At 42.0% G+C, this 60,948-nt stretch overlaps 1 protein-coding gene across 1 annotated transcript; it reads right to left on the reverse strand.

Annotated features, from left to right (window-relative positions):
- Window positions 1–1,473: 1,473 nt before the first annotated feature.
- On the reverse strand, window positions 1,474–60,267 carry adamts6 (ADAM metallopeptidase with thrombospondin type 1 motif, 6). The gene is made up of 24 exons (XM_062412254.1): window positions 60,168–60,267; window positions 59,674–60,062; window positions 57,719–57,893; window positions 56,848–57,071; window positions 56,383–56,466; window positions 54,255–54,400; window positions 50,840–50,883; window positions 47,613–47,718; window positions 45,022–45,168; window positions 38,880–39,021; window positions 34,795–34,902; window positions 31,559–31,704; window positions 29,647–29,710; window positions 26,035–26,137; window positions 24,431–24,564; window positions 20,741–20,864; window positions 19,931–20,011; window positions 17,435–17,598; window positions 14,572–14,710; window positions 12,495–12,624; window positions 10,336–10,540; window positions 10,075–10,251; window positions 6,546–6,702; window positions 1,474–4,943 (listed from the first exon to the last, which is right to left on the reverse strand). Exons 1-24 carry the CDS (start codon window positions 60,265–60,267, stop codon window positions 4,834–4,836), a joined length of 3,399 nt encoding a protein of 1,132 aa, XP_062268238.1. The 3' UTR covers window positions 1,474–4,833.
- Between the last annotated feature and the right edge of the window lie 681 nt (window positions 60,268–60,948).

Raw genomic sequence — 60,948 nt, forward strand, 5'->3', positions numbered from 1 at the left:
TTATATTTGAAATTAGTCAGGGCTCAGCAGCGTGGACACAACCAATCATTGCCAAACTTACATCCATCTGCAGCTGCTTTTATCTGGATCATGACATGGGAATACACATCACACGAGCATGGCGCCAGTTGCTGCAGCCAGAGGTGATGAACGCATCATCTTAATTGTCATTTGACCCAAAATTCCCATGAGCATTGCATTGTTTTTGCAGGAAAATTGCAATGCAATGAAACAGTGATTGAATATCTGCACCCTGGTCCGTGCAGCTGCACTGGGGCGGTTCTGACCATCGCTGGAAAACCTCAACGGTTGCAGGAGGGTTCATGTAACCAGCCTGCAGTGCTCTCACCATTTAATGATACTATTCAAATCGTAGAACTGGGCCTTTTCAGGGGAGACCAGATTCTAAGACTGACAGAAACAAAGATAAATACCATTAAAGCTGGGATGTGTTGTTTTGAGCTCTTTCCTTTAATTGCCTTATAATCTGGAGGTCTCATGGCCACGTGTGAACACAGTATCCTCTGGCGGTTTAAAGTTTCTCAAGAAAAAACAATTGTTTGTGGGTTTAATCTACAGTGAGCTATCATCGGCGAGTGGGCAAATGTTTCATGTGAGGCGGCCACATCAGGGCTGTCGGTTCATCTGCAGATACGGGATCCCTCGGCCTGAACTCCATCACCTTACTTTTTCCCCCTCTCCTTGTCGTCCTCAGCTCTGCAGGTTAGGACTAATGTAATCACAGACCCCTGCAGACGGGCCAGCGCGGGAGACAGAAGCCGGGCCAGACATACAGGTATTCTAAACTGGTTACATTAGACCAAACAGGCCATCTGTCTCCCTCTGTAATTGGACACTGTGGATTAGAAGGAGACGGCAGGGTTTCCCAGCCAAGTGGGCTAGTTACTGTTTATTTGGAATTAATTACCAAGGAGAGTGGAAACCTCACAGCTCCCTAAGAGTGAATCCAGACACTTGAGGCCGGGATGAGAGGAAGGAGAGCGCCATATCGAGCTCTATGGCAACAAAGCTGGGACAGTTCGGAAAGGTGTTTGTGGCCGCTGACGTCTTGTCCTGTTTGAATCTCAGCTGAGGATGCAGCCGGTGTGTTGGAGATGAAGAAAGGCTTTTAGAGACTTCTCCAATTCGGTCACCCTAAACTAAGGCAGCGAATGAATGGGTTTCTTCAGCAGTGGTAACGGGTATCCTGGTGTGATGCCATTAGCTGCTCTCATGCTGTGGGTGCTTTCCAAGAGTGAGTGAAAGGACAAGGGTATCTCTCTTAAAGCCTGTGAGAGCCGAGCATCTACCCTGGCACCAACACTTCTCATTCGATCCTCAGAGCGTATTGGGCTTTTCCTCTCACAGAAATCACGGTGTACATCACCAGAAAAGTTGGACAGACATGTTTTGGTGTGTTCGGACAAGCAGGGAAATGAATGAATCGACTAACGCGTCTCTTTAAAAGCTGCTCTTTTTATTGTATCTACTTTAAAAAAAAAAATGTTGGTGAAGGGCTGCATCACTGCATTTTTTTCACTATGCTAAGTTTCAGTTTGCATGCAGTGAAATAAATGTACAAGTGAGACAACGCAATAAATTAGCATATAATTTACATTTGAAAAAAAAATTAGTAACAGTGTACCAACATTAATACCGAATATAAAATATACGCAACTAATCACATGATGCTTTTTCATTTCTGTTGCACTTTAGGTACAGGTAATAGCAATGTGACATTCAAACATCCAAGTTCACAGCAATGAGTACCAGTTTGATTGATTTCACTTCTCTTTTTCTGGAGGCTCCATTATCCCACAGCCAGTAGATGAGTTAGTCCAAGCAATTTCAAAATGCCTTTCAGCATCCACTGTCCTTTTCCACCTGCCTCACTCGAGGCGCAGCAGCCACTGAAACCTGCTCGACGTCGTCATACTGAAAGTGGCCACAAAAAAGTAGCAGCAGCAAAAAAAATTAGAAATAAGTTGTTAACAGCTTCGATGAGATCCTGGCCCACTCCTACATTGTCTCTCAGATTTCTCAGACTCGCACTGTACACCCACGACAAGTGTGTGATGGAGACGTTTCATAGGTTGTTCCCTTTCATAACCCCTGCACCAGCAGAAATGTCACCTGGGTAAAGGGATCGGTCACAACTGGGTTGAGTGTCCATTTTGCTGGTAGCACAAACAACTATACGCGGTTAACAATGAAAAATTCCCAGTGTGAGGTATAAACAGATTACAAACAAAACAATAACATGACCAGCATTTACCAACAGAGATATTGATAGGATATTATTTCATATTGTTTGGATCCAGCCTCACTTTTAAGCACACTGGAGAGGGTTGAATGGAAGCACCTACTTGATAGCACCAGAAGCCTGGGAAGGCCGTAACCCTCAGAGCAGAGCAGGAGGAAAAGAAGAGGTAAACACAGTACTCCATGGAATAAAAAAAAAAGTAAAAAAAAGGATGGGGGAGGGGGGTGAAAGCACCACTGAGTTGGCTGTTTTTGTCTTTTTGCCGATGATGAGAGAAAAGGGAAAGACGATGAGGAGGTAACTTTATCTGGAGCGGGTGTCTGCAGCCTGGATACGTGGTCTGGCAACATCGCTGCAATTAATCTGATGGGTGAGTATATTTAGCACTGGCCCCTTTTTTAAAGGAATAGTCAGCTTATTTACTTTTTTGCAGAGTTAGATGAAAAGACCATTACCACTCTCATGTGTGTACCCTGGATGTAAAGCAGCAGCAGCGACTTTAGCTGGAAGAGTTGAAACATCGAGCCTGGCAGCATATTAGGATACAAAGAAGCTTCTGGCCCATCATCAGTCTGATGGTCTAATTAACACTACATGCTTTAACTGTACAGTTGATCTCTGACAAATCCACACACACCAACAATGGGAGGGATCTGACTGCACATGTAGTTCTTGTTTTTTGCTATGTCCAGGTAACCCAAGTACCTTCACATATTCAAGATGACTAGTGAACATCTCTCTACTTTCATTTCTGGCAAACTCGAGATGATCCCAGTTTCTGTCACTATCACTGGACATTGTACATTTGAGCTGGGCTGTAAGTTATGATCGGTGTAACTTTTTGTTAATTTCAAAATGTGATCTGTTTGGTTTAAAAAAAGTATTTTGGGGGCATATGATAAAATGATTTCCCTCCAATTTATATGTGAGGGACCAGCACACTGAAGAATCAAATGAACCTCAGTGTACTGAATGATGGAAGTCACCGACAGAATCCGCAGCTCCAGACATCCACTCACACAATGGATGTTACTGCCTTGTTACTGACAGACATCGAAAGCCATTTAAAGCATATAATGTGATAATGCATTGTTGGCTGCTGAGCTATTAATAAACTGTATATATAATTAACTTATACATGGTGCTGGTCTCGGATATTTTTGCGCTAAATTTGCTTGAACTTGCCCTTCCTTCCCTTTCAGGCTACATTGCACAAAAGGGATTATTATATTATATTGTTAACATTTAGACCAAGCAAGGCTAGCGACTTCAACTTTCAGTGCACAGACATGAGCGTTGTATCGATCTTCTCCTCCAACTCAGGGCAAGAGGGCAAAAAAGCACATTTTCCAAACTATCCCTTTCACTCTTATCAGCGCTGAAACCGTGACAATCACATTACCAAATAAACATCGGATCCAAAAACCCTCCAGCCTGAAGATATATAGGAAATAGTGACTGCACTGTGATCCCAGCCAACAAGCTGCTTCATAGCATGTGCTCCTTCAAAATGAATCCTTCAATAGTGAACTGAAAGCTCCTCAATCGGATGTTTAGTAAAGGCCAGTTTGGTAACAGTGTTTCATGCGGCCCAGGCACCGTCTGACAATATCTTCATACTACTGTGGACTGACACTGGGTGAACTTTAATTTGAGTAACTAAGGCACCCGACCGGGGAAATAATAAGATGGAATAAAAGCTCACCTATAACCACTTGGTATTTTCTGGTCCGGGATAAACATTATATATAATATACAAATCCTTACACTATATAAGGGTTTAACATATCTTACAGTATGTAATATTTTCATTCCAGCACAGAGACATTGAAATTCAATCACATTACATTCCCTTCCATGACAGTAGGCTACTATCTGACAAAAAACATGATCAGAGGACAATATCTCTGCTCTGTTTGGAATTGTACAATAAATATACAGTACACTGATGGGGTTTCTCTGTCGTATTTGAGCGGTAAATTGTAAATAATAGTATTTACACGAAAAAGTGCACCGAAGCCAAAAGTCTGCCTGCCAATAGCACCATCACAGTCGTCCCAAAAGACACGAGTCTGACAATTTCAACTCCCGTCCCCCTCTTCTGCTGAGGTGTCCTCCCCCTCCGTCGGTCCGTGTCCGGGGTACATCCTGTGTGAGCGGGGTGTCCAGCACTTTGGATTCATAGAAACAACAAACAAGGAGGAAGACTAACAATGATATCAATAATTATTATTATAATAAAAATAACATCACCAACAAATAATCTTCTATATTCCACTTCACAGAAGTGAAAAAAAAAAAAAAAAAGTTTGTGTCAGCGTTATGAGCTGAGCAGTGGTTTGGGTTCCACCATGATGGAGGGCAGGAGGGTCAGGTGTAGACAGGGATGTCCTTACTTCTCTCCACCTCGTTCACCAGCAGATCTCTTTGTCTATCTTCCACTGGTCCAGAGTTTCATTTTCCAGTCTGCCCTGTTTTCTTCTCCTCTCCCTTTCAGTGCTGTGTCCGCCTCCCTCCACCTTTGTTCCTGCCTGTCTCTCCGTCTACGCTTCGTTCTTGTGCTCCGAGGGTCAGTGTCCCTGGCAGGTCTTGCAGCACATCTGTCTGAAGTACGCTCGGCTGCAGAACTTGAACTTCAGCACCAGCGGGCAGTAGGCCACTTTGTTTACATCTTTGCATTCTGGGGAGAGAGTAAATTAGAAGTGGGTTAATTTAAAATTGTTTAAGATTTTCAGAGGTGAACTGCTTCTAGCCCCAGTTATGCCACCTATCCTTGCACATTCATCTCTGTCCGGTTGTGTTTTGTTGTGTTGTTTTGCATGTGACTGTCGCAAATGGATGCACCCTCTTATTTTAACTAGATGACGCTGATCTTGCGTTGGCACAGCTCAGAAGATCTGGTGCTCTGTATTTCTAGAAATGAACGAATGTTAAAAACACCACAAAATAAACAAAAAGTCAGAGGAGGATATGGCTGAATATTACTTATTAGTTAACAATAAATTAAAATGTTTCAGTATTTTACAGCAAAAGTGTACATGGTGATGATTCCTCATGACATAATTGATTAAATAAATAGGGCCTGGAAAGGTTGGTTAAATAAAAATGATTAATTTAACCAGCTAACTTTAAGTGTTTCTGCTAAACTAGCCAGTTTGCTGCAGGTCTGACGTTGCTGAATGAAACTCCACGAAACACCATTTAAACAAAAATGTCAGATCAAACACGTAGTTCATAGGTTTGTAATGTCTCCTGACCTCCAGCAATCGAAAACATTCTACGACTAATACTGGCAACAGCTGCCAAGACCTGTTTTTAGAGGACGCTGCATTAAAAGTCCAGCAGATCCATTATTAACTCATGTTTCTTTGTAACCTTATATTTTTAAGTAAAACTTCACTGTACAACAGAGAATCAGGTGCTCAAGGTAATACACGTGAGGCACAAACTTGGTCTAACCTGAAACATCAGTGCTGGTGCATCTCCCTCAGGCCTTAACATAATAAAACTATACTTGGACGCGGAGGCTGAAGCTGAGACAGATCCTGGCCTCGTTCACAAACTGGGCTTTCTGCCATCCCCACCATGCACACTCAAATACCGTACAAACTGCTCGCTGGATGCCGGACAGGCAGTGCTCTAAATGCCTTATCACGATCAGAGTGTCTTCCCTTATTAGGCTTTGGCCCCTGCCTCCACAGAGCCAAATGAAACGAGACATTGCCTCACTGCTGTCCGTAAAGGAACAATTAGCCTACAGCTAATCCCATTAGCCAGCCTGTAAACGCTGCTCACGTTTTCCATTCAGCCTAATCGAAAGGCCCTTCTCTATGCATCTGAATAGCCATCCATCATGTGTAAGTGTATATGGAGGGTTGAGCTGTTTCGCTTTGACCAGGAGCCAACCTCACTGGAAAGATTAATGTAGCTGGCAAAGTGTAGAAGAGTGTGTCATCCAAGTGTGTTTAGGTCATAGTAGAACAGTGAAGATGAAGATAGAGACAGTTTATAACCTTTCCAGTCGGGGCTCTGCACATATTGTACAATGGGTATTCACATAAACCATCTGCCTTCGCATTTGAAGGGAGCTGCAGGTTTAAACAGAGACCTGCGTCTGTTTGGTGACCACACACTGTCTTCTTGGCTGTGATGAAAAACTGAAAGCCGACAGCTCGTCACACAGACGAGTCGAGCCAGCGCTATTAGAATGTGTTGGCAGGCTCACACATGTGCTTGTTGTACAGCACAGCTCAGTACAGTGCAGAAGAGTATGTCATCTTACCGTCACCATTGGAAATGGGGGTGGCATCACACTTGCTCTCACACTGCTGCATGGTGGTGGGCCGCAGTGACTCCGCACAATCATTCGATGGCTGCCCGGTGTACGACAGACACTGCACTGTCCTCATCTGCTGGCCCAGGCCACACTGCGCCGAACACTGAAACAGAAACACACCAGAGTAAGACTCATTGCATATGCAGGGGAGAATTCATCAGCAGAACGTAACAAGGTAAGTGAGAACCATCTTTTCCTCTGTGAGAACTGGGCAGAGTCGGAGCCCGCCTGCACCCAGACACACTTTCAGTCAGTCTGAGGGATCCCTACACATAACACTGCACGACAATCAACCAATCATCAGCAAGTACACAGCTAGAGAACCTTTGCCTTTTTCTCATTATTCCCCTGGCTGTTTTCTCTGTGCACAAAAATACACCCTTTCTGTCTGTGTGACAGAGTGGAACAGAATATTACCACTTGTTTCTCCTTGGAGAAAGAGGAGCTTCTACCAACACACATAGCGAACCTTGTCTTTATTCTCGTGATATGTTTTGACTTTAATGTGAATCCTGTATATAATATCCCCAATCATAGTGGTTCTATTTCTTTTTCCTCCACCGACCCATTCAGTATCCATATCACTTATCCATTAAGGATTGCAGGGTACTGGAGCCAATCCCAGCTGACAGGCGAGAGGTTGGGTAAACCCTTGAAAGGTTGCCCTTCTTTTTCCACTCGATTTTAATTTGAAATCCAATTTTTTATTTGCACTTATTTTCTTTTGTATAATTTATTCATTATCCTTTGTTACAATTTTTAACAGCTGCATGGACAGTCAACATTTCAAGGTCTTATGACAGCGACTAGATTATTTGTCTATTGCTGGGGGGTAATAATGCTCTATAACAGTCCCGATATTTTGTGGCCTTTGTGAATGTAAACAGGAAGTATAATGTTGATATGGAATCACTGAGTTATGCTGTAGGCTGCACCTTAAATCCCCCAACCCCCTTTTTCCCTATATTTGGCAAATTGGCACCAATAAAAGTTTGCCGACTGAGCTATGAGCAGTTCCAGTTTGTAATGCATCTAAGGCTGTACAGACAGATATCACTGGATGACTGAAGAGAATTTTGTCTGTTGATTCTTTGGCAAGTTCTGGAGTTATAAAGAACATATCTGTTCTACGATTTCCAGGTAATGTCAGTCACACTGAACCCTAACCCCAACCCTACACATGTGTATCATGTCTGTGTGTTGAGATTGGACTGAGTTGTGACTCAATAATCAGAATATTGCAGCAATCCGGCTTTCAAGGTTTCTAAAGAAGCTTCCTCCCCTCCATGAGCAGCAACTGCTGAAACGACTGCTGTTGCTGCTGACCACGTAGGTGAACCACATCTGCCAAAGAAGCAAACAAATGGTAAACAAAGCACAAAAAGTGTTTGTATGTGAGTGGGTGTGTAGTTGTGATCGACAACGTCACTGCTGAGTCCCAGCCGCTGATCGTCTGTTCTTTCTAAGTCTATTAACATTTGATATCTTGCACGTCCAAATCACATTAAGTCAAACCTGCACTCCCTTGGGCTCTTAACAATATACATGTCAAATGTGAAAGTGTTTTCTGGAATTATTAGATTAGATTAATTTAACACTTAATTGTGCTTGTTTTTAAACTGTCGTCCCAATATATCTTATCCCTCTCTTTTCATGATGCTATATTCTGTCAGGTGCTCCTTCAACATATCGTCCATGTTGGCTTGATTCCCTCAGAGGAGTCTCGGTTTGATGGACTCATCTTGACAGCACAACTAAGAGAGAAAATGATTTCTGAAAGTTGTTGTACTGAATCCAAAATGTGCACCTGCATGCCTTTTGTCTGACTCCTAGCGATGTGCCAGTCGTCATAAAAACTTAAGATTGATTATATGGGTGGCCATTAAACTCTTTTGCAATGGAATGAAAAAAAGAAACAAAGGCAGACTATGAAAACAACTCCAGGAGGTGCCAGCGCACATTTGGCAGAACAAAAGTCTCAAGTAAAGTGGATCTCCTAATAATGAATCTACCTTGGAAGCACTGAGAAATAACACACCTGTCAGCCATCGCTATGTGTGTGCCCACGTTGGAGTGTGTGATGTGAACCCAACCATCAACAACAGCGCCTCCCGCTTTCGAGAGAACTACCAGGCTTTCTGTCACCTTTGCTGATCCTCTCTGGCTGCCTCAGATCAGTGAGCCCGCATGTCATCCCTTCCCAATTAGAGAGTCTTTATTAGGGCCCGCTGCCAGCCATGACAGATGGTGTACGTCAATGGCGTGACTTAAGTGGGATTTGAACTGGTTTTGGCCTGAGATACCAGGCTTTCTGTAACTGGCAACAACCTCCTCTCTCTGATGCTTCAGGGCCGTCCAGCGAGGGCGAAGCTTGTAATTACAGCCAAAACAAAAAGAAGAAGAAGAAGAAGAAGGAGAAGAAGAAGAAGAAGAAGAAGAAGAAGAAGAAGAAGAAGAAGAAGAAGAAGAAGAAGAAGAAGAAGAAGAGGTGGATACAGGGGGAGATGATTTCACACACACACATACACACACACACACACTCTCTACACACCTCTGCGGTGCATGAGAAAGTGCTGCGTAAGAGCAGACTCCAGCTGTTGCTCTACGAGGCGTTAGTGTTGGCTCGGCGTGGCGAGGAGCCCGGTCTTTGATGGACCACGCTGAGGTTATCAGTCAGCTCGGCTTTGTTTATGACTGCTATTGGCACTGATTGAATTGTAAAAGTGTCTTATTGATGTTTGCGAACGCACATGTGGTCGTTATGAGGAGAAGCCAAGGGAGTGCTGCGACCCAGACTGCCTGACTCCTGACCTCTGACCTGAACAACACAGCGCTGACACCATGACATCTCCTCCACTGAAGTATTAGTCATCCGCCCCAACCGTCCTCTAAACATCAGAGCACACTGTTTAAAAATTCCACTTTTACACTAAATTATTAACAAATTCTGCAAAATAACAAGCCAAACTTTTTGTAGATACAACTTTTCCCTGACGCACGTTTTTCTGGCGTCCTCTTGCTAACATGAGTCAGCTGTGTTATAAAGTTCAACAGCTTTTGCTGAGCGCTCTAAGCCATGTCAGGGTGAACCCGAGAACGCTACTCCTCGGTCTTCCCCTAAATCGTGTTCCTGGAAGTGATAGAGAGGCCTGGTCCGAGGCAGAGATAAACTTCAAACAGCCAGGAGTATATTACTGCCACTGATCACAGACTCCAGGCCTATGGGAGCACTTGGACTCCAACACACAAACACAGCCTCTACACATACACACACACGTCACAGGCCTGCTTACAACCCCCCCAACCTCTGTGTGTCACCCTGGTGTAAATTATATTAACCATTGACCGACACATGGAATATATCTGTGCGTCTTTTAAACATTCAAGCTATCCTTTTAAAGGATTAACCAGCGTACTGTTGTTTGGGAAGATCACTAAAATCTGTTCTGTGACGTGAAGGAGGTTGCTGTCCTACCTGTCCCCATTCCCCAGGGATCCAGCGAGGAGGAGGACATCGTCCCAAACTGCAGCGGATTCGAACTGGAGGTTTGTTGTGGCTTGGGCAGTGGGCGGGCGGGAAGGTCTTTGTCAAATCGCTGCTCTTGCACAAGGCAATGCGGTGCTTATAGCCGGGCCCACATTTAGGTGTGCACTAAAGAGAGAGGAAGAGGTTTAAGAAGAGGAAGAGGCACTAGAAAGCACAATGAGGACAAAGGGTTTCAGAATGTCGTCTTACCTCGGACCAATCCAGCGTGACCCACTTAGGAGGGCAGGACTGGTTGTTGCAGGACTCTTGCTCGATGGGCCTGTGAGTCAGACAGTGGGAGTCCTCCAGTGTCTCCTCCTCGGCAGGCCCGATCTTCCTGATACACAGGACTGTCCTCGTCCTTATCCCGCCATCGCACGTCTTCCCGCACTCTGACCAGTCGCCAATAAACCACCTGAAGGACGGAAACATGACTTCAAACAGATGAACCAAAGATAACAGCTCAGTCATAAAATAGTAACTGGAGCTTTTCAGTGTTGTTATTCCAGTGTGTTACTGTTCACAACCCATTGCAAGAAGGATTTTGATAATTTAGGAAAAAGTGTAGAATCACATTTAATAACACTTAAACCCGAGGCTAGATTTCCAAAATAGTATCAGTCCTAAGTACTTTTTGGCGCCAACTAAAATAGTATCAAAAACCGGGGGAAGAATCTTCCGAAAATACATTTTTATACCTCTCAAAGTTAGAAACTGAAATTAGAATATTGGATCTGCACTAATAACAGTAACCAGGGCCCCAAATACCCAGATGACCCCAAAGGATCTACTTTATGTTGATTATATTGAACAAACTAAACACCTTTTGAGTTTTTATGACAACTGAAGGCAGCCACAGGTTCTCTTTCATGTTTGGAAGGGGCGGTTGAGGTGAGGGGAATTCAGCTGAACATGCAACTTCACCACTAGATGTCACTACATTCTACACACTGAACCTTTAAGTTGAACACTTTTAAATGACTCTGATGAATGTTAACTCTTGTGACCTGGCAGACACTTCACCATTGTGTTGCTGGCTACGCTCAAGTGTCACGTTTTGGGCCAGGCCATCCCGCTGAGCTTCTGACCTCCACAAAATTAGACCTGGTGTGGTTCTACCCCCCGTCCACACACTCCAGAATTAATATCATAAACCTGCCCAGACAACGGCCTTCCAAACACATGCAGCCTGTAAGATATTACATCATCCGGAAGAATGTATACAGAATTAACAACGTGTTCAAACATCTGTTCGCTTTCATTACTCCAGCCCATAAAACTCGGGCTATTCTAAAACAATCGTGTTTACATGGTCGGCTTTTGTCGGCCTTTCCTGGGGCTGCATAAGAGCGTCAGCCTTCCTGACAGGCAAAAATGCCATGTGTGCAGTGTAACTCGACACACACGTGCACCTCCACAGTATTCAAGTATTAATCACAACAAATGAGATTGCACAAGTCGGCAACCGCGGGATACAGATGTGAAAATACATAACATTTAGACTGTGATTAGAGGAAAACTAATGACCACTTACACAGTGGATTTACGATACTATCAGTTGCTTTGGCCGACGCCCAGAAGAAAGACACCACCGCTCCCTCTCGTACACAAATAATCATTAGATAATCTGAAACTAATTAGCGTGATGTATTGAATCCCTCTTGCTCCAGACGTGATTGAAGTGAGTCTGGCCGGGCTTCTAGCTCCAGCGCCGGGGTTTACGGACACTTGGCCACCAAACACGAGTTCATATTCCACCTGTATACGTGTATATTACCCCTCCAGGATCAGTAGAGACGCCAAAACAATCAAACACAGGTGGTCATTTTCAAGGCTCTTATTTTTGGCACGAGGCAAACACTGAAAATAGTTAACATATGCAGTTATAAATCGCTGCCCTTTTATTTTTAATATTTTCTCCCCAACACATTTTCCAGCCAGGCTCATTGAAGTGGATTTTACACCATCACCGGAACAAAACAAGCAGTCTGGAGACTGTTTTTGTAAGCGGCTGTGGCTCAGGAGTTATGCCGGTGGTCCACTAACTAGACAGTCAACGGTTTGATCCCCATCATCCCCATTCTGCTTGCAGAGGTAGCCCTAAATTACAGCTGAAAGCTTTGCTGGCAGTGAGTGAGTGTTGTATGATAAAGAAAGTTCTGCACATAGATGCACTGAATGACTGGGTGTGAATGGGTTAATGGCCAAACTGTACAGTGAAGAGATCGTCATCAAGATGAGAAAAGTTCCTCGTAAATACAGAGCATTTACCATTTTTACTCATTTCTGACACGACTGAGAAGATTTATTAATCAACTACAAAAGCTGTGAGATGATACTGGCAAAATTTAAGGTTAAGTGAAACATACTCTGGGGGACACGGCTCAGTGTTGCAGTCCCTCTGGTTCTCTGGAGGTTTGCTGTCTTGGTCACAGTAGCTGTTCTGCACCACCGAGTTGTCGTCCAGCCTCTTACACACCACTTCCTGCTTCTGGGAGCCTGCAGGGAGGGAAAAGACTGATCAATATGGCAGCAGAGGGCTCAGCTGATCTGACACATTAAATCACCTCAGAAACATGGAAGCCGGCCGTCGTGTCAAGCGCTGTGTTTGAGCGGACATGGTATCACTTTCAGTCTGTAGCAAATCCAGACATGTAAATTCCTGATTCTTTGCAGGATATCTTGGCAAATCACTTTTACAGAGCAGAGAGCTCTTTACTTTGGCTTCTAATGGAGAGAGCGAGGGCTACTGTATCTGTGTCACAACTCCCACTGTGTGTGTGTGTCTGTGCCATAGCAACTCAGAAAGGGTCTATTTGGACCCTCGTGGGACATATCCCACAGCAGACTTGTCTAGCAGCTGTAATGAGATATGGATGCTTGTGTGTGTGTGTGTGTGTGTGTGTGTATGTGTGTGTGTGTGTGTGTGTGCGTAGTATAGAAAATATACCCATCTGTTCTTCCAGTGAAATACAATTTGGAGGAAAAGTGCGAACCATGGGGTAAAGGAGTTTCAGTTGTAAGGCTGTCAAAAGGTGTTTTTCATAGATTTTATTAGCGCAGTGATATATTAAGCAACACTCCATGATTAGCTGAGCTTGCTGTATTGAATGGGAGCACGATTAAATTACATTTAACAGATTTAAAGCTCTGTGCGATCAGAGACACACAGTAGACACAAAGTAGATCATTTGGATCAACAATGCAAAGGCATGTTTATGACGCTGGAAGGCCATGTGTGCTTCCTCGTCTAAGGAATAGCTTCAAACTCCTGCTCTGGTCTTGGAAATCCTTCCTCAGAAAAACCCACATGCTTATTCAGTCATGCTTTTACAAAATATTACAAACCCATCCAGGCCACGCTTGACAACTGGGAAGCAACACTGTTTATTGTTACATGAAACCCATTGCTTTTGGGCTAAAAGGTTTGGTTTAGTCATTTTTGAGGCCATGGTCAGCATTTCAGTGTGGTTTCAGATTTTGAATGTTTGACTTTGGAGGACAAGCGTTCTGGAAGAGCGGCCATATCTGTGTGCAGCGCTGGTAAACCAGAAGCTATGCTGAGCAGCTCATTCACAGAAATTACACCATATTCATTACTCTGAATAAAATATGGAAAATATACATATTGAATTTATTAGAGGGCTGAATCTCCAGGCTATAAAGTAATGATTTTGGAAACCCCTCTCAAATTATGATACTGGGTTTCATCACACTGCTCTTCAGCATTTATGGAATTATTGGTTGGCGGAGATTTACAGAATGACACACACACACACACACACACGCACACACACGAGACATGAAGTATTCAATAATTTAGAAGGTTAGAAATACTCAAAATGACTTTAAACACCCACAGCATGTTAGGGCATTCAACACCAAAATGCTTGGAGTGCTTTTTTATAAAAGGCAACTGGCCACCGGAGCTTAGCAGAAGGTCGACACTGAGAAGACAGTATCCTTCCCTCATAGAAAAATAAACTTGGATATTGAAAACTTACACAACAGTTTAATAAAATCATAATTATGAAGAAAAAAGTCATATTGTATGACATGTAACTGGCTGCTAGACCGTGCTCTGCTTAAAATAATCTGTACAACATTGGAATTGATTAAAAGATAAATAACAAACGATGTAACATGAGAATAGAATGCAGTAGGTGGAATGTTTCTGTGTTTGGCACCTGGCAGAGCTAAAGAAAGTAGCTGTTATTTAATCAAGAGTAGTTTAAGGCATGAGAGATCTTTGGAAAAAATGAGCTGCCACTGTAGAGGTTTTGCTTTTGACAAAGTGCATCTCCATGCACCTGTTTAATGCACAGTTTCAATAAGTGCATAAGAAAATAGGAGTTGAAAAATAAAATCTAAATGTCCACTCGGCTGAATCTGGGGGTAAAAGAGTAAATCGATAAAAGCAAAATGCAAGTTGCAGTGCCGACTCACCTCCAGCGCAGGTAGCCGAGCATTCAGACCAGGGCAGGTGGTGCCAGGAGAAGCCCACCTCATTGTCGCCACTTCCTGTGCGCTGGATGGGCACGTTGAACTTATAGCGTATTCCCATGTTCTGCTCCTGAAGGAGGACCTGAAATAAGGAGAGACGAAATGGAACAGGTGAGGACAGAGAAGGAGAAATAGTCTGGTTGAGCCAGGAATGAATTAATAGTAAAATATCTATGTTTGGTATGACAACATAAAAAGTTATTAAATCAGGTATTTGTGTGCATTCCTACAGAGCTGAGTTGAATTGCTAAAGCTGCGTCCGATGTGTTTGTTTGGATTTAGCTTTTGTGCTACAAGGACAGAGCCAAAATCTGCAAACACAACACTGCCTTATTATTAGACAGTTGTTATGACTGGAGTGTAATGTTTAGAGTTGTGTTTGACACCAGACCAATGTCCAATCCAATGAGTTCATTATTTTTTGGTGGAACCAGCTGAAGAGACTGGTTGTGTTCTGTAAAACCAAAACAATGAGGTGAGCGATGCTAAGCATATCTGTGGAAAAGAGAGGAAGTACAGAATCAGGTGTTAGTCCCCTGTGGGTTTCCCTTTCATATTACACATATTAATGTGAGGCTCTCATAGACCTGTTCCACTCCAGGACCAGTAAGAGAGCAGGCAAGATCATTGCTGATCCTTCCCATCCCAGTCACCACCTATTCCAGAGACTCCCATCCGGAAAAAGGTTCCGGGCTATCAGGACTAAAACCTTGCGCCACCTGAACAGTTTTTTCCCTAAGGCAGTGGGGCTCACAAACAAGCCCCCTGAATCACACTGACTCTGCTGACCCCCCCCGCACATAATTTATATCTATATATTATTGGCACTATCACCAATCGCGCCCATAACTCTCTTACTGTATATATTGTTGTTCTATATTGTTGTTTTTATATTGTTGTTTTATGTACAGTGCACCAACCACACCAAGGCAATTTCCTGTATGTGCAAATATACATGGAAAATAAAAGAATTCTGATTCTGATTCTGAACACACAAATATTGATCACTGTAACTTTAAATGCAGCCCGGATCACTGGGCCCCTGTTGGGCTCGTATTAGTCTGCTGGATGCAGAAACAGAGGAAGTGAGGCACAGCTTTGAAAGCCACAAAGAAATCACTAGTGGTGGAGTGGCCGGTCTATTCCAAACCGTGCTGTGTGGTCTGGTATTTTCAGCATTCATTACAAGGCAGAAACCAACGCGCATCACAGCCAGAAAAGGCTCAGTTGTCTCGCATCAACACGCAAATACGTCACGAAACCCATTACAAAAATAGGTGTATCTATGGTTCTTAACGTGCATGTGAAAACTGTGCAACAACACACAGTAGAAACTCACGGAGCCAAGTGACACTGCGTTTGTGCTCAGCAAAATCGGCATATGAATAGCTTTCAACCCCAAACCGCTGGCTGTGGGTGATCTAAGGTTAGACCCTGATTAGACTGACATAGACCAACAGCATCAGGGCTGCCTAACACATATCAATGCAGAGCCGCAAACTGAGGAGTCACTTAAGGTTTCCCATTTTACAGAAGTCGTGAAGAAAGTGTTGTGGGTCTCAGGTGAGAGTGACACCAAGCCAAAAGAGGGATGTGATGTGAGGAAACAGGATTTAAAGTGTTCAAAGTTACACAAACATTTGTTTCTGCCGACATGTTAAGTATGAATAGGATAGAACTTCGTTTTTTTACAACATTGTGCCTTAAAGAGAGATGTAAGCCTAATGTGCCTAAACGCTGAAAGCATCAAATCACTGACCTCTGTAGAAGCCTGTAGTTTCTTGCAGGACACGGAGTCATGTGCTCAGATGTCATAAGCTGTCAGTTTCTGATGGTTTATGGACGCTTGTAAGTTGCCGACCAATCACATCCCACTCTCAACAAAGTGGACCCTCCTCACAGATCCCTGCTCAGCTACACTACCCCTCATGCTCTGCTGCTAGCAATTACCTCCACCACCCCAGCCTCCACCTTTTTGCACCAGGTCCAACATGGTCTCTGTAAATGGTATTTATCTTTCCTGCTTCCGCCCACCAGGTTTTTGTCTGCACAAGTTCCCTGTTTTTATCTTAGCATGCTGCTTGGCTAATTCAGGGAACATCCAAAGAATGGAGCCATCCACTCCAAGCATAACTGTATTCCTGTTGTGCAATAAATGGTTAAATCATGACAAAGTGTTTCTGACTGAACTAAACATAATGTTTTGGAGAAACCTGATAAAGAACTCGGGTCCCAAAAGGAGATCATAGTTCGTTTTTCTAACTAAGATGCAATATTTTTTGTCCAACATCACACACCTAGGAAGCCTAGAAACATTGGTAGTCGTAGTGTGGTATTTGGAGTCAGCTGCCATGCCAAAGCTATGCCCACATCACGTATCCAGGTAACCTGTTTATCTCTACAGTTGCTTCAACACATGAACTCCGGAGAATGTCACAAATGGGTCCGGACTTTCTCTGGAGTTTGCCTTTCACACAGAAACAACAGAGCAGGAGAGTCTCAGCTCAGACGTGTTCCCAACAACACAGAAAATACCAGCAGGATTCAGGTGAGGGGGGAGCAGGAAGCAAAGGCATTATGTAGTGTATTAAGTCAGCTGTGAAGATCACGTGTTTTTGTTTATATCGACATCGGCAGTGCTAGTAGGAGAAACTCCAGAGTAATGTCAGTGCAGAATAGTGCCGAATATTGTCCGTAGATTAGCGGAGTTCTGAAATTAGCTGAAGTTAAAGAACACTGAGGAAAATGTTTAAAGAAATGAAGAAGTAGAAATTTACAGTGAGAGAAATGATAAATGCTGTATTACCATGACGACCAGGATTTCAGTGGTAGCTCCCAGCGATTCTAAAGACTCCGGTTCGTCAGTGGGTCTCTTATAGTGGAAAGCCGTCCCGGCGATGTCGAACTTCCTGGGCCAGTCGATGGTCCACGCTCCATTGATGTAATAATCATCCCCTTCAGATTTCAAAGCTGGGTGATCACAGAAAGTGAGAAACACTGTGAAAAAGGCTGGAATCAAAAGCAGTCAGGAACGGTAGCTGAGGCAACAGGTGAAGACAATCATTCGGTATGATGTCATTGCCGCGTTCGTCTTCATCACCATCATCATCATTTGCAGCCTCCCTGAAGCCTCTGACAACTTGCTATCCCTCGACAGACTGAGCACAGACACGCTGTATAATGAGGACATCCACGTGCACCGACACGTACAATACGTATAATTTAGGGAGAGAAAGAAAACACACTTCAGGTGAATGCCTGGACGAACCCCATGAATACCACTCTGTCTGGTTGTCAAAACAAAAGTTGGTCTCCAAGCACAACAGATCTGAAAATATCCACATTTCTCTGCATTGAGATGGGGCCAAATTGGGGAGAAATGATCCAAGCGCTCTCTGGCTCGCGCTCTCCAGACTCCCCTGCTGTATTTAAGTGAATGAGATGGGCAACAGTTTACTCGACATTAACGCATCACAGCATTCTCGATAAATTAATTATCAGCACATCTGGCTCATTGAGTGAGCATTGTGATTTTATTATTTGGAGCCGCGCAGTCAACACAAGTCCTCATAAGACACGTACTCTGTTTTGCAACGTCTCAATTGTTTTTTGCCTTTACAAAATACAAAAAACACAAAAGAAAAAAAATTGTGAAAACGTGACCTAAATAGCAAGGACTCAAACAATGCTACAAAAGCAAAACATTATCTTTATCACCTTGGTCACAGATGATATTCATAACAAAGTTAAAAATTGCTTGGAAGGGAAAATCAAGTCCAACACAATAGCCAAAATTTCACTCTTTAAACTTTGATATATAGACATCATATCCTCCATAATCCTGGTGGACCAGGCAGCTGTCACCACGGTCCTATAAATCTAATGCGATTCTCCGGTTCAAAGTGTAACGTAAGCCCTCCATCAACACCATCCGCTCTAAATTCAACACGCTGTCACATGTCTTTCTCTGGCTAATGAAAAGACACAGAACTGGCCTAATTTAATCTGCTCGTTTGATTGTTTTGGTTCTGACGCTGCCAGTGTTACAAATAGTCTTTGTTTAGTCTGGAACAGAATGGGTGAGTGTGACGCCAAGACCATCATCACACATGCAAAGACTTAGTTTTCTGTTTTTGTTTTTTTGTTGTTTTTTGCAACAGACTATGTTATTGCTTCACATTAGGCAACAAGAGAATAAATTATGGCACTATCTAATTTTCTCTTGACAAGGAAATCCCTGGAAATGTGGTTGACACAGAACGGATCAGATAATATGAAACAGCTTGATGTTGCAAATTGCAAATCATAACACTGCAGAGTTTGCAGTGTCTGCTAAGACTGAGGGATAAATGATGAAACATAAATAAGAGTTTACAAGGTTGAACACAGTGGTGAATTGATCTAAAAAAAGATTTAAAAGGGGTATGATGTGTTCAATATTCACAAATTTATTTCGAGCTAGCTGATAAGCAACATTTAGAGCTATCCTAAGTTGTAGCGGTATTTGGACACAAATAAGGATAGCCAACTATCCTGAGGGAAAATAAGAATGTCCGCATCAGATCTGATACCAATCTATCAAATAGTTGTGGAGACATTTCACTTAATGAAGGCACAAATTGTCAAATCTAATTTCTGTATACCACTGTCTAAAAATCCATCAAGTAGATGTTGAGATATTTTACTGGAGAGAATATTTTGACCTGTTAATGGCACTTGAGAAAATGTAAAGGGCCCAGTTAAGTCATTAGTAAATGTCTGTACCAAATTCCATACTAATCTATCGTGAACAAGTTGAGATTTTTACTGGAAAGCAAAATTGTCAACTTTATCATTTCGTAGGAAGACAGGTTATTGGATCGCGAAAATCATCCTCTGATGGCCGTGAATGTTTGGACTGATAGTTGTAAAGACATTTTGCTTAAAGCCGCAAGTGTCAACCTCATGTTGCTGCTTGACGAAAGGTTGTGGGTTTATCAAATCATTAGGATTTACCCTCTGGAGAGCATGAATATCTTTCAAAAATGTCATTAAATTTCGTCGACAAACAACTCACTAAAATATAAAAACATTAACCTGCTGGTGGTTCTACACTAAATTTCAGATGATCATCGAGGAGGGATTCATCCTCTGGTGGACATGAATGTTTGCAAAAAATTCCATACAATAATTTCAGCCTGGACCAAAGTGGGTAACACACCAGCATCAACATTCTTAAATCCCCAGAACTGGTAGTACTTATTTAAATAAAATATATGCATAAGTACTTATGCGATTTAATGATTTAGAGGCCACTACTTACCGATATAATTCTTGGACATGGCAACTTCCTTAATCTCGATATGAACTGATCCTTTTGGGATCTGAACCACCTCCATGTAGCCTGGAAGAGAAGGACACTTCATTTATGTGTTGATTCTCCCACACAAACCCATATCCTAATTCCCACGTGACATATTAAACATCAGAGGAGACAGAAAGTCACATATCATTTTAGGTTGGAGACTCTATAGAATAAATTCCAAATCACAGAAAAAGGACAAAGAAGGAGGACAAAAAAATCCCCTCCTTTTTTCCGCACACACATGCACACACACAGTATTTTTAGATGGTTTACTAGCCATACCATAGAAGGAGAAATATGTTTTCTCTCTCCTTGGCCCCTATAGACGATCTCAGGCTACAGCCAACACAAAGCTCCTATCTCAACTTCTGATTTCTTCACTCGATGAAATGAATGGGGGAAATATTATGTTTTGATCTTTATTCTGACAAACTAATTCTAAATAGCCCCAAACGCTTGCTCTGTTGGAGAGAGACAAGGTGAAAGGTGAAAAGGGCACTTTTCGATAAAAGATTATTTTCCTGGCTCCTGTGATGTGTTGGGATTTTGGGCAAAAACTGTTTTACCAAGAAGAGCGATGAGTTATTTAGTTTCTTTTACAGTCATGCTTGGTTTGTCACATGTGGTCATCAAACCTAAACACACTCTCTGCTTCTCCTTTTTCACACTGAGCGACTCAAAGATGTCTGAAAGCGGCTGGAGCTGAGGTGAAAAAACATCTAAGCCCCTCATTCTTAAAGAGCATGTCTGGAGTCAGGTATGTTTTACCTCCTCTGGGTAAAGACTCGTTAAAGAGTCCCTCTGTGGCCTCGCAGGTGCTGCCATCCCCTCCACACACACGGCACCGATCTTCTTTAGCATCAGATCCCAGGATGTTGTCGCAGCCCACGTGCTTGAGAGAGAGAGGGAGCGTAGTGTTAATTTCAGACTGGACGATGGAGTCATGAATCTTTAGGTCCAATATCAGAGCAGAGGCTTCAATACATTTTTTTATTGTTTCGCTGTGGAGTAAACAGTTAAAATATAAAATAAAACATTACAAAATAATGAGCCAATACTGCAAATAGGAAATACTCCCCAGAGCAACAAAACATATATTGATCCACATCTAGAAATAGTCTCCTGCAAAGGTACCCAGCTGTTTTAATAATATTTTGAATCAGAATATATATTTATGGCCTTTAAACACGCAACTATTCAGGGACAGACAAACACATTGTTGTTGTTATTTTTAATGGTATTTGCTGATAGTAGAAAAAAACATCCTTATCCTTACTAGAACTACACTTATACATCTGTAATCACTTATTACCTAGCCGGTTTTCACATGTAGATTATAAGAGAGCTCATAAAAGATGATGTACTCAAAGTGTTGAAACTCGCCCATCCAACAGATATAAACTTGTTGACTTCAAATAAATTTTAATACGGAGGCCGTATGCAGTCTATTAAATATTCATCTGTGCTAACTTTGTTGTGATTGCTTCATCATTGCTCGATGGGAACTTCAGTAGATTCGGATTCAAGGCAAAAACTGTGTTTCTGTTATTTTCCTATTTTAAATGTTGCAACAGCAACAATAGGTGGACTTATCAGGACTGGACTAAATCCTTTTGTGTCTTTAAAGTATTTTTCACTATTTCTTTGTCTGTGTACAAAGTATACATCCACGTTAAACTACCATGAACAATTCGATCACCCTGCCCCTTGACATAACATTGGAGTAAAACAAAGAAAAAAAAAACAAATAGAAAATAGTTTCACACTTATCTAGCATATGCATTTTTATTTTTAATTTAGTGAGTATTAATAGTGAGTTTAACAGATATTAATATGTTCACTGGAGTCAGATGCTGACAAATCACTGTCATTTTGCATTTTGCATCAGTCACACAGCAGACAACAGGAAACTTAATCAACATTTCAATTAAGCCATTTTCTGAGCAAAACTTCTGTGGTTGCAGCTTCTCCAGTATGAGGATTTGCTCAAATTGAATGTTTAATATGACGGCAAAGTGAATATACTTAAGTTTCAGATGGCTTTTATAAACATCAGAAATTACTCTTTTATCAGATTTAATGGACCAAACAACTAATCAATAGTTTGAGAAAACAGCTGAAGATTAATCACTGATGAAATAATCACCTAGCTGCATCTCGCCACTATACAGAGCAGTGAGGGACTTTACCAGACACAGCTCCAGCCTTTAAACTGGGTGATAACAGCTTTGCCAACCTAATACTGTGTGACAATACAACTGGGAGGATCTCTGCTGTCACTGACATCTCCACTCCTCCTTTGGACCTCCCAGGTTCTTTCTGTTCTCTATCTCTATCTCTCCTCTCTCTTTATCTCTCTCTCTCTCTCTCTCTCTCTCTCTCTCTCTCTCTCTCTCTCTCTCTCTCTCTCTCTCTCTCTCTCTCTCTCTCCCTTTCTGTCTCTCCAGCACATGTGCAAGACCTTCGCAGTTTTTAGTGTTCCTGACATCTTTCCAAGTAGACAGTGTTCCAGAGATTTATCATGTGGCAGTGAACCCAGAGAGCCAGCCCCTGAAATAAAACAACATGCTGGTTTCAGACTGGAAATAAACCTGCTATGTGCCTTTGGTAGGGAATATTCCACCACTCAGAGTTCTCTTCCCATTAAAACACACATCATGTTGTGTTTTTATATTAGAATCAGAGTAATGTTGTGGGCACAGGCGAAAGAGTTTCACGCCAAACAGGAATCAAATTGTACGGTCAGGTGGAAGTCAAAACAAATACTTAAAGTGAGGCACCAAAAAGTTATTTCAGCTGCAGCTCAGAAAATCCACAAAAAAACTTATTTCTCCACACACACACACACACACACACACACACACACACACACACACACACACACACACACACACACACACACACATACTGTACATAGTAATTTATGCTCATGAAAACAAAGACAGCACCAGCTGCCAAATCCTTCTGATAAAATACTCTTTTGCCTTGTTATTGAATCAACCTTTTCCAAATATATATAAAATTATCATTCAATAAAAACAATGATTTTTGTGTTTATTTATCACAAAACAATCCTGGTCACGACTGCAGAGCCCTGATAAGAGTCAAAACTAGCAATGCCGGCCATTCGATCACAATCAGCCACAATCAGCAGCTCAAAGTCTGATTGTTCCGCACCGGAGAATGGTGCTGTTTTTTTTGCAGCCATGTTTATGCAGTCACTATCTCCCGAACTTGAGGCACAGAGGCTAAGGAAACCTTTGCTAGGCCAGCTAACATAGAAATGAAATGTCACTCCAACTTTAACTCAACACAATGTCGGCCACAAACATTCACAATAGGCCAACGAAGATGATGTCATACTGTGTCGTGGCAGCAGACGCATAATGTTTTTTTTATTACATCTGACATACATTTCACATCCAAATCAATCATAATATTGGATTTAGTTTGGAGAATTACTGGCATCAACTTTTCATTTCATATTCTACAAATCTGCCTCATTTGCCCTCATTTCGCAGGATTGACCAGATCTAGAAATAACACATTCTATTTAAGGAGGAATTATACTCTAATCCAGTGGTTTTCAAACCTTTGCAGTTCAAAGATCCCTTAACTGACACATACTAGACCACAGACCCCATTTGACTTGGGGTTTGGATGTTTTATTTCAGGAAGTGTATGAAATTCAGGACCGAAATAGTCATACATTCTCTGAGTGTGCTACTTATGGGTGAAGTTATGGAGAAAATAAATTATTCCCTTTTTGCCACAGAACCCCTGGAACCCCTCAAGGACACTTAGCGGTGCCTTGACCCCACTATGATACCCCCAGGTTTAATCAATGAGATAGAAAATACAATAAAATGTTAATTATAAGTATCAGTCCTTTAACAACAAACTATGAATACAGAATTACAACTCGACATGAAAGTTCATTCTAGACCTTGGAAACAGTGGCTGAAAACAATTTGTCTCAAGGTCCACTTTCCAGATTTCCCTGAAGCTTTACTCTGAATCAGTTTGTGACCTGGGAATGGAACCTTGGTCACGTGATCTCCATCATAACTATGTCCACTGAGCAAGACTGGGACGTGCGATAGAAGGCCCTAATGTAATTGGACATTCATTAAAGATTGAGAAGTGCACTATAACTTATTTGTAACCATGTTTCAAGTAATTATCTATAATACCAAACATAACCATTGAATTGCTATCTCGCTATTTCGAATGTTGCCAGGCTGAAGAAACAAGAGTTTATCATAGTCCGACTTATGTTATATTTGCAAAGCTCCGGGTATTTCGTATATCAGATATAAAAACATTGTACTCATCAAAGTAAATTCTCAGTTTTGGGAAAGTGGCAACATCACTTCATCCGATCAATTCCCCATTAGATCTATATTATTTGGTGCTCCGGTGATCTGGTATCTTGGCAACAAGGCACTGCTCCCTTACCTTACACTCTCCATTGATGCAAATGTTCAGGGAGTCAGCCTGACATCGGGTGCCATCTATGACAGCAGGAGAGCGCTCGGTGTAGAAGTTGTAGCCCTCTGCCAGGCAGTTCAGAGCGCAGGGCTTCACACCACCTGGGTTACACAGAATACACAGACAGAGCTCACAGTTATCCACAGTTCAGTCTGCACTCGTACAACACAACAACACACACAACACAGCACAAACTCTATTAGAACCTGAAATGCGAACACACTCATTTATTCCCGGGACTTGCAGTCAGCTCTGGGATCTCCTATCAACTTGTCAACAATAATAATCATGTGGACTAAAGACGGTGGTGCTCAGATCTAAACCCACAGATATGACATCACTGTAACACTGACACCATCAGAGACGGGACTGGCTGCCAGTAACAATTTCACTGACATCCACGAGCAGGTTATCCACTGTTTGTACATGACAGCTCCCAGCCCGCAGAGTGCTGTGAGGCAGGAGGTGATGGATTTGACAAAACAGACCCTAGTGATAAAAGAGATGTAATTTAAGCTTTTCCATCATCGAAGGAAAATAAAAGCCATGTTTGCATGTTTCAAACTCTTATCCCTTTTTCTTTGAGCTATCTGTGTTTTTAGGGAAGTGGATATTTTCCATGATCTGCAGACATCAAGGGGAGAACTTAGGGGGAGAACAAGGCCTGCAGTCCTTCACCGCTGCCAATAGCTGTGATAGTACAATTGCATTTCCACCCATTCTGGCTTAGCCAGATAAGTGCTGATCCAGAATAGACCAAAGAATGAGCTCCAGCTCTTGTCCTGGGAGATTCATGACATGAGTTGTGTCAGGACATTGATATCTGTCCAAGATTTAAAATCTTCCAGGCTGGGCCAGCAGCAGATTTGACCAGAGAGGCTCTTCAATCATGGCACAGTGAAGAGGAATCTCAAGAATTCTTTACTCATCAGAGACACCTTCTCTCTGTAATTGTGAACTGGGTAAACAAGCAGGTCACGTGTGGCACAAAAATAATGACAGGGAAGCTTTACAGCACAGCACTAAGTAACATAGATATTGAACACAACAACCTTCTCACAAGCACAAACTTTTAACATAATTGTTTATAAAGCACAGAATTGCACATGACTATAATGAGGCTTTTGCACCCAACAAACTTGTCACAAACTATGTATAACCACCATAACACTACGTGCAACTGTGGAGTAACTAACTAGATGACAACTGGATTTCAAATTACACAAAAATAAAACAATACCTCCAATCACAAAACATTATGCTAATTAATAGCTCAATAGCATTGGTTCTTACTTAACCATAATGCATGAAAACAACTTAACTCTGTAATACCTTCACTTAAGTTTAATACAAATTCATCACTGAGGTTTGAAATTTTGTCAGTTATATTACAGCCACAGTCACTTTCTGTTAAGTTTCAGGAAGCAGAGTGAAATGGTTTAAAGCTGATTTGGGACCAGCCAGAACCAAATTGCACAGCTTTTAACGGTACACCCGGATTTTGTTAAGTTCCAAACTAAGCTTAACAGACAAACTTATCAAAAGATTTACAAATTGCTGTCATGACTCACCTCCAGTGTAAGGCTTCCAGTTGTAGTACTTCCCACGGAAAGGCAGGCTGTCGAAATCGGCGCACTGCTTCTCTCGGAAGTCACGGGATCCTGCAGCACACGCCTACGGAAGGAACAAGAGAAAACATTTGATCATTATTCGGCCTGTTTATGACTGATCATAGATGTTGAGTCATCTACCAACAACAGTCAATTAGCTTCAAACCCTCAAGGAGATTCATGCTACGATACTAAAAATGTATGTTTACATTCAAAGACAGACTAAGACCAAGTGGCCTCTTTACATTTTACTCAATAACTATCTTTTTTACCAATCATGGATCATCACAACACACATTATGAGGAATTCATTATTTGTATTATCTTTTCCTCCAGGAAGTTGCCTAGAAACAGTGTTGTTGTATTCTTCTGCTGGTATGGCCTTAAAAAAGATTTTCATACAAAACAAACTAAGGAACAAAAGGGAAAAGAAAGTTGATCCTTCACATGGAACATCAATCATGCATCACACTGAGCCAAAGTTGTGAGTGAGCATTATTGTTTCAGAGTTAACAAATGAGGAAGGTTGTTCTGGGGGATTACACACCTCAAAATGGTTTAAAGACTCTGCCAATTCATTTTATTATCATACCCCAATTACCAAAACCCCATAAATGCCTCAAACTAAATGAAAAACATGTAAATATGTGGAGTATGTGTTAAAGAATGGGGAAAATGTACGCTATTTGTGTTAACCCCGCAATCACACTGGTAAGGCCCTTTAAAATCTTTACATGCAGGCGAGCATGCTGTTACCATTTAAGTAAGTGAATTGTCTGCTGAGACCTCTTCTTTATGCTGGGAGGCTTTTACTAACAAATGCACAATAGATGTCACAAGATGTCACATTTTATTGTCGGACGCTAAAACAGACTCGTTCCTTGGAATCCCTAATTGAGAGCAGTGTATTTTGCATTCTGAGAGATTGCTTTGTTTTCATGTGTGGATTTATGATGGATAATGAAGCACTTCTTTGGCCGGGTAATTAGAAACATAAACCCCAACCAGAGGAGGGAGTAGCCCAGCGCAGTGCAGGCTGGTGCGGACCTGGTTCTGGCTCGGATTTCGGATTGATTTATCTGGGATGGGACTTCACTATATGGATGTTGCTCCAGTAAGAGGGGGTAAAAAAAAGTGGAAAGAAGCATTTTATTGGTGTGAAAAGGTCCTTAGAAACCCCCAAACACTCTCCCCCAGGACAAATAAAAGCTCTCAGGTCAAAGCTGTATTTCACATGCTGAAAGTGTTCCATGCTGGAGTGGGCCACAGGGAGGCTGGGCCACTTTCATTACCACTCAAGTGTTTTGCCAATATGGCAGCTTGAAACTTGCACATCAAACATGCAGAATGATTCAGAAGAGACAAAATAATATTATTACAAGTGTGTGGTGAAATGACAATGCACAGCTAAATGATATTTGGCTGTGTGCTACACGTGCCTACGGGAAGGAACAATTTAAAATCACATTATTGGGGCAGCAATCAAGAATTGTTTTCTTTTTTAATTAACCTGCTATTGTAACATAGAGTCTACAGAAAAGAGGTCTGCACATTTAAACGTGTAGAACCAGAGCATGTTGGGTGTTTCTTCTTCATAAATGATTCAAATGATTTATAGATGTTCAAAATGTACATTGCTGTTGATTGTTGATGAGGAGCTTTTGTTACCAACTGAAATACTATTGGAAGCAGTTCATGGTGCCCAGAGGATGAAGCTTGATATCTTTGTTAAGCCTCTGATATTTTTCCCCTAGCGCCACCAGCAGATTGGCTCTTTAACTTATCCTGTAATTATCACCTGATGGACAACATTTTGAGGAAATATTCATGATTAATACTAATAATACAGGTCATCTTGTGACTTTCTTTTACTTTTTTCATAGAAATGTCTCGATAAATGTAATTTGGCACAGGCATTCACATCCACCACAGTGCTTATTGTGATGATTATGGTAATACATTAACTTGCATCGTTATCAGGTCAAAACTTAAATTTGTCAATGACCAAGTGTCTAAACTAAACACTAATAACAACTACAGCCTCACAGAGCCTGTCATGTGGCTGTAGACTCTTAGTCTTAAATCATTTGTCTTTCAAGTCCCTGAACTTCATGGCAGTACGACACTAACTTTATGGATAGCCGATTAGAAAATGATCCTTCCATAACTCTGAAGTAGAGCATTATGTTTATGGAGAAGCCTTTTGATGTAAGAGCAAACACAGTACTGACAGGAAGGAAGGGAGGCACCATCAAAATATAATATCTGATGGTTATAGTGACGAGAGGGAAAATAGCTGGCATATAAACATCAAAATATATTGTGTGTAATAGATAGTGTGTCATTGGATCTATATCTGGTGCTCACACAAACACACACAAACAAACACAGACACACACACACACACACACACACACACTTCCCTGGACAAGGTGTGGTCAGTGTGATGAAATAACGGTTTAGGTTTGCGGTTAAATGTCCACCAGGACCCTAACTAGTTCACTTTTCACCTGGTGAAAAAAAAAGGTTGAACTGAGATCTCAACTTGCAGCCATCTGAAATATTTGTTTAAAGCATTGCTCCAGCACTCTGAAATGGCAATCATCGTTGACTCAAGTGAAATGTCACAAATAATATATGAATTATAAAGTGACAAAGAGACGAATAAGCCCAGAGTCACCAGGGGAATATAGAATCACAGCCTCGTACATTTGTATCATCATCTCTTCTGCGTTCCAGGAAGAAAGCGTGTCAGACAGCTTAAAGTTGACTCGATGCTGCTAGCTGATCTCTGCGCTCCTTGTAGAGCCATTCCTAGGATAACATGTTCTGCAGGAGGAACACGGAGCAGCAAAGAGGAGGTGCAGCAGTCATGCTGTGACAGGCCAAATCCATCTTGACACAGAAAGCCTCAACAGACCGACTACCTCAGTCCTTTTACAAACCAGAGCCAATCCACGTTTTCCGGTTCTTTCCATATCCATATCTTTAACTTCTGGTTTCTATGAATGACTATTATAAAAACAAGGAAGAGGATGCACAAGGCTCCTGACTGTAAGTCCATTAAAAATGTGATCTTAGGCACAAAGTTGCATTCAGCATTAACTGGTTTACTACCTAACTGCGTGCTTTAGCAGTATATTGGCTGATTACGCAGTCTTCACGGCCTATGGTGGATAAAGCCGACCGTTGGCTGCACAGCTAATACGGCAAGTTCTCACTTCCGGTGAAAAAATAATGGAGTCAGAGCTTGTCCTTGTTGCTGACAAGGTCAATAAGGTAGGGTAGCCCATATGAAATCTGAGTGGCAAACCCAGGGCAAGTCTGTTGGTGGTACGGTGACTGCTTGTCTTGCCACTCATTGCGCTCATTGTTGTGAGTGCACAGTAATAAGTGAACACAACTAATATCTTCTCTTATTTGGAATATGGCAGTTTGACAATAAGAACAATGTTTAGAGAGGGTTTGGTAAGAGTAGCAATCTGAAACTGTGAGTGGTATGAAGCCCTTTGAGTTGTACACTAACCTAAAAACCAAGCAGACAGCGTAGAACAAAGAAATTAAGAAACTCACGTCAGTGTTACAGGATCTGTAGCGTTTCCTCTCTCCAAGACAGTACTTGCCTCCCCCAGACGGACTGAGAGACACAGGAGAAGTGAATGAGCAGGTGATTGAAAAGTGAGACGACATTTTCAACACATCACATCGAGCACCATAAATGCTCAAATCACAAATGAATTCTCCACAGAAACAGTCTGCGGAACGCTGTGAGTGTGTCAGGAAAGGTTTAGTGACGGCAGGTCATGAAACAGGCCTAAAAAAATTAAAAACTCTGCCAGAAGTCTGTCTGCATTTGCTGCTTTGCTGAGCATCTGTGCCCATGATTCATTCATGAAATCCAAGCTGTCCTAAGAGCTTTTAAGTGTGACATGACATTTAGATTTGGGAGGGAGACTCAAGTGTGTAACCTCAGAGCGATTCTTGACTCAGTTCTTTTTCGTCATTCGCTCTTCACTTCACATCTACTGCGTTTACGAGTTGTTCTGCTCGTATCGTCTCTTCCCTTCTTCTCATCTTCATTTGCCTCCCTTTCCTCCACTTGACTGCAAAACAACTCTGAGACCGGCTCTGTAATGAATGAGTTAACGGCTGGTATGACTGTGTTTTCTCTCTCACCCTCCTCTTTGCACTGATGCCAGAGCAGCGGCGATCACCTTACACAGGTGTTCCACATTATACCGGTGCCTTCTCCTCTTTCCTGCCCCCCCCCCCCCCCCCCCCCCCCTTTCCCCTTCCGTCTGGTTCGCCCTGGCTCTTTCTTGTGTCTTCCCATGACGTGTTTGACGTAATATCTAGCTTCCAAAACAGTGGAATGCAAACACTGAAGATGGATAAAGATCCCAGACGTCTAGCTGCCAGACGGAGATGCATTGGACAATGACTTGTCTGGTGAGGACACACAGGAGGCCTTTAAACACAACCACGCAATAATATGCTGTGGAGAGAGAGTTGTGTCTTTAAGTCCATCTTAAGCTAATAGATCATCCAGTCACCAAAATCACCAAATCGTGGAGGAAAACTGAAGCCAGTGCACTTGTGTCTTGATACAATAACATGTACAATATGGCATAACATTTGTCTTTGAAGTGATTTCAGTTTAATAAGACTGATGTAGAATTATGTTTGGGGACATGCTTGCCTTGATTGAAAATGTAAGACATTCTGCCATAATGGTCCCCCCTTACTTTCTACAGTTTAAATCCACAGAGGCTTTCTCCCCTTCTCTCAAGTGTGGGTTGTATATCTTTGGTAAATGAAGAAGCAACTTCAGACTTATAGTCACTGCTATTATGTCTTTCTTGGATTTGACAGCTGCACCTCCTTCTACTCAAAGCAAACACATGTGTACCTTGTAACTCTGGCTTGACTCAGCATTTAAATGCTAATAGCACGTTAAATCTCCCCGCAATTCCAAAGAATATCTTGAGTGACTAACTTTAAATCCGCTTTCAAGTAGAGAACCATTGCATACATGATGGGATCTTTGAAGCCTTATTTGAAAGACTGTGTCCTGCATGGTATTGTGGATCAGAGAGCATCAAGAAACACATATATGAAATTGTGCGGCGTTACAATTTTGGAACCAGTGTACTGTCTGTTGTACCACAGATTGAACAGGCTATGTTGATGGGTCATTTGTTTGTCAATATAAAAAACTGTGAGACAATAAAAGGTTAATGTTTGAGAACAAGTCTTCCCTTTGAGCTTTAAATGAAAAGCTATCAAGGAAAGGAAGTAAACATATACCCTTGTAAATGTTTCATTACCAATTTGCTTCTAATTATCTGTACTAGTATCTTTACTACCACTCAGACGCACACAAAACCACACGGCATACACATGTGCACATACACACAAACACACACCTGTAGGCAGGACCTGGATGTGTGTGTTCAGCTTGCTGTGGCTTACTTTGCCTACTTACGCTGGGCTGTCACAGTGCCTCATGGAGGAGGATACACCGCCCCCACAGGTCCTGCTGCACTCCCCCCACATGGACCAGGGGCCCCAGCCTCCGTCCACACTCTGAGGCCAGGTACCGAACCCAACACACTCCCCCTGGTAGCACCACTGGCCGGGTGGAAACAGCAAAACACACACAGAGAGGGGGTAAAGTTTGGTTATTGTGCAGAGGGGTTAACTCTTCAACAACAAAAACACAGAGACACTAAACACTGTTTTAGAGACCTCAGCTAAGACTCAAAATAACATGCAACTTATCACCACACAGAAAAATGTCAGTCTTACAGTTTTCCATGAGCTCACAATAAATGCATGTGCGACTGCCTACAGTAAAATGCCGAATATACATACTGACTGACTTTCCTTCAATAACGCCCTCTCTCCCCCTCCATTGCAAAACACACTTTAGCGGGAACTTGTGAAGACACCCTATTATTACAATTCCGCATTAGTCCTGTTATCTCCTACCTATCATTTTCCATTTTGTTATTGCCATCCTGGTTTCCTTCTTGGTGAACATCATTGTTGTACCTTTTATCTGACTCAATTAGGTCGCGTCCTGCGTATTGCTGAAGGAGTAGTTGTTTTTTCTTTCCTTTCTTTCAAGGGTTCAATATGAATAGTGATATAAATGTTATATAAAGCTATATTAATTGAGGATCCCAATCTTCTGTTTAAAACTTAAATTCACAACGAATATCTTTACTTTACTTTGACAATTATGACCAAAAATGTTGCCTATTGTTAGTTAATGCTTCAAAACTCCAGGTAAATATTGATTTAATGATTCTTCTCCAGTTGTGCTGGTGTTACAAGAAGTTTCATTCAATAATTCAATGTTTTTAGGCCTAGGTGAGCCGGCTGATAGCTGCGAGCTCAGCTTAAAAGCTGTATGCAGGACGTACACAACACCCTGCTTCTGTTCAAAGTTCATAAACACAAACATCTCTAAAACGGACTTATCTTACAAATCAAATGAAAATGATTAATCTTTAATTTGTATTTGGTTGACTGTAAAAACTAAAAAAAAGTGTAGTTTTAAGACAGAATTATGTGTTAGAACTGATCCGCTTTGAGCAACACATGTTTTGCTATTTCCCTGAAAAGGTTCCCTTCCTTAACCATTATGATACCGAAGCTTAATTCACGTCATCTGACTGATCAAGCACGTTCTCTTGTGTAGTGTTTCCAGTGTAGTGTGGCGTGGTTTCAGAGGTAGGTGAGGGATTGAAAGCCCTGTCCAGCGTGTCAGTAGTGTTTTAAGCCTCGTGCTAAGCTGTCCAGAGATCCAGAAGGAAGAGGGGATCAGAGACAGCCCTTTGTCTTTCCAACTGTGTCAGTAGGTTAAGAACCCAGAGAGACGGGGACAGTCAAGGTGAGGGCTACGTTGGGCCACTGTCCTATTTCACAATTACTCACTCACATCCTGAGAAGCTATGTAAACATGATTAGCTGTGGCAGAGAGGAGCGAGGACACGTAGAGATGGGAAGAAGGGCGGAGGGAGCATGACACAGAAGGAAGGAAGATGAGGTCTGCTTTTTGAAACAATCTTGGAGTATATCTGTGTGAGTCTATGTGAACACAAAAAAACACTCCATTGGTCAGTTTCTGCCACTCTCCCACCTCCTGCTACCCCTCCCCCATTCTCTGCCCCCCTCTCTCCCTGCTCCTGTTGGAAGGGCCTCTCTCCATTACACGCTGGTTGAGAAATGGCTGACATTCATATTCCTTTGAAGCTGCCCCCGGCAGGGGCAGACAGGGTATGCCACCGGCTCTCCTAAAGCTGCTCCAAAAGCTGTTCCAAAGCCCCCCAGGCTCAACCTGGGGCCCCCTGTGTTGTCCAGGACCCTGTCCGTGGGCCCCGACCCTCAAAGGCTCCACTGAGCTAATGGTAATCACGGGTGACAGCTCGTGACACTCTGCTATTCTTCCCTTTTAGACCTCGGACCATCCAGTGACAATGGCTGCCATAATCCGTGTTAAAACTGTCTCCCTAACCTGGCTGGCATCAACAGCGGGCTGATGACCTCAAGCCTGGCCTGCTTGCGTGTGGGTGTATGTGTGTGTGTTTGGTGGCTCCCACTGCATGAGTGCACACGCAGGGAGCGGTACACCCTTCCCAGAGCGGAACAGATGCAAGCTGAGCCAGTGAGGTACCACTAACTGAGGCTAATTGCCTCACTTAGAGCAGAGTAACAGAGTGCTCATTTCACATCACCAGGTACTGCACTATCCGAAGCTCAAAGGGTTGCTCCACCCAAATGACAAATACACCTCTTGTGGTAATAAGTTATGCCGATAGTTAAGGTTATTTAATTATTTCAAAACTCTAAGATTTCGGCCTCTGTTAAAAATGTCAACTTAAATCATTAAGATGAGTTGACAACATATGATTAAGTCCCAGTAACTCTGAGGTAGTTAGATCGAGCTTTCAAGAGAAATTCATCCAAACTATTTCTTGGGTAGAAAGTTCTGCCACTGAAAAGTATTCACAGTGAGGTGTGTGTATTATCTAGACTAAAGGCCTGATCACACCAGCATAAATTTGAGTACAGGACTCTTCCTTAACAAGGGTGCTGTTCACATAATAAAAATAAACATATAAATACTAATTAGGTATTATAAGTTAAAATGTCTAGACATAAAACATGAATATACTAGTATAATTATACATCAAAGTGAGTTGTGTAGTGCTTATCAGAGAAACACATTAGATTAGAGGTGTGCGTTTGAATGTCAGCTGGCTTATTAACTTCTCCCTCCTCCTCCTGATCTGACAAGGACTTTTGTTTTTCAGTTAATTTTTCATCATTCATTCATCATTTAATCCAAGACACATCAAGAAAGTCGTTGGTGAAATCTTCTAATTCTTCTTCATCAATCAAAACCCCCAAAACATCAAATTATTCAGTTTTAAATCGTTGGAGACTAAGAAGGTGAGCCAGTATTCACATCTGGAACGAGAACAGAAGCTTGAGCATCCGACATTTTTCTTGATTAAATAACTTTGACAATTTATTGATGATTAAACCTGTTGGGGATCAATACTCTGTTGATCCTCCTGAAATGCTATTGACAGGAAAAAGTTCTCCATTGTGTTTGGGGGAACGAAGAACAAGTGAAGGCTATATTGGAACTCCAACCGACGAGTTTTTCTGGTAAGCCTTTAAACACCTGACAAGGATTTGATGACTTACCCCTTTCTCGATGCTGCCAGTCTGGCACAGAGTCCCCTCTGCAGCCGGGATACTGTTTGTTACACAGCGGTTGCTTTTGCTAAGGCACCAGAGCTCTCTACACACTTCCTAGGAAAGAAGCCAAAAGCAAGTTGATCAGAATAAATCAATTCAGCAGACAAGAGGGTATATTGCTGAATCAGGGTGAGAAAGATTAATCAGTAGCCTTAGGTGATTTTCCACATAGAGTTTTTTTCTCTGACCAAACGTCAAAGAGACAAACAAAAAAACACCACCACAAACAGCATGGAAATCTATCTACACAACTCCAGATCAAATCAGAGGACTAGAGGAGTTCGATGAGACCACATCAACACTGCCGAGAGGCAACTAACTGCAAGAGCCCATATGCTTTGGATCATCGTGCATCTTGAGCAATATGCCAGGGGTCACTAGCTGCTCTTAATGTTCTCTTATGAGAAATGAAGAGTCAGCTGGATCAACACCATGACTAACGTTTGCTCACGTTCATCTCAGGACCACACGAGACCGTGACATCAGTTCAAGAAATCCCTTCTCTCCTGCTTAGGGGAAATCAAGAGTGAGCAATAGGCCTCCCAAGTCTTAGATAAAGACGAGTTGTAGGCCGAACAAATATCTTTAGTATTACTGAGTGGTCTGAAGAAACATCATATCTCTGTCTTCTCCTGCTCACCCTCAGTCTAGGACGTAAGGAGAATCCATTTAGACTACTGAAGGAATGGTGTGTATGTGTGTGTGTGTGTGTGTGGGTGTGTGTCTGGGAAGATAGCACTAAGTTGCCCCCAAATAAATAAAACCATAAAGTGAACACATGTTACAAGGACAGCTCTGCACAACCTTGCATTAAATTTCCCATTTAACTGAACTGGCTTCCCTCACGTCTCCACTTCAAAGGCTTTTACAGGACAATTGTGAGGCAGAAGAGCAGGCCCATGAAAAAGAGTTATGATCCCACGCATAGATTCTGACCCCCAGGGTCAGTAAATATGCCACGGCCCTGCAGCTCCCTGAGCCTATCCAGATTAAATAAAGCAGCAAACTGCCACTCTCTGGTTGCAGTGACTCCACTCTGCCAGCTGGTTTCAATAACCTGACCCAATGCTCCATTCACTATCTGGGCCCAGCTGAAAGGTCAGCAGCCAGGGCTTTAACGAACATGGATACGGGCCTGATTGATTTACGCAAAGAGAGAACAAGCTGGAGATGAAAAAAAGGGCAAAGGCAGTCAGGAAGGATTTTTGCTAATATAGCCATCAACGGTTGTTTATTTTTCATACTTTCAGCTCGCTCGGGTTTGAAAAGTACACAAACAGCTTTGTCTGGAAGCTTTGAGCACATGCAGGCTTATAGTCAAACTGAGAAGTTGGAAGAAGTCACTAAAAAACTAATTGTCCCTATAAATTACACAAATGTCCTCTGTTGACGTTTGTGTTACTCTTTCTCTTTTCAGTCTCGTGCTGTGATTCAAAGTCTGTAATACCCCTTGGGTTTAAGGATCTTTAAAGTCTCAGAATTAATGGGAATCTTTGATGGCTTCAGGGGGCCATATTCAGTGAAATATGGCTTGTTATATTGCTCTGCTTGAGAGGTTCCCAACATCTTATACCAATGTTGCCTAAACATTGGTATATACGGACACTTGGTTTCGTCCAAGTGCCCGTAAGCCACGATATTCATATTTGACTCGAAACAATGTCATTTTCACCATGTTTAAAGCCTAAAAGTACCTAAGTGGCTAAGCTAGCTGACGTTAGCATTTCCAACGGTCCCTTAATGTACCTCGTTGGAAGATATCAGTGGACATTAAGGCTAAAAACTATTGATGCCGTTTTGAGTTGAATATGAATGTCGGGGCTTACAGACACTCGTATGAAACCATATTCTAGATAGGTCACTAATTTCTTCAATTGATTTGGATTTGGCTGCAACACTGTTTATCCCGGACACACCAAAAGTGTTTTGTGGACTCAAACTCTTCACCAAACCCTCCAACTTTCTAAAAAGTTCAAAAACTAATTTGGAAAAACAGCAAGAAACTATAAAAATGTAACACATTTATTTTATAAAAGAAATTTAACAGATGTTTGGGTTGGGAACCACTGCTGCACATCATTGCTCACACACCAGTTGTACAGGACACACCAGGTCATGTGCGGTGGTTAATTGTCCACCCTGTCCTGAGGATAAATAAGTATGATGTAGCTTAGTAACCAGAATATCAGTTTGTTCTGGTTAAAAACCTTACAAATCATTTTCTTATCTTTCAGCCTGAAGCCATAGGAGTTGCAGGTTGACCAACATGTTTTTTAGGAGAATTATTAAAAGGACATTATGACTGTTTGACATTATTTATAGATATATTAGAGATAAACTTTGATTTGTTCAGGTTTAACTTGTCTGCCTTTCCTCTGTATCCTCTGGAGTCCACAACAGTTAGAAAATAGACAAAATACTCATCTTAATTTTGAAAAGTTCAACAGGGTAAGGCTGAGCGTTAGATACAGAAACCAGACTATTCCATTCAGTACCGTAAGCAGTCGCAGAGGGCATCTCTTTCACAGATGGCTGTATGAAACAGATCTGATTGTCAGATTAAAACCTCCAATCTAGCCCCATTGAATCATTGCCGGAATCCAATCCGCTCATAAATCTCATAAATGTGTTTCTTTCATGCTGATCTAAAACCACAATTATGAGCTTATGAGCCAAAATGACAGGGCTCGATTTGGGGGATGTTGTAATCTGCTGTCAGATACTTCTTTCAATGAAATGAAATAACTACATGATCTCAAGTAATCACTGCCCCCCCCCCCCACAATGTTGCGTTATTGTTCATTAAATTGGATGCGGATTTCTGCAAGCGTCTCTCACTGCCTGTTTAACTTGTATCAAGGTTTCCTCATTATCCAGGCAAGAGGGTGAATCATTATCATCAAAGGACACAAAATTTAAAAAGTTTAGGGAGACATAAACTTGAAGAAAAACTGTTATTATTAGCTGCACATCACTCACATCTTCAAATAAGAGAAAAGATAATCTCATTCCTTTGATACCTGTGCTGTCTTTGTCCCAAATTTCAGATCTCTGTACCTCACTGTACTGAACTAAGTAGTTTAGTGTCATACGTTTATCAGGAACAGTTTTATAATTGATTAATTATATATGTGATTTTCAAATAAAAGTGTCAAAAATGTCCTGCAGCGTCTCAATGGCCCTCTCCCCCATTTCTTGCTGTTTTCCTTCCTCCTGCATCGCACCAAATGTATAATCTCTAACTTTACTTTAAATCTTATATATAATATCCACAAAGGGCATACCACAATCTGCTCTCTGTATCTGGATTTGCTTTTGTCAGAAATATATTCAGATTAATGCAGAGGGTTAGGTTCCAGGTGATTGTAAAATCTGTTTGCAATGTCATTGATTAATAATTAATAAAAACCTCTATGAGGGAATTACGTCAGATTAAAAAGGAAGCTATAACAAGATGGTCCCGAACTTCAACTAACTAACCCTGACCCTAGCCCAAACAAATACGGTGAAAACTGATGACAAGAATTTGATGATGAAGCACAATGAATTTTAAAATATTAAACTTATTGTATATAGAGTATGTATACCATTGGCTACCTCTGATTATTATGATCTGATTATTAGATGACATCATAGAGGTAAGGGACACCTTCTTTCAGTGAGTTCTAGGGCTGCAACTGGCAATTATGATTACATTTTAAATTGAAATTAATTATTCATTTACATTTTTTTGGCTATAAAATGTCAGGCAACATGGTAATTGTAAATTTCCATGTCAAAAGAAAAGTTTTCAAAGTGTGATCAAAAGTTTATAATCAAATTATAGAGTTTTTCCAATGACATGAGACTATTCAGATTGGACCCTATGAGCATTATGTACACAGTCTGTGTGTTTCTGCAAATCAACCTTGAGATACCTTTGTCTACATCATCCTATGTGAACTTATTAAACATGTAAGAGCAGTCGCTTTGGCTCAGTGAGAAGAGAACATGTGATCAGCAGAGTGGCGTGAAAGATGCTGGTTTCTTACCCCATACTTGCACTGGCGGGAGGAAGTCCCGTACTGGAAGCGACACTGCTCGTCTGCGTCGTACACCTGCCCCGGGGCCACTGTTGGGTACAGGAAGTCTCGTTTCAGAGGTTCATTGTCCAGACACGTCCCCCGACCTGAGCTGTCAAAAAAACAAACCTATAATAGGATTGTTTCTTACACAAAGGAACCTTTCTATACCAATAAATTCCCCCCGCCCCCCGCCTCTTCTCTATTAGACCATGGCAGGTGCTGTTTGACTCATTTAATTTGACCACCAAACTACCACTGTAGGAAGCTTGTCAAAGATTGAAAATGACATGTAATTCATGTTGATATTACACATCAACACCTGCTAATCAAAGGGAGTGTTGAAGCACAAGCCGAGACATTTTACCGGAGGCGAAGGGGGAAGGCTGTCGGCCGATTTGCCTGTCTTAAAGCACAAACTCTCTCTGATTATATGGCTCTGCGCGCGTGTTTCACTGGTTGAGCTGGATCCACAGAGGAGCCAATAAAATGACAGAGCAGGGAAAGAAGGAGAAGAGTCTGGAGTGAGCTATGGGTCATATGTCCAGGGCCTAGGATAATGTTTAGTCTGTTTTGTCAGATAGAAATATGTGCACTCACACAGAACTCTCAGAAGAAAAAACTCAACACACACACACACACACACACACACACACACTAGTTTTGTATTCTAGCAGAAAAAAATGTTTTGTGTCTTTGGTGTGTCTGTTAGCTTTGGGTTAAGATGCTGAGCATGTTTGACTCTCTGTGCTGCTGTATGGATGCTTTTTCTCTTCCCATCACTGAGGGCTGACACATGACTCACACATTATAATTCTCTGTTATTCTTTTGACCCTGTCACCTTTTCTGTGTAGGAGACTGAAATCATACGATAAGACAAGTTCCAATAAACAAACACAGATGTATTTCATTTCAGGCTAATCTCTGCTTCTCCCTGAGTCAGAGGATTCACTCGAGGCAAAAAAATATTACTACAACTATTTACTATAACACTCTGCTATTTTCCAGCTGTGGCAGCTGCAACATGCAGTGGAATTCTTTCCATCCCTCGAAAGGAAAAGTGGGCTTGGTGACAACAATAACGCAGAGCTGGGCTTTGTGATTGAGCAGACCGAGATTTGGGCCCGGATTACAAGAGAGGAGACGATTGAGGACTGAAACTAAGAGAACTTTAAACAGATGGTTCACCCAATTCCCCCAAAATATCTCTTTATCTCACTTAACTTTAGTTATATGCAGACAGACTAGTTCATCTCTGAGTTATTTGTCAAGTCATGTCTCACTTGAATTACTTGCGTGTCTTGTAATTTGAGATATATTGTTATATTTGTTCAAATTGCCATTTAAAAACGTCCCAATATATGTATTGTGACCAGTAGAAAAGTGTATTTCAGAGGAAGTTGCAGTTTAGATTGATTGGAAGTGTTTCAAACAGAAGTAATCTAACTATTTAGTCTGATGTCATCAGCATAACATTTTATAATTCTAGATACTGTTCTCTGGAAAGCTCTGTATAAATGTATCACAAACTGTTTATAAAGATGGATGACTCATCTCTACTTCCACTAGAAAAGACTAGAACAGTCTTCAGGTAAACAGTATGCATCCTTTAAATATGCAATATTTTTCATTGTTAAGTGATGAACTGCACTGTCTATCAAATATGTTCAAATCAAATATGTTCTCTAAGACAATATTTTACTAAATAAATCAATCAATCAACATCTAGTTAGCTGTTTGTCTCCATAACAGAGTGGCACATTCAAAAAAGCATTTTAAGCTAAACTTAAATGCTCCAGACTGAGAGGAGCAAACCTTTTCTCCCTTCCTTTTTGCTTTCATTCTCTTGTCCTCCTCTCTCCATCCACTGATCTCAGTTACTGAATGGAATAATCCTATTTCTTGGCTCTTGTTCCCCGGAGGACCCTCTCATCACAGAGAGAGCCTCTGAGGCCCCCAGACTCCCTTTGCACTGAGGGCAAGCCTCACTATTTATTGGTTTGGAGGGAGACAAAATAGTCAAAGTTTAAACATAGGGGCTATTATTTGACACTGTCGCAAAGGCTTCCTGTCTGGTGGATTCAGCCAAATTCATTATGCTGTGTGGAAATATCCTTTAATATGCAGGAGCACGGGCGTCCTTCGGACTCTGACACCGGTCATTCATGTAGATATTAACCGTCCCGCGAACCAACGATGAACCAGCAGCATGATTAAAACCGACTGACCTTATAATTATCATAAGGCACAAGTCACCCAAATCTATTATCAACAGAGCACATGGTCTCAGTGAGTTTAATAACCCCTAAACCACCTGCCTTTCAACATTTATTGCAAACTGGCATGCGGACCTGAGAGTATAAACTGTGAGTGAACTGTGAGTGCATTCAGAAACCATTACTAAAAAACCCAAACAAAGCAGAACATATTGCTCGAGCAAGATGGTGAATCTAGGCCAACACCACAGCCAAAGTTGTTTACTTGGCAAGGAGAAGCATGAGCGATATCCAAAACCCTGATTGAGGGAGAGAAAGGGAGGATAATTGGAGTTTACAGACAGAACCCTTTTGTAAGAAACATAGAAGCTTAAGGCAATAAAACCCAAATGAAAAGACAAAAACTGAAGCAACAGAGTGATACAGACGGAGGTATAATAAACCAAGCAAAGGGTGATGCTGCTCTGAGATGCAGTGAAACAACTTCGTGTCTCCTTTTCCTTGGAGCACAGCCTCGGTCGTCCTCAGATACTTGAGCCAGAAATGGACAGGAACCCGACGGAGCGGCAGAGAAGCGACTCTTTGTGTCCCAGCTGGAAGCTGGCATATAATACTGTCATCTCTGTCACAAGTGCTGTTCACTAACCCTCCTTAAACAGCTTTCAGCCGGAAACATCATCTGACAACCGCAGCCGCTATTATCCGCTTTCTTGGAGGGCCTTGCTAACTAAACAAGAATGCACAAACACACACACACATCGAGACCCACCGCAGACTTGCAACACATCCCATCAATACTTCACCACAGGGTTGTGTATTATTAGGAACTGCAAGCAACATTCAGGTCTTAGTGATGAGCGATCAAGCTAAAATGTGGTGAGAAAGGTCCTCTACGAAAAGACTGAAAAGGAAAGATTTCTGTGTTCAGTGTTTCTGGGTCTGTGACAAAAAATTTAGATAATTGGAACCCTGTCTGGTTCTTCTTTGCAGGGGCAAGCTTAAATATATGGGCTCTATTAGCAAGAGGACAATAAAATAAAAGGATAAAAAAGGGAATAATGTGCTCTGCATCTTTCTACCATGGGCAGATCATAGGAAGCCAGATACATTTAAGTCTTTATACATGAGCATGCATATTAGCAGAGCAGGGTAATGGTTTTAGAGGAGTGGACTGGATGTCCCTGTTCCCAGCTCCTGAGGTAAGACTCTCTATCACTAGCTTGTGACCTCTGACCTCATTTGTAAGGCAGGTACCAGTCCAAACAAAACCGTTAACTTGTTAACATCACTGTCTCCTTCAGATTTCAAATCAGGATCAAGTCAAACCTTATTTTTGATACTATTTATGGTCAGCTTTTCATTTTTAAACTAGACTTTCACTGTATTTACATTCAGTTCTACCTCTCTTACTTGGTAGTTATTGTCAATAGGCATGCATTGATATTTCATCACTATCTTCTCTGTTCATGGAGTGTTTTATTCTGAAGAAGCCACAGGAACGTTGCGTTGACAGCAGCAGCTCCACCAAAAAAGATGTGGTCATATTCTGCATTTTTCAGCGGCATATCAGTATTACATCTTGCAGGGGGTCAGACTGCGGTCGCAATTATTTTTTAACTGACATCTGCATTAAAACAATGTGATTTTGTTTGGGTGCACTGTAAACGGACACATCAGCTGCTCCTCTGTTGCTGGACGAAGACGCTGCTGAAGGAGCATTTGCTGTAATATTGAACTGGGTGTCCTAACATCAACCAGGACTGAAATCTAGAGGATTACAACTTAAACCACACCTGTTATAGCATAAAAATCCGATTTAAGTAGAACTTCCTTTCAGACAGTGATGTTGCCAATGTTTTTAAGTAAGCAGCGGTGTCCTGGCATGAACCTTCAGCTGTTTCCCTCTCTATAGGATCCTGTTCAACTTCACTTGGAAGTAGTCTGCTCTTTTAAAGACAATTGCACCAAGCACCACACACAGACCTGACAGTATGTTCAAATTTATAAGTTGATGTGGTACATGTTTGAGCCAACGTGCCTATATTTAAATCAACATCCATTTGGAGACATGTTTCTGGACACCAAGTCCAAATTTCACACAGCTTGTAGCTCTGTTTGGTTCTCCGCAAATTCCTTAAGGGAATATTTGTCTCTTTAACTCCTAAGTCCACTCTTATTCTCACTAGTAATTTTATAGCACTGAACCACTGGGCTTATCCAAGCCTTTTTTCCACTTTAACAGCTGCCTTATAGAATCAACACAGATGAGAGCAGTTAGGCTGAATCAAAACAATAAAGTTGCAAAAAATTAAAAAAATGAAGTCAGACACTAAAAAACTCAAACCGAGGAATTGGATTATGTGTCTCTCTCACTACAAGTGAGAAACATATTATACACGCCAATTTCATCCATTGTTAATACAAAAATATTGATTGGATCACCTCAAATGACACCGTGACTCACTCTGAGCTGTGTCTGGCATGTTTTTCCAATTTCTGCTGAACAACTTGGTTCTGTCCGCTAGTTCCACTGAGTCAGCGTGGCTCCTTGCAGCATTTTACAGCCATCATGCCATTGCTGCGAGCAAGCCATTTCAGAGAGCTGCTGAGGAATCCTTGACCTCATTCTCTGATAGTTAAAGTAGAATAGCATGCTTCTCATTTGAGAGAACAATCCTGACCACTTTCTGATTGTTATTCCCAAACAATGAAGCCGTTTCCCAGCAGTCGCTGAGCCCTCTCAGGGAAAAAGTATAATGGCTTTTATAATTCAAATTTCAGCTCGGTCTGTGGAGCAACCAGGCTTCCCCAATGTCAGAGTAAAAAGAGAGTTGTTGGAGACCAGGCTGTTGGGATTCAGGGATACTGTCCTGGACCAAATGGATTGCCATAATTAGTGGAGAAGAAAGAGTGAATTTAATTTGTATTATTCATTTATTTATTTCCTTTCTCCACTTGAAATGAGCTGTGAAAACTCAATTAATGCTGCTCATTCAGAAAAGGCAGTTTCATCCAATGATGGTTAAAGGTAAAACATTTCTGTTCAATCAAACTTTGCTCAAGTTCTTCCACCAGTTCTCTTCAGAGCTACACAATGAAACAGTCCATGTTACCTATAGTATTGTGCAGAACCAATGTAATCAAGGATGCATTGAAATCCACATGGGTGTTGCAGAGTGTACAATGAAAGTCAACTAAATGGTAGAGTTGTTTGTAAATGTAATGCCTTCCTCAATGGCTCTGTCTCCACCCTCTCTTTCCCTCTGATGGTTGGTAAAAATGCGGAACTAAGTCCTGCATACTGGCACAGTAGGGGTAAAGGCGTAGGGGTATCAGTCCTTCCATCGACACAGCATCATCACATCCTTCATATGCTAGACTCTGGAGGCCTTCTAAGCGTTTTGTATCATTCCAGACTGGCAGGACTCATTCTACTGAAATGTCACAGTGTTACTCTCCTGTGTATTTGTGTGCTCCAACGTGTTGTCGTCTTTGACCTATCCACTAAACAGTGGGGCAGTGGTTGAGGGCAGCTGGCCAACACGTCACCACCAAGGACCACACAAGCTCTAACATCACCCGCCTTGTGGTGCAGGGATGCATGGGTGGAAAGCACCCAGTTATCATACACGGCCACAAGGAGGTCTGGCAGGAGTCTTAGTGATGACATGGATGTGAATAAGTGGGGAAGGAGTTTCATATAAGGCAGGCTAGCGGGTCACCACAAGGGCCGGCCAGTGGCAGGCGGGTTGTGAAGCGAGACGGCTGCAGGCTGCACCTTTTTCTGTACTCCACACACGCATACACACACACACACACACACACACAAACACACATGGAGGCAAACCCAAACACACTCAGACAGTCCCACTGGGAACAACCATCATCCACTTACTCGAGAAAGCTGGTGATGTAGTCTTTGCTGCAGGCAGACCAGGAGAAAGGGTTGGTGTTGGCTGTTATGTGAGCGGCCATCAGTTTGGCTGTCTCGTGGCCTTTGGTGCCGCAGGAATTCCCGATGCCATCATGGTTCATCCCAAAACTGAAACACACAAAATAAATGGAATTAATGACTTTGGCAGTTTACTGCTCAGTTTAGATGGAATGACATTGGAAAGTCCAGCATGCTAACTGGAGGATTTCTCCCTCACTGGCCCCGGCTGTAATGTTCGAGCTCTGTGGCACTGAAACAGCTGTGTGGAGGAGAGCCAGGGGTCAAGGGTCAAACTCTGTCTGGAGCTCCGCAGGAACGAAAAAGTTCTAATCACCACTCTCATGCCAGCTTGTCAATCACCGCCTGCAGGTCTGAGCAGGCCGTAAGGTGGGAGTCTACACCAACAGGAATGGGGATGGGGTGGGGAGGGGAGGGGGGGTCCTTTAGATCAGTAGCCTCACCAGAGAGAAAGACCCAAAACCCAAACACCTTACAACGCTGTGGTCTTTTATGAAAGCTCCTCAAGAATTTATTTCACACTGAGGGCTGAAAATAAATCATTTGAACAATTCATTAAAAAAAAAAGCTTATCTGTCTGGATATCATTTGAGAGAAAATCTCAAGTTTCAGCAGGATGTCAAAGCTTACTTTTCCTTGCAGTCCAGGAGCACAAATCAGGTCTAATGTATATAACAAACCCAACCACATCTCACAGTCTGAACCTGTTTTTCTAAGGCTGGCGTTTATGACATTTTACCCTACTCTGGAAATAAATCAGCCGAGTTGAAACCCCACTGCAGTGTGTTTTTTTTATACATCCTCTAGAAGCAGAGACTATTTTTACAACTGCCCCACAACAGAAGCAGACATGAGACATAATAAAGGAAATCGCCATCTTGCTGAACTCTCTCGAGAGGGATATGTAGACTAATACATCATCATTATTTTGCTTTATATTCAGGAAGAAAGAGCCAGAGGTATGTAGACACTGACATTTACATGAGGAAATATGTGGAGATACAGTTCAAGTCGTCTGCTGGGGGAAAGAAGGGGCTACATGCAGGTCTGGCGAGCCCAAGCAGTCAGCTATGTTTGTTTAAGAGCAATTATTAGAGCGCACAGTCGTGAAAGCGATAAAAGGTTTTACAAGGATCTGAAGCAAAGAAGGAGTCTCATTGGTAGTAGTGTGGACACAGGTCCAATGAGTTGGACTCCAGTCAGTATCGAGTCATGAATCTGATGAATGTGGACTCCACTTGTCAAAATCACAAAAGACTTTCAAGTTGAATTTGAACTTCACCAGCAGTGCCTTGTGATTTGACTTGGACTTCAGCGTTTTTGACTTGGAATGACTTGATGTCCCACACTGTGAGGCTACACCCCGTAAAAGTGGTGTCTGAGCTCATTTTTAAGCAGGCATGTTAACTGAATTCAGTGTCCTCGTCTAGTGCGTTAACTTGCTAATGTCGAATTCAACATTCTCTCTCAACTAAAATGTGACATTTGATAACTCACACAGTCAGTTAATGAATTTGGCATAAAAAGGTTGCCTGTTCGTTCTGTTTGTGTGAAGGTGGCATCCATAACAAGAGCAAACACTAGAACTTTGCATCACAGAGCTGCAAGGCCTGTTGTCAGAAATTGCATATGTAGTCATGTAATCGTATTAGGGGACCAGTGACGATGATCTGAGCAGGGCTGACAGAAATAAGGACAAGTAGTGAATTTTATACAGTGGGTGAGTTACACTGTTTACAGAAAATGTTCTACTGGTCGGAGAGTAAAGACCATGGGGCCGCTCTGAACTGAAATGCCTGTTCCTAAACATCTGAAACTATGCCAGTAAAGAAAATACCAATCTGAAGGAAGGAAGAAAAGACAAAAGACAAAAGACAAAACACCAAACAAACCCATGAAGATGACAATATGGTGAACAGAATAACAATAATCAATAGGTTGAGCCATAAGCTATTTTCAGAGTTAGTCAAATAACCATTGAGTTTATATAATGTCAGAAAATAGAACAAATGGCCATGACATTTCCAAATTACCCAAGAAGACGTCAAATGTCTAATTTTGTCTGACTAAGAGTCCAAAGCAAATATTCAGTTTACAGTTATACAAGAGGAAGAAAACATGGAATTATTCATATTTGAGAACAAGGGAATTCAGTGAAATTTTGTGAAATCGATTCTGTTTATTTATTAAAATGTAACCATAATCAGTAAAATGAACAAGTGTAGCAGCTCTAACCATGTTTAAACTTCATATTCACTGATTACAGCATTATATTTGTCCAAGTTTTTTCTTAGAGAAAAGCAGATTATCTGTGCATAGCCGTGCATTTTTAAAGAGAGAAAATGTTTAACACATGAAATTCAGTGAAGGTGACAAGTCCTCCTTTTTCTCTTGTACATGAAATTGACCTGTCTGGACGAGTGCTTCTTGCTCAAAACCCATTTGCTTTGTCCCACCTCTTCCATTTAGATCATAAAAGAAACGTAAAGTTCGATATTTTATACCGGGATCTCTTAAAAAGTCTTAAAACTCACTTGTGGCCAATCTCGTGCGCAATGGTGAAAGCGGAACTGAGGCCGATGTCTTCATTGATGCTGCAGCTCCTCTCCGGCTCACACATTCCAGCCACTGAGGCCAAGCCTGTCAACAAAACACACACACACACATGCCAGACAAACACACAAACACAGGGTGAGGACATAGCATTCTTAGGAGGCTTGGTCATAAATGTGGGTTTCCACACTTATGATCAACTTGTTTACAGCAGTGCTGAAAGACAATCTACTACTATACATTCACTTGGGGCGTTGGAGAGTTGAATTAAGCATCATCGGCTAGACATTTTTTTTTTTTTTTTTTTTTATTATTTCTTGTATACTACAGAGACTGCAGGAAAATGTCCAGACAAGGGTTAGATTTATACATTTCAATTCACGGTAACAAGGGATCCCCAGAACGCGAGCCAAGGAGGGTAAAATAAGAACCCCCTGACCAACACTGTGTTTTCCTCATTTTTCTGAAGTGGGGTAAGAGAACGAGGGAGAGGGGGAAAGAGAGAAAGGGAGAGGAGATGGTGTTTAAAGTTAAAACCTCTTCCCAATCCAGGTGTCGCAAGTCCTATTTCTCCTAATGCCTGACAGGTCAGATAGGGAGACAGGAGGCAATCCTTCACAGATTACAACTACAGGTGACTGGAGAGTGGATCATATGACAGCCCAAAGCAGGTGTGTGTGTGCGTGTGTGTCTGTTTGCATGTGTTTCATAGGAGGATGTGTCTAACTGTGGGAAGGAAAGAGCATTTCATAATTTTTTTAGGCTGAGGACACTAGAGGACATATATAATGTAATAACCCTAAAAGGTCAGTGCACACTTTAGGAAACAAAAAACTCTCACATAACTTTTAACTCTAAAGATTCTAATAATTCTAATTCATTTGAATTTCCATCTAATTTGAAGATTGGGAACTGGTTGCTTCCGGATTAACAGGCAGTGGAGCTGATTCTCTAGTCAGGTGTTATTAAAGTGGGAGAGATGGATTTCAACACATTCAAGTTCAACCATCCTGATTTAACCGAATCAGCACTAGTTCAAATCGGGTTTCCATGGCAACGTTTCCACACTGTGATGTTTAGGTCATCTAGTGATGATTGGTTTGCCAGGGCTGAAGAGGAGAGCAACTATTCTCAAGGCGTGGGCAACAGCCACTAGGAGGGCGGTGGAAAGACCCAGGTATTGTTAAACAAAGCTTTCTTGTTGGACATAAGAAAGGGGTTTAGGGCAGACACAGATTTCACCTTGGTGCTCCTGGACAAGTTGGCATTTGTAAAACATCTAAATCAGCAGTTGCTACATTTACTCTACCCCGAACTCTCAGTTCTCGAAACTGCAGCTTTGCACACCACTAATGAGATAACACAATTAAAATCAGACCGGTGCATGGAACATGACGGAACTTTCTGTCACCACTTTTCAATTGGAACTAATTTCTCCTGAAGGGGAGGAGGCATATAACAATAAAACTAGATGTTTAAAGTTAGGTTATTTAATGTATAAAAAGGTCAGATAAAACGATATAAACACCTGTCAAAACCCAAACAACTAAAGAACAAACGGATTTGAGGGTCTGCGTAATTTGTATCGACTGACTTTTTAAATTGATCTCAAGAAATTCAAACTCTCACTTTGTGATGCATGAACTCAGTTCTGCAACTTCCAGTCAGAGGCCAAACGAGCGCTGAGCGTTCTTTGCAAAGCGTGATATTGATAAACTTGACAAACCATCCCATTTGCACTACAGTGAGCCAAGACATAAATCATGTTTTGCTGGTCAGCGTCCCTGTATAGTTTGCATGAACTCTGGCTCCCTGTTGAAGTGGCATGGCTTTTGTATCCTCTTTGCTAAGAGGCTAAACAAGAATAGACTCGCAAATCAGGAGGCCACTGAAACCATTACTGCAGGGAAAGAGGGAGCCTGGAGGTGAAGAAAGGAGGAGGAAAGGGAGGGTGGCTACTCTACGATTAGTTTAAGAATGTGTGTGTTAGAGAGTGAAGTGTGTGTGTGTGTGTGTGTGTGTGTGTGTGTGTGACTGTGTGCACTCGCAAGTATTGGGTGAGCGCAGACACACACAAATCGCATTGCAAGTGTCTTTCTTTCTTAACACCGGGGTGGACTGTGTATTATCTCCAGCCCCGTGATTACTCGCCGACCTTAAAGGCCAGCGAACTGACCTGGTAGCATGATCCCCAAGAGGAGAGGCAGGAGAAGGGGGAGGAGAGGAGGGGTGGGGTCAGGGTGGTGGTGGTGAGACTACGAGGAAGCCAAGCAGATGCCAGGGCAATTAAAGCGACCGGGGAATGTGACGAATGCGGTCAATCTGTCAAACCACCCCTGAAGTCACAATATTACCTTCAAGATATACTGTGGTGCCTGCAGGGCCTTTACAAAGATAAGATGTGGAGAGTGGAAGGCCTGGGTGGGTGGGAGGTTCGAGATGGGGTGGCGTGGGGGAGTTGAAGAAGAGAGGGAGAGAGATGGGTGGATGTGTGTGTGAGTGTGTGTGTGTGTGTGTGTGTGTGTGTGTGTGTGCCATTGCCTGCTGTCCTTTTTCCACCCCCATAACCTCCAAAACCGGCATATCACCAACTCTATCTCCCTCCTGCATACTCTCACACTCCCTTTAATTGTCCTTTTCCCCTTCCATTTTCCTTTCAACTCCTCCCCTTCTTCTTTCCCTTCTCCTCCTTCTGTCACTACTCTCCTCTTTAGCCACCTGCCCCCCCCCCCCCCACACTCCACCCTAAGTCTCCTGCCTGGCCTGTCCAACACATACCTTTCTCTTTCTCTTCCTCAGCCCCAGTGGAAGTGTAAACACCTCAGACCAACTGGGGCTGGAGGCAGAGGAAAGAGAGAGACAGACAGGTTTTATAAATTGGAGGCCATGCAAGGAGGTGACCACGGCTGTCCGGGATTGGCACTCCTGGCCTCAACCAACAGAGGAGAGCCACCGAGGAGCTATAATAACCCAAGTGAAAACATCCCTCTGGTTCTGTCTGGTGCTCTTCTCAAGGCAGACTGCATAGGCTGCAGAATGAGGTTTGTCTGAGGACACGCTGTAGGTGAAAATGAAAACCTCTCCAGAGGGGGAAAAGAAAAAGAATTGAGCTCCTACACCAGAGAATCATATAGTATAAGATTACCTATTTGGCAGGAAAACACATGTTAAAGCAATGTTTAGAAACTTTTCTCTTCAGTCCACTCACCTAATGTTCCGCAGGGTTTGTTCTTGTAGGTGCAGATGTCATATCTGAAAAAAAGGGGAAAGAACAGAAACAATTTCATTAACTCTACATTTTTTATGTTTACAGTATTTTCTTCCACTGGCACTTTGCCGCTCATTCTTTCCATGTTTAATCACAGTATGACCAGATATAATCTCAACCTTTAGCATAACAATAGCATGTAATGAAAGCTGTGAAAACACCTGGTTCACTCCTTCCATCTATAGCATGAGCCTTTGGCAAAATGTCACAGGGCTAACACAGCACATGTCAATGAGAATAAAGTGAAAAGCTTCGGTCATGCCGTGTCCCAACTGCTAACTCCCGTAACTCACACACAGGTAATCCAATAGAGCCAAGGGGGAAAAACAAGGTCTGAACACAGTGGGCAACATCATACATTTAAAATGAAATATCCAATCATTCCAAAAGCTTTTAATCTATTAAAAACAAGGGCACAGCTGATTTAATTTCATTCTCCTTCCTAGCGCTCCTGCTTGCCATAAACTCCTCTTCCTTTCTTTCTTGCTCTCCCTCGGTGTCGCTCCCTCTTTCACCGCGGATTAGCGAGGTACAACCATGACCTCGTTCAGGACATCTGTTTGTTTTGACGTATTTCCAAAGGCTCCCCTTGTGATGGGACACATTGGCAGAATTGTAACTCAAAGTACCAAAGGAGCAAGAGGGGTAGAGCGGGTCATCCACTAACCAGAAGTTCAGTGGTTCATTTCCCGGCTCCCCCCATCCCATGTGCTGGTTTGTCCTTGGACAAGAAACTAAACCCCCAATTGCCCCCGTTGTCAATGTGTGAAAGACGTGTGATGGGAGAGAGCTGCATTTAAAAGCACTGTTGAATGGATGAATGGCAAAACTGGGATGTAAAGCTCTTTAAGTGGGGATCAAGATCAGAAAAGTGCTACAATAATACAGACAATTTGCCATTTACTGCTGCGGTGATGAGCAGAGTGTTGAGGAAGGTTGAGTTTAGTGTGTTCTGCTGGTCCATCTCTAAAGGGGAGCGGCACTGATCGGTGTTGATTGAGCTGTAGTAGACGTAGAATATAGTGTCCCCTGGCAACAGTTTTCCCTTTGTATTGTACATCAGTGCTTTAACTTCATTCTTCACAAATCTATCCAGACACTCTACCAGTAGATAGCAAGTAAAACATGGCTATCTATCCAAAACAAAAGACACATGCTCTTACATGTGTCGCACGTTCCCCAATTAGTTTTCACAATAGTATAATCTTATGCCTTGAATCGGAGGCTGCAAACATTTGTTTTCATTATCAATTATTCCAGTGAATATATATTCATCATTTAGTCATAAAATGCTTTTTCTTTAAGCCAAATGTGGCATGTCTTCATTTTGTCCCACCTATAAGTGACTTGTTTTCCAATTACAAATAAAATGAGTTGATGAATATTTAACTAAGTTTATATTAAACCAGTGTTGAATGAAGAAATTCAGTCACAGTTTCAGCTCATTACTAAAAGTCCTCTGAGGTGAACGCTGCAAGCATCCGCCATCTTTAAATCTGAACCTTTGTAAACGCATTCCTAGAAGGAATGTCAGACTGCTCCTCCAGACATGGTGGTTAATAGAAGCTTCCTGGTGTCGACCATCAGCTATTTATACTATCTCCAGTGTTAGCATCAATGAGCTCAGCTGGGGCCTCCTCCCCACAGCTTATTATCTCATTATCTCTCGCCTACGCTTCGCCTTGGTTTCATGGTTCACTAATGCTATATTGGAACTGACTCGAACCACTGAGGTGAATCAGGGGTGTGGCTACACATCCGCAGAGAAAGTAACTGCAGCGTTGATGTGCACCATCTACAGGCAAAGACTATTCTACAAATTTAAAGTCGATGCCACCTGCAGGCAATGGGGAAGATAGCGGTTTTGGAAATTTCAAACTGACATTTTTGACTTGATGATTGCACTAGATTAAGGGTTGTGAGCTATTACAAAACAGGTCATCACTTAAGTTATAAGGCGTCATTGTATGGTCCACAAAAACATGTTGGCTCATTTGTAATTGGCCTTTGCTTTTTCCTTATAGCACCGAGCAAAACGTTTTAGCCAATTGAGTTTCGGACAATTTAATCCTTTCAATATCTTAAGCTGTGAAGCACATATCTTGTATTTTTCAGCCTCACTACTCCCATCACATAAGCTGATTCTCTTATTGACAATCAAGCTCTGAGGAACCAATTTCGCAGAGTTGTCGAAGAACCAAACAAAGTTGAAAGCTACTGAGTTAATCCTAAACTAAAAAAAAATGTCAGGTCTCCATTGAGATGATATTGTTGGTCTGTCTCTGCTAAGGGTAGAAAAATAGGCTATTATCGCTAGCACCTTAGCTACAACAAGGTTTTAAGGTACTGTAAGTGGCGACATTGACATGTGTACCTCTGTAATGCTAAACTGTTGCTGCCGTTGTTACTTTCTTCTCGTTATTGGTGGTGCAGGTTGGCATTTGAAGACCTGGTCTGACAATTACCAAATTACCCTTTGTGGAGAATATGGCTACTAAATATGAATGAGTAAGCTACAAAACAGATCCAAGAGATGTTTGGCATCTTTAATAGATGAGCATAGGACCATGTTATATTATGTTCTACAGAAGAACTAGAAACAATTACAGCCCCTGAGATAAATCCCATGACTGTTGTCTGTAGACACCACTAAGCTACTAAGTCTTTGCTGCTGGTTCTTACGGAGTGACGCTAAAACCAATAATAAAAAACGTGAGCCAAAGCAGCTGGAGAAAATCAACTGACAGACAAAAAGCATGAGCACACTTATGATAGAAAGGCTGTTTTGTGCAGAGCCTACGGAGTCGAACATCTTGGCTTTAGGCCATGTCAATCACAGAACGCCATCCTCTCTTTAAACAAAACCAGTGGGGGGGAATGTACTCTTCAGTTGCTAGGTTATGTAGCCAAAACAGTTCTGCCAACAATGAAGCCTATTCCAGGTAATGACAGAGTTTTGCTGTTTTATGGTAACACCCTTAACATAAATTACAGCGTGACAGGTAGAGCGAGTCTGAAACAGCACATTTTATTTTCAGAACTGAGGTGTTTACTCCCATCGGCTTTAGCGGTTACAGGTTGAGGGCGTGAACAAGAACTGGACTTTCGGAGGTTTCACTGCCGCACCTGCTGGCCACCTCTATTAGCAAACACACACATGACTACACTCTGAAGCTGAACCGTGACTGCACAGCTTTTATGAGCCAACAGTACAGAGCAAAACCTGCAACCTATTTGCTCAAAATTAGGACGTTAGCGCTACTTCCAGCGAAAGTAGCAACCGAAGGAGCAACTCAGCAGCATCATTATACTGGCATGTGAGGAGATGATCCCTTGGATGAGAGCCTACACTTACCTGGTGATTAGGACAGCGTTGTCATGATGAGCCATCCCATTTTCAGGAATACTGTTGCCGTCGCTGTGATGAGACAAGATGGACTTCTGCCACTTACAGAAACTGTCCAGAGACTTGTCCGCATGGTGGTTGATCTCCAGGTTAGGCTGCAAATTCAACACAAGCAGCAAATGCAACCGTGTTACACGTGTTACAACTACAATAATCTTTACAGTCTCTTCCAGTGGATAACAATATCACATCATAGGATAATGCCATGTCTTACTACGTCAAACCCATTGTGTCATGTATCATGGGGTGTTGTGTTACATTCTTTAAACTGTATTGTGTTGTGCTGTGTTGTCACATTTCATTATGTGATTTCCTTTTGAGCTTGTTGTATCGATTCACATAGCATTGTGTCATTTTGTATTCAGTGTGTGAAAGAATGCAATTAATGGTGTTGTGTCATATCATTTACTGACTTTATTCTGTTGCATCGTGTGCCATGCCATGTCTTATCCTGTCTTATCTTGTATAGTATCATACTATGTCATATCCGATTGTATTGTATCTTGACATCGCGTATACAGTAAGGTTGTATCATTTGGGATATTAATTAACTATGTCATGTTGTCATGGCAGATCCAGGGGTGGGGCCAGGGGGGCAATGACCTGAAATCTGATTCACTCCCCCGAGGTGCGCCTCTCCTGTTGGTTGTTTGTTTTTACTAGTCACTTACTAACAATTATGTAAATTAATGAAAATTTGTATATCCCTTATAGTAAGGTTATCTTGTGTGTGTTGTATTGCATTGTAATGCTTTGCATTGTGCTCATCACGTTGTGCTACATGAGGTCATATCATGTAGTGTCGGGTTGTATAATTTTGTGTCGTGTTATAACATGTTGTACCCTATTCTGTTGTAGCCTGTCATGTCACTCTAGAGTACTAAATCCCAAAATTTCAAAATACATTTTTCATGGAGAACACTTGTGGACTGATTGACAGCAGTTGTGATATAGATCAAAGCGTGTGGCATGGTGGTGTCACAGAGCAGAGCGACCCTAGTTCAGTTCTCAATCACACGCAGGGACCTTTATTCCATGTCCCATCCGTCTCTCTCTCCTCATTCTCTGTCCATCACAATCGTCTACTGTCCAATAAAGGTAACATCGAAGACAAAGTGACACTGAACTATCATGTGTTGACAACGCTGACAACACTTGAACCACTCCAGCCGCCTGAGGGGAACGGTTGTGTGTGTGTAATTCTGGATGAATTATTTGAAGGAGGACTGAACTGGGATCAGAGGGAGGTTCGAGAACAAGTTTTTGGCACAGTGTAAACTTTTTTTGTGTTTGATTTACGCCTATATTCAGTACTGGTAGAGGTAAAACCTTTTATAGCAGGAGAGAAGATACTCTATTTTAAGCTGAAGCTGAAATTTTATAAAAAGCAGAAGTGGAAAGTAGGAAAAGAACTGGGGAAGTTGTAGTTGAGTCTGCAAAATGAATCTCCTTATGTCCTAGTTTTAATTATATTTATCCATTATAAGATGAAGATGTGCTGAATTCAGCTTGCAGCTCAATGGCCAATGAGTGAATCACTTTCACCATAATATGTTTTGAGGCTGTATTTTCTATTGAGCTCATCCCAAACCAGGACTGACGGATGAGCCATCCTTGTGGATCAAAGTGCAGCTCGACTTAACATGAAATCTGGATTTTTGGACCTGATGATGCATAAGGAGCTTCTACAACCCCCTCCTGAATAAAACAGATGCTAGGACGCTGTTTCTCCCATCACACATACATACACATGTACAGCGCATGTAAATGCTCCCTGAGGGAAGATGTTTAAGCACATCTTTTATCTTAAGCGGTGGCCATATGGGGAATAGTCTCTCCTCTCTCCCCTTCAGCCAAAGCAATCACATAAAATACTAAAGCTCAGTCACGCCAGACGTATCAGTTATATTCTCATTACATATGAGGTTACAGACGCTATAAAAAAAAAAGGCTCATAGTAATAACTGTGGTAATACTGCATGGACAGTTCAATGTTAGGGAAATTAATAAATGAAACTGTGACACAGAGAAGGGTTCAGGAAGAAAAGGAGATTTTTTATATATTTTTTTGTCTTACCTGATCTTCAGTCAGAACAATCAGCCGGGTCACAATGACGTTCACAACATTTCCTAGACTGGCATCACGGTAAAGTTTGGCAACCTGACCTCCAGAAAAGAAGAAAAGACACAAAGTCAGACAAATTGCGTCCATATGTCACAACATCTAACCTGCCTTCATGAAGTACTTTCAGTGGCCACACTAGTACAGTAATCAGCAACTATTTTGATAATTGAATAATGGTTAAAGCCAGTATTAAGCAAAACTGCATAATATTTGCTGGTTCTATCCTGTCCAATTTGAGCATTTATTGTGCATGTTGTTACACTGAATGTTAGTCAGACAAAACAAGACACTTTTGAAGCCCTCACATTGGGCTGTCTGTTGATATTTTCCAAACAATCAAACAAATTAATCAGATAACCTAAAATTAACAGATAAATAAGACAGGACAACGTGACCAAAAAGTAGGATCAAACTTACAATATTCATTACAGACAAGATGTAGTGCTCAATGTCTTTGCGTCCATGGTAACCGACCATCATTTTATCAGCGACCACTAGCGTCTCCACAAAGCGCTCGGTGCTGACAGAGCGTCTCTGTCTGTGAGTGCTGTTCGAGCGCTCGCTGTCGGTTTGGGGAACAGGGGACGAGGGGACAGGGGAAGTTGCGTTATGCTGGCAAGGTGCACCGCTTTCAATGAGGTCTGTGGATGACAGGGAGACAACAACAGTTTATTGTAAATATTGAAACAACAATTTACACCAAAATCATGATGCATCATTTTTGAGAGAGAGCTAGTTTGCGCGTGGTTGATGCACATAGGGAATCTGCCCCTTTGAACCTTGCGGCTAAAGCCTTTTGCTTTATGACCCAGATGCTCTGGGAAAAAGCTATAGGGTGGTGCATGTTAGGGCATGTTAGCTTCCTGGCGATGACAGTCTTTGCTGTTTCTTATAAGACCTTGGCCCAAATACCTAAATATCCACCTGGTTCTTTTTCCAAATCGTCATATCTCAGCAGCGCGAGTATTTGGGGGCACTGGGTTGTCTATATTTCAAAATCTGAACATGATTATTGGCTCTATAAATAGCATTTGTGCTTCAGTAAAAGTCATAGCCAAGTTCACTTTATGCAGGGAAGTGCTTTTTACGAAAGCTGGAGGGAGACTTTCTCCAACAGGTTGAAAGGTGTCCAGGCCAGCAGCAACTATAGCACACAAGAGGCCCGGTCATGTCTACCAGAACCTGGGCCTAGAACCAAACCAGCACTTCCTCTAACCTGCTATGTATAGTTCTTCCTTTACGTCAGTTCCACCCACACAGAGTCCAACCCAGATGGAGGTTCACCAACCTGAAATGCCACAGCTGAACTCCTGGCTATGCTCTTGCGGTGAGGGAATGGCAGACATTTTATAAATAACATGTTGCTGTGCTTCTTCCAGGTTCCACTCGCTGGAGGTGGTGGAGGATATGTTCTTTAATGGCTCTATTAAATACTGTTCTTCCTCTGTTGTTATAACACCATGCTTGGAAAGAAAACCAATGAAAGAAACAGGTTACAAACACAAGCAAACATCAGTGAATGAATACATCTAAACAATGCAGGGGGGGGGGGGGGGGGTTCAGTTGTGTGTGTTCAGACAGACTGCAAAGCAAACTTTAGATTTGATGTGATGCATACAAACAGCAAAGTGAAAGCTAAAGTTACACGTTCTGTCCCAAAAATCCAATTTTGTATCTACGCGAATAATTCAAATTTAACTACGACTTAACGTTTTAAAGGTTAGACTGCATACATACAACTATGATAGTTGAAGAAATGGATTTATAAGAGTGTTGTCGAGTTGTATGAATAAAAATGACAATGATGATATCATTAAATCTGCTGTAGGGAAGATTCATCAAGAAACAACTCGCTGTGCTCAGCAGATAGCTCACAGGCTACTGTTAGCTAGCTACTGCTAGTAGGCTATTGTTCGCTAATAGCTAGCGGGGTGAAAACAGCCTTTGCTTTCATGACCCCAAGTTATAAAAAAGTTCCTCTGTGGATAAATATAAATTAAATAAAATATACTATTATACATTTCCGTAACTCTGACATTTTAAGATGAGATAATCCTGCTCATTTTGATGCTTAATTTTGATGATGACAAAGGCTATTAAATTGCATTTTACGGAATGTAGGATACATTATTGTTTAAGTAAGACTGATACTTGGGGGACTAGAAATCTCAGTCTTTTGGCATTCCTTGTACATTGTGTCTGCTGCATGACTCAAAGTCTTACATAGCTAGAGAAAACATTGTACTCTGCCTTCCAATGGCAATGTGAGAAGTCCTTTACAAAGAAAGTTTGTACACAACAATAGTTAGATTTTGTGAAACCCACAATGACAGCAATAAACCCCACATCACACTAGGAAACAGAAACATATTAGACTTTTTAATGGTGAGTGAAGTTAAGATCCCAAACTGTGCAGATCGCTGATTGCATTAAAGTGCAGACAAATTTTTGTCCATTTTTGGTGTTCTTAGAAAAAAGGGCAAACACTAATTCAATTTATGATACTCGGTGTGGGCCTTGCCAACACATTTGGCTTCACGTTTTCTCCACATGATTACATTTGACAATAAGAAGCAGGGCCCTTTTTTCCTTCTTTAGAGATATTCTGAAGCAAGGAGGGATAGCGGCTATTAAAATTTCTTCCAATTCCTTGATTAGCAAAGAGAAGCTGGACAGTCACACAGTCTGAGGATAAAATCCTGAGGACTAAACGCTCAGACAGGATAATTAGACACCTTGTTAGTGGTGTTCAGTTTTGTTTTTGAAAAGACGCTTCGAAATGAGGCAATAAGTAGGAGTTAGACACGTTATTTTACAGATCACAAAAAGGATCAACTGAAGAAATGTGAGCTGAACTACTGAGGCTTTTAAAATTAGAGCCTCAAGACTGATATTCACTGGACGGATTGGAGAGAAAAGCCCTGATGCAGAACACTCACGGATAAGCGTGATGATGTGATTTCTCTACATGAGCATCACCTTGTTCTGAGCTGCCTGCAGACTCGGTGTGCCAAGTGGAAAGAGGCCAATATCGTGTTAAGCAAACTACAATTGGCCTAATCCTCTGGCCGTGCCTCCGAAAGATTGGCTGACATGAGAGCAGCACAGGCTAGGTATATATTCTGACATTAGTATAAGTAGGGGGTTTGTTTGAGGTAAGTAGTCTCTTTGTGGCATCAAGGGCTGTTAGAGAGTGGGAACTGATCACATTAAATAATAATTCCAACAGCACATTGTACTCACCAGGCCCTTGCAGTTGCTGAGTGCCACTCTGGTCGTACTGCGCTGATTTTGCAAGAATCCCACATAGTGACAGTTATCTACCATGTTATGACGCCACTCCAGCCCTTCTTTGCCCCAGTACTCCACTGTAAAATGTTTCGACACCAGGTGGGGATTGAGTGTCAGGTTTAGGTGAAAGTGCTTTCCGTACGCTGACAGTCTGTAGAACAGCCGGGACTCTGGAGGGTCCGGGTCCAATGCCGGCACTGGTCCCATTATTGGGTCCACGGCCCCCCGTCTCCGTCGGCCCGGCCGGTGGTGCTTCACAGTGTAGCTCAGGAACTCTCCATTTTCATCCACCCGCATCGGGACAGTCAGCTGGAAGTGCTGCAGGTTGGACAGGAACTCCTCTTTTACAGGAGGAAAGGAAATGAAAGGATAGAGACAGGAAGATGATGTGATAATGAACATACAGATACAATTAAAATTGTCCTGTCCCCCTGTTTGCATCATACCTTGAGAGTTGTGCGAAAGTCTGTGGACGCTTTGAAATTCAGAAGCAGCCATCACCACCAGGCTCAGTGTCCAAGTCAGCGTCTTCCACAAAATTTCCATAATTCAGGGAAAGATGTGACATGGGGTGGGGGTAGAGGGTGCTACAAACGGGTTAAAAGCACAGGGTCGGTCCGATGCCACACCATAACAAGTCCATGGTTTATCTCCTTCACTTAAAAGTTCTCGTTGTGCTCGAGGGCTCATCCGAGTCTCAGATTTCTCCTGAAGGCGAGCACTTCCACATCCCACTGGCCTCTGAATTCATGTCAGCAGCTGGTAGAAAACACCGTAATCCATCAGTCAGAGTGACTCTCAGGTGCAACACCAAACAGGAAGCTCTATATTGGGAACTTGTCTTGACCAATCCATCTGCATTCCTGTGAAGAATATCAATCAAAGGTTTAAAGGTTTAATTATCTTCTCTCTCTATCTTGGAATTATCGCTCGCTCATTTTCAGGACGTCGTCTGTTATGGAGCTGAGACCAGAAGTTGATTTGTCAATTTATCGATCAACAAGACAATTCACTGGAACTTTTCAAAACATTGTATCTATTTTGTCCAGCAAAAAACAAAAAAAGCACTGGTTTTCAGCTTTTCAAAATTGAGGCTTTGCTGATTTCTCTGTCTGTGAAACATGTAAAACATTATTGTAAATGTAATACTGTTTTTTGATGATGATCTAATGCACATTTTCCACTCTTTTCGGAACTTTTATGGACCAAATGTTAAAACAAGTAATC

Source organism: Platichthys flesus, chromosome 19, assembly GCF_949316205.1.
Source record: "Platichthys flesus chromosome 19, fPlaFle2.1, whole genome shotgun sequence".
In the NCBI taxonomy this organism is placed as follows: Eukaryota; Metazoa; Chordata; class Actinopteri; order Pleuronectiformes; family Pleuronectidae; genus Platichthys; species Platichthys flesus.

Excerpts from the sequence above, each read along its gene's own strand:
- adamts6 (XM_062412254.1), bottom strand. The coding sequence starts at position 60,267 with ATGGAAATTTTGTGGAAGACGCTGACTTGGACACTGAGCCTGGTGGTG. Across the intron at positions 34,903-38,879 it reads CCCGCCAGTGCAAGTATGGG|GAAGTGTGTAGAGAGCTCTG; the intron begins GTAAGAAACCAG and ends CTTCTTTCCTAG. Across the intron at positions 29,711-31,558 it reads AGGCACTGTGACAGCCCAGC|TCCGTCTGGGGGAGGCAAGT; the intron begins GTAAGTAGGCAA and ends TGTGTCTCTCAG.